At 45.3% G+C, this 70,803-nt stretch overlaps 3 protein-coding genes across 4 annotated transcripts in view; 2 read left to right on the top strand and 1 right to left on the bottom strand.

The window, feature by feature from the left end:
- The first annotated feature begins 13,870 nt into the window (after positions 1–13,870).
- On the top strand, positions 13,871–28,922 carry LOC110588046 (group 10 secretory phospholipase A2-like). Its single transcript, XM_021698329.1, has 4 exons — positions 13,871–13,967; positions 17,133–17,283; positions 18,958–19,064; positions 28,780–28,922. The coding sequence occupies exons 1-4, from the start codon at positions 13,871–13,873 to the stop codon at positions 28,920–28,922; spliced, it is 498 nt and encodes a 165-aa protein (XP_021554004.1).
- Positions 28,923–31,227: 2,305 nt separating this feature from the next.
- On the bottom strand, positions 31,228–58,934 carry BFAR (bifunctional apoptosis regulator). Its single transcript, XM_021698162.2, has 8 exons — positions 58,757–58,934; positions 46,737–47,072; positions 45,150–45,354; positions 44,173–44,342; positions 41,547–41,691; positions 36,005–36,178; positions 34,306–34,508; positions 31,228–32,557 (listed from the first exon to the last, which is right to left on the bottom strand). Exons 2-8 carry the CDS (start codon positions 46,997–46,999, stop codon positions 32,365–32,367), a joined length of 1,353 nt encoding a protein of 450 aa, XP_021553837.1. The 5' UTR covers positions 47,000–47,072; positions 58,757–58,934; the 3' UTR covers positions 31,228–32,364.
- A 3,218-nt stretch (positions 58,935–62,152) lies between these two features.
- Positions 62,153–70,803, top strand: part of PARN (poly(A)-specific ribonuclease) — a 160,577-nt gene continuing 151,926 nt past the window's right edge. Inside the window, exons 1-5 of one of the 2 annotated variants that reach the window (XM_021698157.1) lie at positions 62,153–62,284; positions 62,774–62,851; positions 64,355–64,434; positions 64,920–64,987; positions 65,072–65,153. In XM_021698157.1, coding sequence (XP_021553832.1) covers positions 62,266–62,284; positions 62,774–62,851; positions 64,355–64,434; positions 64,920–64,987; positions 65,072–65,153 — 327 coding nt within the window. In that variant the 5' untranslated portion in view covers positions 62,153–62,265. The remainder of the gene's footprint in view (positions 62,285–62,773; positions 62,852–64,354; positions 64,435–64,919; positions 64,988–65,071; positions 65,154–70,803) is intronic. The other variant, XM_044915622.1, reaches the window with a different exon arrangement.

Genomic DNA, 70,803 nt, shown 5'->3' with positions numbered 1-70,803 from the left:
TCTTGGGATCGAGCCCCGCATCGGGCTCCCTGCTCCGCGGAAAGCCTGCTTCTCCTTCTCCCTCTCCCCCTGCTTGTGTTCCCTCTCCCGCTGTGTCTCTGTCAAATAAATAAATAAAATCTTAAAAAAAAAAAAAAAACAGACATTCCCATCTTGCCCACTTTCTGTTTAAGAAACAGCTCCTGGCACAGATTTCTTCATGTTTCCTGGGGCCCACCTCATTGGTGCTCCAAGTAGCAAGGGCTTTATAAAAGCTGGGTCATCCTTGATTTTAACTGGTGGGTTGGTTCCAAGTTAAACAGGAACACGAATTTGGACCTTCATTATTCTAGAGGGCATCGATGCCGAGACTCAGGAAAGGTCTAGCAAATTGGTTCTGCAGAATTTCTCACTAAGCCCACCTCTTCTGTTAGTTATTTAATTGTATCACTAATATTTGGAGAGAACTTGGAATGAAGGTGAATTTTCCCTCTCCCCTCAATACAAGAAAAGGTTTTCTGAGAATAAAAGGGAACTAATTGGAAGCAACGTTTTTGTTGCTATCACTTAAAAACTAAAATTTCATGCTAAAGAAAAGTAAATAAAAGTAAGATACACTTGAGGCCGGGATCTGCACACAAGAATGGCTAACAGGCTCATTCCGGCTCCTGCAGCTGGATTCAGTTGGAAGTTCATTCTGTAGTTGGACACCACCAGGTTTTGCTGGCCTTTGACTAACCTTCTCCATTGTTCTGCCATAGCATTCATATGTTGAATATCAGTACCCAGAGAAGAGCTAGTAAGAGGAGAAAAATGATCCAGTCTTCAGTTGACAAAGCCATTCCAATCATGAGCAGCACACATCCTAACATAGAGACAATGATGAGTCCCTGGTGCTGAATCAAGAAATTCTCTGAATGCCGAATCTCTTGTAATACGATGTTTAAATTAGGAACATGTGGTGTCCCAGGCATGGTGGAATTTTGCTGGTGGCAGGAAGAAGAGCCCAAGAATTACAAATCCTGTTTCAACTCTAACTAAAGAACTTTTCATTCTGGAAGGACATTGTTTTCAATATAAAGTTCACTTGTACTCAGTGAGCAGGACCGGTCAGACTAGGGTTCTTTTGTTATCTAGTTTTCTGGGGATAATATAAAGAACACAATGGTCTAAGATAATCTAGAATACCTTCCATGAAAGATCCTCGAGAAAAGAGAATACCTAGCTTCAATTCTATGTGGATTTAGACAACTTGGGGAAGCAATCATGAATTTATTGAACAAATCCCAGTGAACTCCTTCTGAAACTGGGATATACCGTGTTTTCCTGAGGCATGCTAGGGAGTGCAGGAAACAAGCTTTGGAGGTCATTCCTAAACATTTTCACTATATGGCAAGTCATTTAATACTTTATAAAAACAAATATAAATAATCCATAGAGAGTAAAATCCATTTGAACTTAAGAATCAGCAGTTAGATGGGCGCCTGGGTGGCTCAGTTGGTTAAGCGACTGCCTTCGGCTCAGGTCATGATCCTGGAGTCCCTGGATCGAGTCCCGCATCGGGCTCCCTGCTCGGCGGGGAGTCTGCTTCTCCCTCTGACCCTCCTCCCTCTCATGCTCTCTGTATCTCATTCTCTCTGTCTCAAATAAATAAATAAAATCTTTAAAAAAAAAAAAAAAAAAGAATCAGCAGTTAGAAAGGCGCCTGGGTGGCTCAGTCCGTGAGGCATCTGCCTTCGGCTCAGGTCATGATCTCAGGGTCCTGGGATCAAGGCCGTGTTGGGCTTCCTGCTCAGCGAGGAGTCTGCTTCTCTCCCTTTCCCTCTGCCCTTCCCCCTGCTCGTGCTCTCTCTCTCAAGCATGCACTCTCTCTCAAATAAATAAAATCTTAAAAAAAAAAAGAATCAACAATTGGAGTCACAAGCCAATCATTGACTATCTAGTGATATGTAATCACTCCACTTGGGTGAAATGTCTATACGCTTTGCCACTCTGAACTTGCTTTAAATGTAAAGATTTCTTAAGATCTCAGTGTCCGAAGGGGACTAGCTCTTAATCTTGTAGGCAGCCAAGATAGCATAGTTATTTAGTGGCCTCAGAGAGAGGAAAAGTCTCCTTGGGGCCATACTTATACATCAGGCCATGGGGATTTGACCACACCCTCCTGGATAAGTTACCTCTCTGATCTCAGTTTCTTCATTAGTGACAATACTCACATCTCATTTGGCAACTGAGAGGATTATATTAGCATGCTTAGGAAACTCAAGGCTGTCTCTGGTAGACCTCTTTTGTGGTATACACTACCTATCTTCTCTTGCAGTTCTCAAGTTTTCTCAAGATGATCGGAACACTCATCAGAATGCTCCAAGACTTCTAGACCCCAAAGTTATCCTTGAAGACTTGTCATCGTATGACTGCTCTTATGCATTTCACCTTTTTGTCCCCAGTCTCAGTATAGAGAAATGCCTTCAACAGACTCAACAGAGATAAACTTTCAACCTACTGAGAAAGTTATTTCCTCGAATTCTACAAAATCATGATGCACCTTCAAGAAGTTTGCTGATGCCCTTTACACACTAGGATGCTTTTAACAATGTTCTTTTTTTTTTAAATTATTTTCTTTCTTTCTTTTTTTTTTTTTTTAAAGATTTTATTTATTTATTTGACAGAGAGAGACAGCGAGAGAGGGAACACAAGCAGGGGGAGTAGGAGAGGGAGAAGCAGGCTCCCCACAGGGCGGGGAGCCCGATGTGGGATTCGATCCCAGGACCCGGGATCGTGACCTGAGCCGAAGGCAGTCGTTTAACCGACTGAGCCACCCAGGCGCCCTAACAATGTTCTTAAAGGTTAGGACAACCTCCTAATGCAGTCTAGAGTTGTGGAAGGCGTATCAGATTAAGAATCTGAGGACAGGGTTTCAAAGTCTTTGAACACCTGCATGCTGAAATTCAGACCCATCAGCTTTATCAGCCCTGCCTTCCAACAGCTTGGTCTGGTAGAGGGCAACAGTTATTTAAATCTGTGCAATAAAGTTTTATTGGTGTGACTCTAGACTGACACAGGTGAATGGATGGAGTGATGACTGGGAACAAACAGGAACAGCCTCCTAGGAACTCATGAGTTTCATCCCAGAATGACATGCATTACTCTACAGATTAAGCAGAGAGATAAAGTAAAATCATGGTGGGAAGCTGCATTTTCAAGAATCCTGTGCAAACCCAGAAAAATGATAGTATAGTCATTTAAAAACAAAAACAAAAACAACTCCAAGTTTACTTACCTGGTATAAAAAGAGGTTTTCAAAGCAAAGATTCAGAAGCAGTTTCATGAATAAGTAGCCTTCAAAACAACAACAAAAAAACCCCTCAAAGTCAGAAAAACGCCACCCTTTTTCTTTTCTTCCCTTTTTTTTTTAAAGTCAGGGGATCATCTTTTTTTTCTTTTTAAGATTTTTTATTTATTTATTTGAGAGAGAAAGAATGAGGCAGAGAGAGCATGAGAGGGGGGAGGGTCAGAGGGAGAACCAGACTCCCTGCCCGGAGGGGAGTCCAAGGCGGGACTCGATCCCGGGACTCCAGGATCATGACCTGAGCTGAAGGCAGTCTCTTAACCAACTGAGCCACCCAGGCGCCCCCCCCTTTTTTTTTTCTTTTTTAAAGACTGTATCCATTTATTTGAGAAAGAGAGAGACAGAGACACAGAGAGAACGAGCACGACCCAAGCCGAAGGCAGACGCCTCACCGACTGAGCCACCCAGGCACCCCTCTTTCTTTTCTAAGTAGGCTCTTGATTAGACAATACAACAGGGATTTCCAAGAGGAAACCCGTCATTGCACCTTGGATTAGAATTTTTCCTAATCAAGTCCATGATGTTAGTGGCCCGTCTATAAACTCCCTGTACAGGGAGCCCAACCCAGGGCAGGATCCCAGGACCCTGGGATCATGACCTGAGCCAAAGGCAGACGCTTAACTACTGAGCCACCCAGGCATCCCAAGAAATCATTTTCAAAAGCTGTGAACAAATACTAATTAGTTACTGAATAAGAAATTTTAAATATATTTTTTAAATTTACTTATTTTTTTCTTCACCCAACATGGGGCTTGAACTCAACCATGAGAACAAGAGTCACAGACTCTACTAACGGAGCCAGCTAGGCGCCCCTGAAATATCCTTAAATATATACACTTAGCTGTTTTATTCTGTTTTGGTGGGGTTTTTTTGTTGTTTTTTTGGGGGGTTTTTTTGGTTTTGGTTAGTAATTGTAACCCCTTATCTTTTCATTTTGTTTTACCTGCTCTAAATTTGCTGAAGTGAGAGGCACCTGGGTGGCTCAGCCAGTTAAGCATCTGCCTCCGCCTCAGGTCATGATCCCAGGGTCCTGGGATCGAGCCCCAAGTTGGGCTCCTTGCTCAGTGGGGAGTCTGCTTCTCCCTCTCTCTCTGCCCCTCCCCCTGCTTATGCTCTCTCTCTCTCTCTCTGTAATAAATAAATAAAATCTTTTTAAAAAATTGCTTAAGTGAAATACACCGAAAGAAGGCTAATTGCAAACTACCTCATAGTTCAATTCTCCCTACAAAATGCTTGATTTTAGCCATTTATTAAAGAGTATGTACTTTTAAAAGACAGGTGTTTATTATGAAAAAGAAATTTCGGGGCGCCTCGGTGGCTCAGCCGTTAAGCGTCTGCCTTCGGCTCAGGTCATAATTCCCAGGGTCCTGGGATCAAGCCCCACATCGGGCTCCCTGCTCCGCAGGAAGCCTGCTTCTCCCTCTGCCTGCCGCTCCCCCTGCTTGTGTTCCCTCTCTCTGTCTCTGTGAAATAAATAAATAAATAATTTTTTAAAAATTTCATGAGAGAAAACTGGAAAAACAGAACAAGTACAAGAATAAAGAAAAACCTATCATGCATAACAAAGTCTAGCAGGAAATGCACCAAAATGTCAATCATAATTAGGATTGGAGGGGCACTCAAAAAACAAGAATTACCCTATCTTTTTATAAATTTTTTTTTTTGAGTTTTATATAAATTTGTTTTTAAAGATTTTTTTTTAAAAAATCTTTTTTTTTCCAGTTTTTTTTTTCCAGTTAAATCACTGGCACAGAAGTAGCATAACATCCTTGAATTACTAATTGTATACATAATTACCTTCAAATTACAGTACTGAGCTGTAGCTGAGCTTTATTTTTTATTTTATTTTTTTAAGATTTTATTTATTTATTTGACAGAGAGAGACACAGTGAGAGAGGGGACACAAGCAGGGGGAGTGGGAGAGGGAGAAGCAGGCTTCCCGCTGAGCAGGGAACCCGATGTGGGGCTCGATCCCAGGACCCCGGGATCATGACCTGAGCCGAAGGCAGAGGCTTAAAGACTGAGCCACCCAGGTGCCCCTCTTTTTATAAACTTTTAAGTAAAAGAATCCAGAATACTCAAGTTACTCTCTGGAAGAGCCCTCATTTTCACCATGGGACCGTGGGGGTGGGGTGGAGAATCAAAGCCCCAAAGGCTATCTGGTGCCGAAACATTTAAAAACAATGCCAAGAAATCACCTTTAGGAAAGATCAGGAGAGGACTGTCTTGTCTGGTGGCCCTATTGTGAAGAAAATCCTCATAGTCCTGTAAGGACCAACTTCAACCTCCTACACAATAGGGCACCTGGGATAACTTTCCCCTTTGATAAATTCAGAAGGTACATATTTTTGAAGTCTCTGGTAACCTTTATTCTGAGTCACCAGAAAAGTGAAATAAACTAAATTCAAACATTTCTGAAAAGGGCTCCAGTTAAGATACTCACCATAGGGGCGCCTGGGTGGCTCAGTCATTGAGCGTCTGCCTTCGGCTCAGGTCATGATCCCAGAGTCCTGGGATCAAGCCCTGCATCGGGCTCCCTGCTCGGCGGGGAGCCTGCTTCTCCCTCTCCCACTCCCCCTGCTTGTGTTCCCTCTCTCGCTGTGTCTCTGTCAAATAAAATCTTAAAAAAAAAACAAAACAAAAAACTGTATTTCTTCAATACTTTTATTTACTTTTTTTTTAAAAGATTTTTTATTTATTCATTTGTCAGAGAGAGAGAGAGCACAAGCAGAGGGAGAAGCAGGCTCCCCGCTGAGCAAGGAGCCCGATGCGGGCCTCGATCCCAGGACCCTTGGATCATGACCTGAGCCGAAGGCAGATGCCCAACAACTGAGCCACCCAGGCACCCCTCTCCAATACTTTTAAAGTTTAGAATATTCTGAGGACCAACAGCCATTATGATACTTTCTAAGCAAAAGGATCTATCTTCACATGAAGGAAAACTTTGTTTCAAAGTAAAAGTACAACAAAACAAAAAAACCCTTCTGAATAACACCAAAGCATTTTGTAAGAAATTTTCCTTACACTTACCTGTTATAAAAAAATTAGCTGTTAGGCAAGGAATTAGAAGATATTTCAAGAAACAGGCAAGATACCTTTGAACCATCTGAAACGACCTCTTTCTGCAGAGAAGAAATGAAACAGGTACCTCTTCTCCACCTTTAATTTTTTTAAATACATGGGATGGATTGTCATTAATTATAATAACGTGGATTTTCAGAGACACCCACGTTGACAACTCAGATATGTATTTTTCCCCCTAATTAAGCCTGTGGTTTCGTGCTTTTTTTTTTTTTTTATTTTTTAAAATTTGAGAGAGACAGAGATAGAGAGCACAAATGGGGAGGAGAGGGAGACGCAGGCTCCCCACAGAGCAGGGAGCCCGATGCGGGACTCGATCCCAGGACTCTGGGATCATGACCTGAGCCGAAGGCAGACGCTTAACCGACTGAGCCACCCAGGCGCCCTCGTGCTCTTCTTTAAGTGGTGAAGGATCTCATGAATAGGGCCTGTGAGCAATATTGGTTACTATGGGGCAGTGGTTCTCAATCCTGTTGCCCAGAAGAATGAACCACCTAAGGAGCTTTAAAAAAAAAAAAAAAAAAAATTAATAATAATAGGTACTTCTGCTCTGCTCCAAACCACCTGACTGATAAGAATTTCCAGGGGCCACGTCCTGCATCAGAAGAAATTAAAAGCTCCCAGGTTGTTCTAAAGCTCAGACAAAGGGGCACCTGGGTGGCTCAGTCGTTAAGTGTCTGCCTTGGGCTCAGGTCATGATCCTGGGGTCCTGGGATCGAGCCCCGCATTGAGCCCCGCATCGGGCTCCCTGCTCCACGGGAAGCTTGCTTCTCTCACTACCCCCTGCTCGTGTTCCCTCCCTCGCTGTGTCTCTCTCTGTCAAATAAATAAATAAAATCTTTAAAAAAAATAATAAAGCTCAGTACTGTAATTTGAAGGTAATTATGTATACAATTAGAAAATAATACATGGATGTTATGCTACTTCTGGGCCAGTTAGAAACTGTAACTGCCTCCTTATTTGATTTCACCTGATGTTTTTTTTTTTTTAAGATTATTTATTTATTTGCCAGAGAGAGAGAGAGCTAGAGAAGAGAGAGAGAGAGGGCACGAGAGAGCACAAGCTAGGGGAGCAGCAAGACTCGCTGAGCAAGGAGCCCGATGCAGGACTCGATCCTAGGACCGGGGATCATGACCTGAGCCGAGCCCATGTGTCCCACCTGATGCTCTTTTGATGCAGCTGTTACTTCTAAATGAAGGCTGCTTCTCAGCGATTGGATGGTTCTCCAAGCGTCCTGAGCAGCATCGGTATCACCTGGGAGCTTGTGAGAACTGTAAATTATCCATGTCCATTTAGACCAACTGAATCAGGAACTCTGGACGTAGGGTTCAGCAACCAGGTTTTAATAAGCACTTTATTATTATTATTATTAATTTGAATTCCAGTGTAGTTAACATAGTGTTATATTAGTTGCAGGTGTATAATACAACAACAATTCCATATGTTGCCCTACGCTCATCACGACAAGTGCGCTCCTTAATCCCCGTCACCTATGTCACCCATCCCCCCACCTACTTCCCCTCCGTCAACTACCAGTGTGTTCTCTGTAGTTAATAGTCTATTTTTTTGTTTGTTCTTTTTTTATTTGTTCATTTCTTTTTTCTTAAATTCCATATATGAGTGAAATCATACGGTATTTGTCTTTCTCTGACCGACTTATTTCACTTAATACTCTCTAGATCCATCCATGTTGTTGCAAATGGCAAGATTTCACTCTTTTGGATGGCTAATATTCCCTTGTATTTATATACCACTTCTTATTTTAATAAGCACTTTTATGCACCTTCCAGGCCAGGGATGAGGGAAATATTTGGGAGTGGCTGAGCTTTATGGAACATTTGTCCTGAAATAATGACTAAAGGTCATATCAATGACTTTTGTTAGAGGACAAACACAGACACCTGTTGGTCTGTACACATCTCTCGTGAGGTGCAGAGTGGGAAGGGCAATCCTTCCCCCTTTCCTTAAAACAGGGCCCACCCGACATACTATTTTTACACGCCGCTTTTTTTCACTTGACAATATATCCTGAAGATCACTAATAGCTATATGCAGAGTTCTACCTCAAGAAAACTTTACTGTTCTCAGGGTGCCTGGGTGGCTCAGTCGTTAAGCGTCTGCCTCTGGCTCAGGTCATGATCCCAGGGTCCTGGGATCAAGCCCCGCATCGGGCTCCCTGCTCGGCGGGAAGTCTTCTTCTCCCTCTGCCACTCCCCCTGCTTGTGTTCCCTCTCTCTGTGTCAAATACATAGATAAAATCTTTTTTTTTTAAAAGAAAACTTTACTGTTCTTGATTAAAATTTATTAAGATCGTGAGGCTATATCGTTCCCCTCTTGATAGATATTGGTGTTGTTTCCATTACTTTGCTGTTATAAAACTATTGCTATCAATAGACTTGAGCATGTGCCATTTCATATTTTTGCCAGTAGATTCTTAGAATTGGATCGCTGAGGGGCGCCTGGGTGGCTCAGTTGGTTAAGCGACTGCCTTCGTCTCAGGTCATGATCCTGGAGTCCCGGGATGGAGTCCCACATCGGGCTCCCTGCTCGGCGGAGAGTCTGCTTCTCCCTCTGACCTTCCCCCCTCTCATGCTCTCTCTCTCTCTCTCTCTCTCTTAAAAAAAAAAAAATCTAAAAAAAAAAAGAATTGGATCGCTGAGTCAAAAGGTAAGGGCATATGTCTTTATATTCATTAAACAACTTCCTTCTTCCTTCAGCCCCTGGCAACCACAGGAATACAAAGCTTTTAAAAAAAAAACACAAAATAGAAACCCAAAACCAATGAGTATCTTTATTTTTATGCCTGTGTCTTTGTGCTTTTAGAATCATACCAAGGCAGGGGCACCTGGGTGGCTCAGTCGTTAAGTGGCTGCCTTCAGCTCAGGTCATGATCCCGGGGTCCTGGGATCGAGCCCCGCATCGGGCTCCCTGCTCAGTGGGAAGCCTGCTTCTCCCTCTCCCACTCCCCCTGCTTGTGTTCCCTCTCTCACTGTGTCTCTCTGTCAAATAAGTAAATAAAATCTAAAAAAAAAAAAAAAAGAATACCAAGGCAGCTTTTCGAGAGACAAGCTTTACTGAATTAAAGTCTATGGGTTTGTTTTAATTTTTTCCCCTCTGAATCACAAAAGTTTTGGTTCTCATAGAAATTTGGAAAATAGGGCACTGGGTAGCTCAGATGGTTAAGTGTCTGCCTTCGGCTCAGGTCATGATCCCAGGGTCCTGGGATCGAGTCCCACATCAGGCTCCCTGCTCCTTGGGAGCCTGCTTCTCTCTCTCTCTCTGTGTCTCATGAATAAATAAATAAAATCTTAAAAAAAAAAAAGAAATTTGGAAAATAAAGAGATAAAAATAAGACTCAAGCATTTCCACCCTACGAAAATAATCAGAATCAAAAACACAAGAAATAACAAGTGTTGGCGAGGATGTGGAGAAAAAGGAACCGTCGTGGGATCCTTGGTGGGAATGCAAACTGGTGCAGTCACTGTGGAAGACAGATAATATGGAGTTTCCTCAAAAAATAAAAAATAGAACTACCCTATGATCTAGTAATCACACTACTGGGTATTTACCCGAAGAATATGAAAACACCAATTTGAAAAGATATTTGCACCGCTGTGTTTATTGCAGCATGATTTACCATAGCCAAGATAGGGAAGCAACCCAAGTGTCTATCCATAGATGAACGGATAAAGAAGATGTGGTACATATAGACAAGGGAATATTACTCAGCCATAGAAAAGAATGAAATCTTGCCATTTGCAACAACATGGATGAAGCTAGAGGGTATAATGCAAAGTGAAATAAGTCAGTCAGGAAAGGACAAAATACCATATGACCTCACTCCTATGGGGAATTTAAGAAACAAAACAAACACGCAGAGGAAAAAAACGGACAAACAAAAAAGCAGACTCTTATAGGGAACACACTGATGGTTACTATAGGGGAGGTGGGCGGGGGGATGGATGAAACAGGTGATGGGGATGAAGAGCACACTTGTCATGATGAGCACTGCGTAGAGAATTACTGAATCACTATATTGTATACCTGAAACTAATATGACACTGTATTTTAATTACACTGGAATTAAAATTAAAAAGATAATCAGTATTGCATTTTGATACTTTTCATTCAGCCTTCCTATCTCTTTTTCCTTCTCCCTCCAGAGAGCCCCACGTATGTATGTGTATTGGGTATGTGAGTAAAGACCTGCTTATACACGGCTCTTGCTCATTTGTGCAGTCTCATTATAAAGGTAGGATTATACTGCAGCTCTCTGCTTTTAAAAGTATTTTTATTATTTTTTTAATTTTATTTATTTATTTGACAGAGACAGAGATAGCAAGAGCAGGAACATAAGCAGCGGGAGTGGGAGAGGGAGAAGCAGGCTTCCCGCCGAGCAGGGAGCCCGATGCGGAGCTCGATCCCAGGACCCAGGGACCCATGACCTGAGCCAAAGGCAGACGCTTAACGACTGAGCCATCCAGGCGCCCTTAAAAGTATTTTTAAATGGCCATTAAATATTCTTGAAAAATATTCCCTGAGATCAAGAATAGCGTGTTCTACGGATTGAGTCAGCCAGGCACCCCAAACTACCATTTTATTGTTGGAAACTTAGGCTGTTTCTAGGTTTCTGCTCTTTGTTAGTGATCCACATTGTGTATAAACCTTGTCTGAGCATCTTATTTTCTTAGAGCTATTCCCTAGGAATAGCTAGATCAGAGAACGTGCTGGATCTGAGGATTCACTGTTCTGTTTTTTGGGGTCTCATGAGCTGGAGAAAGCACTCACATTCAGATGCTCCTCTCTATGTGTAGAGTTTACTTTACCTTCTAGTCATAGAAGATACCCGCTTCTGTCGCACAGAAGAAGAAATCATTTTACTTACCAAACATTTGTAGCAAGCCTTTGTCAATAGACCAGGATGAACCCAAGGACGTGGTTAGATTGAGACCAGCACTGGGGGCACAGTTCCTTGGTATGCATAGCTCCCCCTTTGGAAATGAACCGATTTCTGACTCCATTCCATTCTGTTATATCCCCTCATCTTTCAGCACATTCAACTGAGGCACCTTTGCAAAGGATTTATAATTTTGGTTATTTTTAATATGTTAATTGAGGAGAGTATGACATTAGTATGTCTCTTTTTTTTTTGAGAGGGAGATAGAGCATGAGTGGTGGGAGAGGAGCAGAGGGAGAGAGAGAAAGAGAATCTTTTTTTTTTTTTTAAAGATTTTATTTATTTATTTGCGAGAGAGAACGAGAGACAGAGAGCACGAGAGGGAGGAGGGTCAGAGGGAGAAGCAGACCCCCTGCTGAGCAGGGAGCCCGATGCGGGACTCGATCCCGGGACTCCAGGATCATGACCTGAGCCGAAGGCAGTCGCTTAACCGACTGAGCCACCCAGGCGCCCGAGAAAGAGAATCTTAAGCAGGCTCCAGCACAGAGCCAGACTAAGGGCTCAATCTCAGGACCCTGAGATCATGACCTGAGCTGATAACAAGAGTCAGAGGCTTACCCAACTGAGCCACCCAGGCGCCCTGACATTAGTATCTTTGATGATGGTCCCAATGCCTCAGTCATCTGTCATATTGGCAGCACATTATTCTGTGCAAAGGATCCTTGCAGGTGATGGAGGTTAACCAGTTATAGTGGTAGAGTTTGGGTACAAAAGTTCTGATATTGAGAACAGATTTTCCTGACTTGTTACTTATAATGGACCTTTCATGACAAGTTGGGTTTTCCTCTGTGCATATTGACTGGGAAAGTCCTCGAAGGCAAAAGCACTTCTCCTGGGTTTATATGGGTTATTTTATCCCCTGTCGCTCATGGGAGAGCCTTGGAAGGAAGGTCTATTTCTACCCTATGTTTGGGAGAGTCAGAAACCCATACTCCCCGAGTGGGCAAGCCTTAATTGAACACCTATTCCGTGTCAGGCAGGTCCCTGCTGGGCGTTCAAGAGGACAGACCCAGGCGTTGCCTGGAGGAGCTCGCTCCTGTGGGGGGACAGTGAACTCAGTGTGGGGCAGCTGGATGGCCCGACGCCTCAGGTTTTCACAGAAGGAGGCAGATGGAGATTGACCATCATGTCAAAAGGCATTTGAATCTGGCCTCTCCTAATTCTTGGTTCTTAGCTTCTCTGATCCTCCATTATTTCCTGTGACAGGGGGACATCAGGGGGTCTGAGGTTGGGATAAGATCACGTGTCTGGTGCCCTTAACACACAATAGCTGGTAAGCCATGACGTCACCTTTGTTACTATTATTTCTACTAGGGCTTAGCTGTGGAGATGGCAGGGGTCTGGGGTTCCACTCTCAGAAGTAGTTATGACTCAAAATCAACAGAAATTGCCGACTAGCTGGATAGGCTAGCGCCAGGGACCAAGAAGAATAAACATCTCTTTGCAGTACTGAGCTCCTGTGGATTTGTACCTCCGCGCCTCACTTGGACCCTCACAGCCTTACAGCCCTGGGGCAGATGCAGATGAGATGCCCCAGGCGGGAAGGGGATGGGGTGTGGGCTGTGCTCCCACACCTCTGCAGCCTCACCCCCTCATCCCCACCATGCCAGCTCTGTCTTGGGCCAATCTTGGACCGCCTCAGTTTCCCTAATACGGTGGTGTGGTGGTGAGGGTGGGGGTGGCTGCAGAGAGTTGATTTCGAGGGGGTATCAGGAGCGCCAAGTTTCCTGCATTTAGAATGTTTAAGGGCCCGCCTGGCTCAGTCGGTAGAGTGAGCGACTCTTGACCTTGGGGTTGTGGGTTCCAGCCCCATACTGGGTATAGAGATGACTTAATAAAGTAAAATCTTCTTTTTTTTTTTAAGATTTTATTTATTTACTTGAGAGAGAGAGTGAGTGAAAGAGAGAGAGAGAGAGAGCACAAGAGGGGGGAGCGGGAGAGGGAGAAGCAGACTCCCTGCCGAGCAGGGCGCCCGATGCGGGACTCGATCCCGGGACTCCAGGATCATGACCCGAGCCGAAGGCAGTCGCTTAACCAACTGAGCCACCCAGGCGCCCAATAAAGTAAAATCTTAAAACAAACAAACAAAACAAAAACCCAACAAACTAAACTAAAATGTTCAAGATCAGTTCAGTTCCTCCCCCTTCCCCCGCCACGGCCCCCAAGTCTTGTCTTCCTCTCGGACGTCCAGGTGAGCGCCGGGAGGGGGCTGCAGTAGTACCAGCAACCGAGCACCTTTGTTGCACGCCTACTCCTGGACCGACCCGCGCCCTCCCTCTGTCGTTCTCCCCAAGTCCCAGTCCGGCACATCTGGAGCGGGATTCTCCCTCCCGCCCGGCGCGCCCCCGCCCATTCGGGGGGAGCCCGCGGCGGAGGTCCGGGAGCGCCCGCCCCGCCTGCCCGCGGGGCCGGAGGCGGGGCCGGGCGGGGCCGGGCGGCGGGGAGGGGGTGCGGGGCTCCGAGACGACACCGCGGCCCGAGCTGCCGGCACCTGCAGCCGTCGGATGGGTCCGCTGCCTCTGAGCCCGCCCGCAATGCTGCGGCCGCCGCTGCTCCTTCTGCTCCTGTTGCTGTTGGGACCCGGACCCGGGCCCAGCGCTGGTGAGTGAGTGAGGAGGGGGGCCCCCCCGGAGGAACGGGGAGCCCTGCCTTCCCGTCCCTCTGCAACCCCTCCAACTCATCAGCCTCTCCACCGCCTCCCGGGGCCCCGGGAGCCCCCGGCCCTCCTTTCCCGCCCCTCTGATGCATTCTTTACCAGGTTTCCAGGAACCCTGTCCCCCAGCCTCACCGCCCCCCCCCAGGCACCCTCCAGTCACCTGTCCCTGAGGTCTAAGGTAGGGCTACGGGGGGGGACACCTGGGAGGGGCACGTGAAGAACAGAAGGTGGCTTTCTCCCCTGCCCCTGGCCATCACCCTTAGAGAGGTCTCCTCAGCACCCGACTATTTCTGGGGTGTACAGACACACCCACTCGCAGGGAAATATAGGGATACACCACAAGCAGGGAGACACGGAGGCACAGGACACCTTCAGCCTCACCTGGGCACTCAGGTGTAGGGTTCACGGACAGGTTCACACCGGGACACAGGCAAAGGGACCTCGTAGGGAACACACATATGCACACATAAAGCTCAGGCAGACCAGACAGCCCGACGTGGATACACACACACACACACACACACACACACACGCACACTCAGGCCCATGGGACACCGGGACAGCTTTGGCACTCCCAAGTAGAGGCTGTCGCGGGCAGACAGAGCAAACAGACCCCAGAATGACCTGCCTCACCTAAGTTGATGCAGAGGGAGTGTTTTCCTTGGTTCCAAACTCAGTGCTGGGCGGCTGCCCCGTGCCTTGGTTCTCTGGAGGGCTGTGCCCAGGACCCTGAGATTGCCAGAGTGTGGTCAGATCGGGGTGGGGACCTCTGGGGACAGCTTTGGGGCATGGAGTTAGGACTGGGGCCATTTCAGGTATGCTTACACAGGGAGTGTTCCATGGGGCTTGGTGGGGCCGGAGGTCAAGGGACCTTTTCTGGAAGCTTACTGTGTGCCAGGGGATCTGGAGTTGTCTACAGCAGAGATCTGCCCTCAAAGAGCTCCCAGTTGAGAAGGTCACTCCCAGGGGCGCCTGGGTGGCTCAGTCGGTTGGGCATCTGCCTTCAGCTTCTCCCTCTCCCTCTTCCTGCCCACTTGTGCTCTCTCTGTCTCTGTCAAATAAATAAATAAAATCTTGAAAAGAGTTAAATAGAGGGTCACTCCCCTAAGCAGACAGCTGCACAGCGTGATAAAGACCCCTATGGTCACCTGGAGGCAAGGCAGATTATAGAAGGAGGTGACAGGTGAGCATGGGGTGAGGGTGTGTGCCCTGCAGGGTGTCTGTGATGGGAAATTCAACTGGAGGAGACGTTAATGATGAGCAGGGGCTGCATGGGGGTGTTGAGAAAGGGGCCCCTTTGTGCAGGGCCTCTGGGCTGTGGCAAGGCCTCTGAGCTTTATCTGGACGGTGGGAGCCACGGGATGTTTCGGGCAGACGCATGGGCAGCTGGGAGCCGCACCTGGCCAGTTCTGGGAGAGCGAGGACTGGTCACCCAGAGAGGAAGGCGAAACCTTTAACTGGTTTCTATGTTTTCTTTCTATTTAACTCATCTCTATTCCCCCACCCCCACAAATATGGTACTTTTTCCACCGAGAAAAAACAACAATGGGTTTAATTTTGGCTCTTCAAAAAAGTCAGGGTGATGAACACTTGTTTTAAAAAAATTTTTTTAAGGATTTTATTTATTTATTTGACAGAGAGAGAGAGCACACACAAGCAGGGGGAGCAGCAGAGGGAGAGGGAGAAGCAGGTTCCCCGCTGAGCAGGGAGCCGGATGCGGGGCTCCATCTCAGGACCCTGGAATCATGACCTGAGCCGAAGGCAGACGCTTCACGGACGGAGCCACCCAGGCGCCCTGAAAACTTGTTTTAGATGAAAAGCGATGAGACCTTATGGGCAGATGCAATGCACAGACCTGGCCTGGCTCCTCTGTCCCCAAGCGGTGGAGAGTGGACACCCAGGAATCAGACAGGTCTCCGTGTGAGTGCCTGCTCCGGGCCTCGGCGGCCCTGTGCATCTTCAAGCCTCAGGCTCCCCAGCCATAAATGGGATAACAGCTGCCCACAAGACAAGGAGGCTATCCTGTTGACAATAGGAGATGCCTGTCAACTGGGGAGCACGGTGCTTGGTATGGGGTGAGGTTCAAGTGATCACACTCCTTACTGTTACTCTGTTTGGTTTTTTGGACCAATGCCAGAGAGCGGACTCCTTCGTTACCTTCACCGGAAGGATTATTGGATGTCCCGGTCACAGTGGGTTTGGAGGGCCCTGACCTCAAGCAGAGGCCCCATTGGTGCCTCTCAGCTCTGTCACCTTGGCAGGCCCCCTTCCCTTGCCCTTATTGGGTGAAGAGGAAGGTGCACTGGTTTGGAGGTCAGAAGCCTGGGTCGGAGCCCCCCGAGAAGATCAAGTTCTTGTTGGCTGTGTGACTGTGGGGGTCGTCCTTGGTGCTCCGGTCTCCTCTTCCTCACCTGTGAAATGTGGGGGGTCCAGTCACCCCTCCTGTGCATTGCTGTGTGTCAGAGATGCACTGGGATGCAGACAGGTGGCTGGGCTCAGGCCGCAGGGCCTCCCTGTGTGGGAGGAAGCCGTGCGTGGGCAGTGAAAATAAGAGAAGATGCAAAAGGCCCCGAGCCCGAGTCTGGAGGGGCACGGTGGGGGGCAGGCGAGATCCATGGACAGGAAAGCCCCTGCAGGGGAGCCTGGTGGCATGGACCCTGTTTAGCTCATCTCTGTTACCCAGTGCCCAGCACAGGCAACTGGACAGACATTTGATTCGGGACTAGCAGTCTGACGAGGAGTAGATGAGGGCAGGAGATTGGAAATCAGGACATTCCAGGAAGCGGGGCCAGCCTTCGCAAAGGCGCAGTGGTGCGACCTTTGGGATGCCGCGGCTCCGTGACTTGTTTTCTCTTTCAGGGCTGCCTTGGAGACATGAATAGTAGAGGTGGGCATGTGCCGGGGGCTTTACATGCATGATGCCGTTTCATCCTCCCTATTGTATAAACAAGGAAACCAAGGCACAGAGAGGTTGAGTAAGTTGTTCAAGGTCACACAGCGAGGAAGTAGGAAGAGCGGGATTCAAACCCAAACAGTCATCCAAGCCCTTCCCGCACTAGTGCCCTTCCCCAAGCCCTGCCCTGCAATCTCTGACCTTTGTTTCCCTCTAGCTTCCCAGAGGTCACATGTGCACCGGCGTGGGCTTCTAGAACTGGCAGGGACCATGAACTGTGTTGGCAGCCGCAGCCCCCTGTCCTACATAAGCTATGGCTGCTATTGTGGCGTGGGAGGCCATGGCCAGCCCCGCGACGCCATCGACTGGTGAGTGCATGCTTGGGCCAGGGCTTAGAAGGTCCCCCACCCCCTGGGGTAGTTAAGGCCTCTCTAAGGAAATACGCACAACCGAGGTTTCTGTTTGGACTAGCAAGATCCTAGCACGCAGTACAACCTGGCAGGCAGAGGGCCTCCTGGGTGACGGGGCCACTGAGGACACACCCCGGGTGTCACAGCTGCCCCCCCGCCCCCCCCCCCCCAGCCTGGCCATGCAATGAATTACTTGGGCTGAAAAAAGAACATAGGCTTGATCAGACATATTATGCACCAGGAACCGTTCTGAGAAGCCCTCTCAGTCCTCACAACAACCCCATTTCAGAGATGAGGACACTGAGGCAGGAGAGATTAATTTGTCTGGGGCCACAGAGACAGTGAGGGGTGGGGGCTGGGATCCGAACCCAGGCAGCCCGGCTGGATTTATGCCCCTACCCGCTGGGCTCCGCTACCATGTGAGAAATGCCCGTTCTGTGCAAGGCTGAGGGTTTATTTAGATCTTCCCGGGACTTCCTTTCATTTATCCTCCGAGGTGGGCAGGACGGCTGTCCCCTGAGGCTCAGGGAGGCACGGCCACTCAGCCATTTCCACACAGCCAGTAGGAGGTGGCAGAGGGCACCATGTGATGGTCTCTTCCCTGGCTTGGAGGATTTGACTGTCCCAGACAGGTATTTGCTCAGTCTCATGCTTCCAAGTCTCCTGGGCATGGTTGCCTGCTTCCTACACATCTTCCCAGATGCAGCTCAGGCATTGACCCCTCTGGGCTCCCAGAGTACCCCCCCGCCGACCCCTTATCCCACGTTCCAGCACTTCTCACCATGCATGTGGTGTCTGGAGGCTTGTCTGCCTCCCCCCATCAGACTGGGGGCTCCTTGAGGGCAGAGCGGCACCTGGCTGACCTCTCCCTGCCAGATCCCATTATGGGCTCTGGACACAGAGGGACTAGTAGCTGGATGGAGACCGTACCAGTGAATGAATGAATCATGGGCAGGTTTGGAGACATTTGTGGATGTTTCTCAGAATTGCTCAACAGCAAATTATCATTATTATTATTATTGAGGTCCTATTATGTAGCAGACCCTGGAGTGGACACTGGGGACACTGTGGAGAGCAGGATAGAAATGGTCCTGTCCTGACAGAGCTCTGGCCACTGGAGAGGACAGATGCTCATCAGTCTTCTCCCTAAAATGAGAGTCTCGTTATAAACCTGCCCTGAAGGGAAGGAACCCAGTTGTATGAGAGGGTGTAACCAGGAGACCGTCATTGACTGGGGAGGTCCGGAGCTGGATGACATCTTGGGATGGGAGCTGGTTCTTAGGCTGAGACCTGGAGGGAGGAAGGATGGACAGGAAGCCGTCCCAGGCAGAGGACAGGTCCCATGCAAAGTCAGGAGGCAGGTGGGGCTCGGCTCACTCCCGGCACAGAGAGGAGGCAGGTGCGCGGGAGCTCAGAGACACAGAATGAGGCAGGCAGGGGCCAGGGGACGCAGCCAGGGCACACCCCACACACTGGGGCCAGCAAAATTGTTTCCCAGGGTGGGGATTCTTGGGGACACAGCTTGGACCAGAAGATGCTGGCTCCCTGCGTGTCCTCACGTACCCAGAGTCCTGGCCGGGAGAGCATCCCTGCTTCCACCCAGCTGCTGGTCTGCCTGTCTGCCATCCCCAGGTGCTGTCACCGGCATGACTGCTGCTACACGCAGGCTGAGCAGGCTGGCTGCAGACCCAAGATGGACCGCTACCCCTGGCAGTGTGTCAATCAGAGCATCATGTGTGGTGAGTCCCCAGCAGGGCCCGCGCCTCCCCCCCCCCCCGCCCCAGTTGCCCCGGGCGTCCCCGCTGCAATAACTCACCACTGCTCCCAACACTGCAGAGACCACCCCCGGGGTTACCTACTCTAAGTGATCTTTAACACGGAGCACTTACGGAAACAGACAAAGAAACCGGGACAAAAGCTAAAAAAGAAATGACACCAGGTATAAACAATCTCAATGTCCATCAGCTGGGGGCGTGGGTAGATTAAACCTGCGATGTATTCTTACTGTGGATGACTCTGCAGCCTGCAGAAAGGGATAAGGTAGAACCTCATGCTGACGCGAGAAGGTGTTGAGTGGAAAAGCAAACTGGAGGGCGACATGTCCAGGAAAGCACAATTTTTGTTTAAAAAAAAAAAAAGAAGAAGAAGCTTGCAACAGAGTAGCATGCTTCTTTTCCGTGGCTACCTGTAGATACTTCAAAGCTCAGAAAAAAGTATGTAGAGATACAGGGCGTGCTGCGGGTGGCTGTGGTCATCCCTAGACACAGGATCAGGCTGAGGCAGGGGTGGTGGAAGGCAAGTTCACGTTCCTGTAATGTTTCCCTTCCTTTACAAAAAGAGTGTCTTCATTAATTACTTTTGAGCCAAAGCTTAGAAAGAAAAGGGATCCACAGCCTGAACTCTGGACGGGTGAAGTGCCCAATCTCTGCAAAGGCATCAAAACGAAATAAAATAAAAAGGTGGACAGATGGACGGGTGGGTGGGCAGACAGAGGGGCGACAGGTGAAGAAGCAGAATGTCATTGGTAGATGTGGCAAGGCAGGTGTACAGATGTTCTCTGCTATTCTTTCAGCTTTTCTGTGGGTTTGAAATTTTCCACAACAAAATGTTAGGAACCAAAAGAAAATGAAAGGAAAGAACTTAGTGGGAGAGGCCTGAGTCTCCAGGTCCTCACCCCCAGCTCCAGCGTGTGATCCTCTCAAGATGCAGGCCAGCTCCACCTTGGCGTGGTTTGATAACCCCCCTGCACCATGGTTCTGAGGCACCAGCCCCAAACGTCCAGCGCTAAGGACCAGACGCCATGGGCTGGGGCTGGGTTCCCCACTGGTGAATGGGGGGATATAGAACCTGGACTGAGCCTGTAATATGAGTGTTCATTTCACTGGCCCGTCTTCCCTAAGGCTGAACCAGTGGAACAAGCCCATGTTCTAGAGACATCCTACCACTTATCATTTGGGGACCCCAGGCAAACCCCTTCCTCTCTCTGGAACACTGTGCCCTCATCTCTCAAAATAGGGCTAATAGTATTGCAGGTTGGTGTCCCCTGCGCCATGTTTGTCCTGCAAATGTCTTGCTTCACCTGCACAATGTTTAGAAAAGCAATTTGAGCCAGTATTTGAAAAGTCAAAACAGGTCACATGAAAAAAATTCTGAATTTCTGAATGTCCGGTTTTCCTTAAAAAAATTGGGGGGGTCCAATATCATCAGACCTGGTAGCAACCATTGGCTGGAGCTTAGAGGGGCTGCCAATTATAGGGAGGGCCTCTCTCTCCCATCTGCCCCAGTCCCCACCATGCCCTATTGCCTCACATTGAGGCCAAGTGACAATTACCACATTTCACTTCCCTTGTGCTCTTCATTTGGTTATGGAAAGAAATATTTCTTTTTTTTAATATTTTATTTATTTATTTGAGAGGAGAGAGAGAGAGCAAAAGCAGAGGTCAGGGAGAGGGCCAGAGGGAGAGGGAGAAGCAGACTCCCCGCTGAGCAGGGAGCCAGACACAGGACTCGATCCCAGGACCCTGGGATCATGACCCGAGCTGAAGGCAGACGCTTAACCAACTGAGCCAACCAGGCGCCCCTCTCTTTTAATCTTTCTAACTTTGTGGAGGAGAAAGTCTCAGTTCAGTGTTAATTTAGCTTTAACATCCCTGGAACACTTGATGATTTTATTTTTTTTAACAGAGAGAGCAGGCTCATATCCAAGAACACTTTCTGTTCATCAATTGAATTCTGCCTTAAAAAAAATTCTTCCTATTTATCTATCTACCTACCCATTTATCTACTTATCTGTCTTTATGTGCAAGCAGTATGTATTTAATGAGGATAATTGTAACAGAATCCATCCTAACTTCATTGTACATTTTACATGACCAACCACTTCTGGAGTTTAAAGAAAAATAAAACAATAATTAAAAATGTTAAATGTTGGGGCACCTGGGTGGCTCAGTCAGTTAAGTGTCCACCTTCAGCTCAGGTCGTGATCCCAGGGTCCTGGGATTGAGCCCTGCATCGGGCTCCTTGCTCAGTGGGGAGCCTGCTTCTCCCTCTCCCTCTGCGCCTTCTCCCGCTCATGCTCTCTCTTGCTCTCTCACTCTCTCAAATAAATAAATAAAATCTTTAAAAAAATGTTAAGTGTCCCTCAGGGCAACCTTACTGGTTTTTTGCTTTTTTTTTTTTTTTTAACCTTACTGTTTTGTTTTTTTTTGTTTAAACAAAGCAGTAAGAAAAGGACTGATGCATTTATTTTTAAGATTACCTTCTGACGCGGGCGCCTGGGTGGCTCAGATGGTTAAGTGTCTGCCTTCGGCTCAGGTCATGATCCCAGGGTCCTGGGATCGAGTCCCGCATCGGGCTCCCTGCTCCTTGGGAGCCTGCTTCTCCCTCTGCCTCTCTCTCTCTCTCTGTCTCTCATGAATAAATAAATAAAATCTTTTAAAAAAATAAAAAAAATAAATAAAAAAAAGATTACCTTCTGATGGATGGTATTTTCCACATACAGTTTCCTTTCAAATAAATCAAATAGCTGAATCCATTTTAAAAATAGGAAGTAGGGTGCTTGGTTGGCTCAGTCGATTGAGCATCCAAATCTTGATTTTGGCTCAGGTTGTGATCTCGGGTTTGTGGGATCGAGCCCTGTGTTGGGCTCCGCTGTGCTGGGTGGGAGCCTGCTTGGGATTCTCTCACTCCCTCTGGCTCTGCCCCTCCCCCACTCACAGTCATATACACACTCTCTCTCTCTCTTAAAAAAAGAAAAAGAAAAGGAAGTAATGGGGCACTTGGCTGGCTCAGTTGGTGGAGCATGTGACTCTTGATCTGGGGTCGTGAGTTTGAGCCCCACGTTGGGTGGGAAGATTACTTAAAAATAAAATCTTAAAAAAAAAAACAAATATGGGAAATAATAGTACATGTACAAGGTAGGTCAGGCTGCTGACCCAGAAGCTGGTTCTGTAACTTTTTTTTTTCTTTCTTATTTTTAATTGAGATAAACATAATGCAAAATTAAATATTTACAGTATAAGCTTTAGTGATATTTAATACATTCATAATGTCATCCACCACCTCTGTCTAGCTCCAAAAGATTTTCTTCCTACCCCACCCTCTCCCTCAAAAGAGCCCCAGTGAGCAGTCAGTCCTCATTCCCCCTTCCGCCACCACCTGGCAACCACCAATTTGCTTTCCCTCTGTATGGATCTACCAATTCTAATTTTATAGATATATATATAAACTGAATTCTGTTATTATATGTTATATATCTCAATTGAGTTCTATTATTATATATAATAATATATAACAGAATATATATTATATATAACTCTATATATTATATTACATAGAATATAAAACAGAATATATATTATATATAACATTATATAATTCATACAAATGAAGTATATATAATATTTCATATAAATGAAGTCATACAATCTGTGGCCTTTGGTGTATGGCTTCTTCCACTTAGCATCATATTTTCAAGGTTCATCCATGTGGTAGCAGGTAGCTGAACTTCATTCCTTTTTATGGCTGAGTAACATTCCCTTTGTAGGGATAGACCACATTCTGTTCATCCATTCATCCGTTGGCGGACATTGGGCTTTTTGCACCTGCTGAGTACTGGGAATAGTGCTACTCTGAACATTTGGGAACAAGTATTTGTTTGAGCATCTGTTTCCATTTCCTTGGGAGATATCACTATGAGTGGAATTGCTGGGTCATCTGGTAATTCTCTTTTTACTTTTTGAGGAACCACCAAACTTTTCTACAGAAGCCGTACTCCTTCATATTCTCATTAGCCATGTATGAGGGATCTAGTTTCTCTATAGCCTTGTCAACACTTGTTATCTTCCTGTTTGTTTTGTTTGTTTGCTTTTAGTAGAGGTGTTGAGTGTATCTCATTGTGGTTTGGGTTTGCATTTCCCTCATGACTAATGATGTTGAGCATGTTTTCATGTGCTTGTTGGCCTTTTTAATATTTTCTTTGGAGAAATGTCTATTCAAGTCTTTTGCTCATTTTTATTTTTTTATTTGTTTATATATTTTTAACATTTTTATTTTTAAGTAATCTCTACACCTGATACGGGGCTTGAACTCACAACCCCAAGATTGAGAGTCACACGCTCTATCGACTGAGTCCACCAGGCACCCCTTTGCTCATTTTTAATTGGGTTGTCTTTTTATTATTGGGTTATAAGAGTTCTTTATATATTTTGGATTCTAGACCCTTATCAGATATGTGATTTGCAGACGTTTTCTCCCATTTTGTAGGCCGTCTTTGCATTTTATTGATAACATCTTGGATGCACATATCTATTTTGTCTTTCGTTGATTGTGTATTTGGTGTCCTAAGAATCCACTGCCAGATCCTATGTCATGAAGACTTACCCCTCTTTTCTTCTAACAGTTTTATAATCTGAACTCTTACATTTAGGTCACTGATCCACTTTGAGTTAATGTTTGTATATAGTATGAGGTAGGGATCCAACTTAATTCTTTCGCATGTGTATATCCAGTTGTTCTAGCATCATTTGAGACTCATTTTTTTCTCCATTGAATAGTCTTAGTACCCTTGTTGAGATTCACTTGGCCCTAGATGGATGACTTCCCTGGGCCTCAGTTTCTTTACCTGGAAGATGGGTATTGCAAAGATGAAAAAAGTGTTTATAACATGATAAACAGATTGGACTGGGTTGTTACTCTTTCCCTTCCCTTCTCCTCCAGCTGTCAGCCTGATCTGAACCTCTCTCTGACCTCCACTACCTCCATTAGAGAGAACAGAGGATCTGGCATGACTCTCCATTAAACCCACCACTCCTGCACTGCAGGGAAGGAAGACGTCATAAGGGTTACCGGAAGGATGGTCTTAGATATTCTTGGACTCTCAGCTGTATCTCCTTAGCATGAAGTAGCAGTTGGTATAAGAGCAAAGCTGAATTAATATGGAGACATAATATCAATTTTTAGGACCCAAAGTGTCCCAGACATGGTCTTGTCCAGCTCTCTTATTTAGAGTTGGGGAAACTGAATGAAGCTCAGGGAAGGAAGTGACTCGCTTAATGTGGTGGTCATGTGCCCACTCCTGGGCGCATCCCCTGCCCCCAGACTGCCCCCAGACTGTCCAGCCCCAGGGTGGGCAGAAAGGAGATGAAATGGGGCTTGACTGGGAAATCGGTTGAAGTTCTCTCCCTTGTCCCTTCAACTGCATGTTCGGCTTGCTGCTAAGCATGAGAAGGCGATGTCTGTAAACTATTTACTGGTGTGTCTGCTGGTGGAGTTCATGCCTGTTTACAGAACTGGCCTCCCTGAACCAAACGAAAAGAACCAAAATATCTATTCTGCATTTGTTTTTGGCTAAAAATATTCTCTTCTTCTGTTTGGAGATACTCTGAACATAGCCGTTTACCTAATTACAGGTGTTGCCCATTTTCCATTTATGGGCCTGACTTAAATATATTAAAAAAATTTTAAAGCCTATGATAATATTTACTGGAAGGTCTTTATTTTAAGCTTAATCCTTGGGGGCTGTTTTTTCCTTTTAAGTTTTTATTCTTGAATAACATGATGCTGTTGCGTTCCTGAGGCTATGGAGTGGTGAGACCATGTCTTGCTTTTCAAAGAAACTTTCTGGGGCGCCTGGGTGGCTTGGTCAGTTAAGCATCTGACTCTTGATTTCGGCTCAGGTCATAATCTCAGGGTTGTGAGATCAAGCCCCAAATCAGGCTCCGTGCTGAGTGTCTAGCCTGCTTAAGACTCTCTCTCCCTCTGCGCACCCCTACCCTCCCTCACTCTCTTTCGAAGGAAGGAAGGAAGGGAAGAAGGCAGGAAGGCAGGAAGGAAGGCAGGCAGGCAGGCAGGCAGGCAGGCAGGCAGGAAGGAAGGAAGGAAGGAAGGAAGGAAGGAAGGAAGAAACTTTGGGTTGGAGCACAAGGTCAGTATAGGTGTTGGGTCAGCTGATTCTGGGCTGGAATCCTGGTTCCCCTCCCTGCTTAGTGTTGTGATCTTGGGCAAGTTACTGAATCCCTCTGAGCTCTGCTTTCCTCATCTGTAAAATGAGAATAATAAAATTTAGGTGCCGGGTTTGTATGAGGATTGGAAACAGCGTATGGCTATCGTGTCGTCCTCCCAGCAGATATTATTGCGAATCTATTCTGTGTCAGGCACCATGCTAGGTTTTGGGCGAGATGGAGAAACAAGGTTCTGTAGTCTAAAAGGAGGAGGGTGGGATTATAGTGTCTGTGCTCATTGCTGTTATAAGTACTGGGTTGGAAAATAAAGTAGGTGAAGCATCATACCTGCTACAACGTGGATGAATCTTGAGAACGTGATGCTAAGAGAGAGAAGCCAGACGCAAACGGTCACATGCTGTGTGACTCCATTTTTATGAAATGTCCAGAATAGGCAAATCCATGAAGATGGAAAGCAGATTAGTGGTTGCCCGAAGAGATCAGTGGGACTCAGGTGAGGGGAAATGGGGAGTGACTTCTTTTTTTTTTAAAGATTTTATTTATTTATTGGAGAGAGAGAGAGTGAGAGAGAGCATGAGAGGGGAAAGGGTCAGAAGGAGAAGCAGACTCCCCACCGAGCGGGGAGCCTGACACGGGGCTCGATCCCGGGACTCCAGGATCATGACCTGAGCCGAAGGCAGTCGCTTAACCAACTGAGCCACCCAGGCGCCCTAATGGGGAGTGACTTCTTAATGGGTATGAAGTTTCTTTTGGAGTGATAGAAATATTTTGGATCTAGAAAGGAGTGATGGTTGGTTGCACAACACTGTGAAGGTACTAAATGCCGCTGACTTGTGCACATTAAAATGGTAAATTTTGTTTTGGGAATTTCACCGCAATAAAAAAATGCAGGGGAGCAAGGTAAGGGATACTCTTTTATATAGAATGGTCTGGGGCCAGAGAAGCAGTAATAAAATGCCACTGAAACAGAGACCTGGGGAATGTGAGAGGAGCCATGTAAAGAGATGATAGGAACAGCCAGTGCAAAGGCCCTGAGGCAGGAATGAATGTCTGGGTGGTCCAAGAAGCTCAAGGAGGATGGTGAGGCTGGAGCGGAGTCACCTAGATGAGAGTGGTGGGTGATGATGTCAGAGCGAGAGGGTCCCATTGATACTATACAGACAACCCCTTGACTAACCTTCTGGTGTTTTTCCTGTCTTTTTCAAGTGCATCATTAAAAAAATACCTGGCATCACTTCTTGGCCTTTCGGCTAAGATCAAGTGTAAAAAAAAAATACGGCAGTATGTTTTGTACCCCTTATTTTTTGCCGAAGTATAAGCTGTTTCTCATGTCATTAAAACCCTATTAAAGAATGCTGTGTTACAAACATGAATTGCAAGGGTGGGCGCGTCCTGAGTCCTTGCACCATTCCCTTCCTGCAGACGGGTCACGAGACCCAGTTGGGGTCCTAGTCTTCTCGCCCCTTCTTGGATTTCTCCTCTGGAAGGTTGGGGTGCCCTGTGGCACAGCCCTGAGGGCTGGGTGAGATGGGGACCATGGAGCCCTTTGCCCGGTGCCTGGTTCTGCATAAATGCACAATAAAGCCTGGCGTCCGTCGTCCTGACCTCTTGTTGTTATTGATTTAATGAATTATAACGAAGGCATTTTGCAAGCGTTTAAACACAGGCTTTTGGATTTGGGGGGTGTTTGTGTTTGGTCCTCCCTTCCAGTAGTTTTCTAGAGTTTGGGAAGCTTCATGATGAATTTATATGAGAAAAATGTTCTCTTTCGGTTCTCTATTAATTTTTCCAGTTAGGCAAGGATTAAGCGTCCGTTGTGGGATGGTTGGACAGCTGGAAAGGTTAAACCTCTCTTACACTTGCTAATCTCCCTGCTTTTAACCAAGACACCCCGATTTGGGGCTTACAGCCTTTAGGGAGGCGATATCATCTAACTAGCCTTTAATATTAGAAATTGACCTCCACTGGTTTTTGTTGTTTTTCGACCAGTTTCTTAATTTATGGTATAAGATTTTGGTTTTCTACTTGTGGCAATGATAGAATTAATTTTTTATTTATTTTTAAATTTGTTTAATGTAGTTTAATACCATGTAATATAATTAAATTATAACTTATTTAATAATTGACTTACTATTTAAAAATGAGGGGATTTTTAAATTTTTTTAAGATTTTATTTATTTGACACAGACAGAGAGAACACAAGCAGGGGGAGTGGGAGAGGGAGAAGCAGGCTTCCCGTGGAGCTGGGAGCCCGATGCGGGGCTCGATGTGGGGCTCGATCCCAGGACCCTGGGATCATGACCTGAGCCGAAGGCAGACGCTTAACTGACTGAGCCACCCAGGTGCCCCTCCAAGGAACATGAGAGGATCCTTAAAGAGTGGCTGGCTGCTGAAGGAGGTCGGCTCCAGCTTACTGAGTGTCTACTGTATGCCCTGCATTTTACCCATTGGGTAAACTGATCTGTTGGGTGTCTTTTCGATCTCCCAGCAGCCCTTAGAAGTAGGTACTATTAGTATCCCTGTGTTGCCCTGAGGAGACACCTAGAAGGGATGAAGTGATGTGTCTAAAGGCACAGAGCTGCTACATCCCTGACCGAGCTGGTTAACTCCAAAGCTGGTGCTTCACTCTGCCTCTGGACGCAATTTGGAAGGATTCAATGGTGGGTGGGTTTTGTATTTACATGTATGTGAATAATTAAAAGCCCACACTAAGAGGCAGTGGGTGGCATGGTTAGGTGGGATTTCCAAAGCTGTTTCAGGCATCATGCCTTCTAGATTAGTAAAATACCACTTGAAGATCAGGGAATCTTTCTAACCCCAAGCAGTGAATCTCCAATGGTGGGATTACTGCCAAGGCGGAGACTGACCTTCGGGTGGCGCCCTCTGCCTCTCTACAAGGCAGGCTCAGGCTGGAAGGGGAAGATGGAATACGCTCTTGAAGGAGCAGGGGGAAGAGACGTGGAGAAGGAAGGCAGAGAGATGCAGGAGGAGCCGACATTGACCGAGTGCCCGTCCCTTGCCAAACCGCTGCTGGGCGCCCTACATGGGCTTCTCCGTGACCCACGTTTCCAGTGAGGACTTGGCTCAGAAACCTTGGGCAAGGTCACCTAGCTAGGAAGTAGCAGAGCAGGCACTCCAAAAAAGCGCCCTGGATCGTTCCCAGGCACCTACTGCTTATCTGCACGGATCCTCCGGGGAGGTAGTGTAATGTTGATGCGGAAGAGAAGCCAGAAGGTCGCATGGACTTTGGACTTTTCCATCTGAAAACACTTCCCTGGCAACTTCAGGTTCCTTTTCCGTAAAACCGGGCCAATGTCGCCCCCCCCCCCCCACTCCCCGGAATTTGCCAGGATGGAGATCACGTGGTAAATTGCCAAGCGTCAGGTAGATGCAACTTACCACCCTCCCTGCCTCCAGCTTCTTGGCTTCCCTAGTGTTTACTGTCAAGTCTCTGAGAGGCCCTGCTCTAACTCAGTTTCCCCACTTCTTCCAGGACCAGCGGAGAACAAATGCCAGGAGCTCTTGTGCAAGTGTGACAAGGAGATTGCTTACTGCTTAGCCCAGACTAAGTACGACTTAAAGTACTTATTCTACCCCGGTCTCTTGTGTGAGAAGGACTCGCCCCAGTGTGACTGACTAGCCTAACTTGGAATGTTCTTTCGCACAAGGAAATAAAAACTCTTTTTCACTCATCAACAGCTGCATTCAGTTCTTTGCAGGCGGGAACTAAGGCCAAGTGTGAAAGCTGCAACCCTTGTTTGCTTTCTCTCCCGGAACTTGGGGCTGGAGCCTGTGTGGCTTCCAGTTTAAGGTCAAAAGTCCCGTGCTTATTTTATAAAACCACAACTAGGCCTATGGCTGTATTGGGTTTGGTACCATTTTTGAGATTCACCTTTTATTAAAAGGGCTGAGCTTTGTGTTCTAACCTGCTCCTGACGGCGGGTGGTCAAACATGAACGAACACCTACCACGTGCTTGGCCTTGTTCTGTGTTCCGGGATGAGGCGATGAACAAGATGCCCCTTCCTGGGGCGCCTGGATGGCTCAGTCAGTGAAGCGTCTGGCATCGGCTCAGCTCATGATCTCAGGGTCCTGGGGTCGAGCCCCGGGTTGGGCTCCCTGCTCAGTGGGGAGCCTGCTTCTCCCTCCCCCTCTGCCCCTCCCCCGTTCATGCTCTCTCTCAAATAAATAAAATCTTAAGATGCCCACGCCTGTGAAGTTCCAGTCTGGTAGTTATGAGCTTTCTTAAGAGTATTCTTCTCCATCCCACTCCACCTAACGGTTAAATTTCCTGGTTACAGAGGTAGAATATACTCAATGCTTAAAAAGATAAAGGAAAATAAAGACAAATATAAAGGAGAGGAAAAAATCACTCTAATTCCCACAATCCAGAATAACCAATTTTAGTATCTCTGTGTGCTATCATCAGTGTTTTCTGTGATAATTAAAAATGCAGTTGAGACCACGGCATAGGACTTCCTCAAGTTTTTCCCGACATCATTAAAAAACCTTTGGAGGGCGCCTGGGTGGCTCAGTGGTTAAGCATCTGCCTTCAGCTCAGGTGATGATCCCGGGGTCCTGGGATCAAGCCCCACATCGGGCTCCCTTCTCCGCGGGAAGCCTGCTTCTCCCTCTCCCCCACTCCCCCTGCTTGTGTTCCTGCTCTCGCTATCAATCTGTCAAATAAATAAAATCTTTAAAAAAAAAAAAACCTTTGGAAACTTCAATTTAAGTACCTGTATAACATACTGTTTTATAGATTGCCCACTTTGGGGTATTGATATTTCCAGTTTTTATTGATTATTGACGTGACGAGGATGCTAATGAATAAATCTTTGCTACACCCCACCACCTCCCTTTTTATTGTTCCTTAACCTAGTGTCACGGCCGAGGGCAGGCCACCCCAAGATGGGTATGGAGATTATTTTGAACTGAAGGCAGCAGAGACCCTGCGGGCTCAAGAGAAACTTTTGCCCCTCCTTTTAACTACCTAGAAGAATCTAAATTGGGGGTCTGTCCTAGAATGAGGGTTAGTACCAGAGATCAGTTCTATCTGAGTGGCCCATCTGCGTGGCAGGGCAAACAGCTCATTACCCAACATCTGCATTCCTTCCCTCTGACGGCCCACATCCCTACCTTAGTTCAGGATGACATTTGGCCTCGTTTTGCCCGTCTTTGGAATTGCCCTGCCTGCGTGGATTCCCCGTATGTACAAAGTTAAGTTTGATTTTCCGTTGATCTGTCTCTTGTCAATTTGATTCGTAGTCCAGCTAGAAGGACCTTGAATGGGGACAGGAATTCTTGCTCTCTTACACCAGACTTACTGAAGTGCAATTTCTGCATCAAAGGGCCTGAATATTTTCAATAAATGCCCTGTCTGGGGTACCCAAGCCCGTTATGATTGAGAGGGTCTGAGGGCTGAGACAGGCAGCCAGTGCCTGTCCCCACTCTGGCAACAAGAAGCAAGAGTCCGGCCCAGCCCGTCTGCACTTCCTCCTTCCCAGCGCGTATGTGGCTATTACTCACTCATCCTTGAAGCAGGATGCGGGGAGGAGGTGGGGAATGCTGTGAGCCCACAGGGTACACGTGGGGGCACTGGACTGGCAGTCTGGCCTGGGCCCAGCCCCACCGATGCCAACCAGCCTCCCCGTGCTCAGCTGGAAAGAACACTAACTGTGCAAGGCACCAGGCCAGGGATGTGCAAATAGTGTGTGGAGTCCCCAGACCTGCTATGCGGTCAGTGACAGGGGAAAGCCTGGCAGCCCTGGGGCCTAATGAGCAAGCGCAGGAGGAAGAAAAACACTCTCCCTCCTTTTCACGTTAGACACCGCAGGGCGGCTCTCGCGTCAGGCTGGGGCACTTCGTGTGACTAGCAGGCTGTATGGGGCAGTGCAGATTTTCTTCACGTTTTCTAAGCAATTCTCTTTTTCTCTAGATAGCACTTTTATCTATATAAAAATCTTTATTTTACTTTCAAGTGATATCTTCAAACTTTCGGATGCAAAGTTTGAGGGAAATGTTCAGAGGTCCAAAGGATTAATGAAGGGTTTGTGGAGTCACAAAACAACACTGTGGACGCAAGCCTACCTCTGCAGGGCCGATCTTCCGACGGCTCACGTTCACACCTGCTGTCTTTACACTGGAAGGAAAGAAAAGGCCCTGCTTCATCTCATTCATATTTACAGTTACAGCACTTGGTGTAATTATACTTGCTGTTTTATACATCAGAACAGGACAGTAAGATTATACAGTGCAAGGTCAATGTACAAAATGTTTCCTTGAACAAAAGGATTATCCTGGATATTAAATTCCTGCAAACAAAACCAACCAACCCCACAACAATCATTTTCAGTAGCACTGAGGCAGCTCCGCCTGATGCGAGTCACTCTCCATTAGTGCCTGACATCCTACTCAATCTCCACCCGAGTCAGGGATCCAAACTCGCAGTGATTATGCACGGAAAACCTAACGACAGTCTGACCACCAGTCTAGTCTCAAACAGAATCCTTTTAGACGCTTAACTCTTGACAAATCTTCTAGCAACTCTTTAATAATACAGAATCGTCCATCAGATTTGGGCTTCTCTTCTGCATTTTTTATGTGCAACTGTCTACGCCTATGACAAAATCTTCTGGTTTTCCTAAATTTGCCTTAGAGGACGGGCCTGGGCCCAGCAAGCCGGGTCTTGGGCTTGGCCTTGGGCTGCAACTCGCGCCGGGAGCCTTTGTCAAGCGGGCCTGCTGACGCGGCAGCCTCCTGCCGTGGCCACATGCATCCTCTGGGGCCCTGGGGCCCTGAGAGCTGTGGTGGAGCGGGCCTCCGCAGTCCCTGTGTGGAGGGTGGCGGGCTGGGAGGTGCTGCTGCTGGGTCGGCCGAGCTCTGGGCTGTCAGTCCCTGCCGCCAGGATGCCACGGGCGTGGGAGAGAGGACCTGGCTGGAGCCTCTCACAGACAAAGCAGCACCTTGTTCACGAGGCGCAGAAATAGGAAGTCTGCTCCCCCCCGCCCCCCCTTGTTCAAGCATCAATGCTCCGATGTCAAGGAGGCTGAAAGAGTCTCTCAGGGCCTGCGCAGTGCAAGTCAAAACACCTGGGTTTCCAGCCGTCGGACTTCCTTGACCACGAGATCAATGTTAATAATTGGGTTGAAGTACAGGGCCCAGTAAAATAAACAGTTGCAAACAAACTGAGGAATCAGGGGCCAGAACATGGCCACAAAAAGCCCCTGTGTTGATACTTTCCAAAAATGGCTCCACATCCTCTGAGGCACGGTCCTGGGAAAAGAAGAGAAGCATCTGAGAGGTGGAATGGTGATGCTGTTTCTAATGATGACGCCAAAGTGCTCGGGCCCTGGGCCTTCTCCCAGCGCGGAGCCTGGCCGTTGCTGCTGCAGACACCCTGCTTCCTGGCCCTGCTTGCCTGAGGCGTGCCTCTGCCTGACCCACCATCCTCCACTCCCAGCATGCAGCCTGCGGGGTGTGCCTGGTCCTGGTCCCCACACCGGGCGAGGACCCCCCCACCCCCCCAGCACAGCCCCACCGGCTTCTTCGCTGGGTCGCACTTGTATGTATTTAATATCCGTATTTTCTCTGTAAGGCTATGGGCCTTCAGAGTCCAGACTGTCTGTGTTCTTTACCAAAACATCTGCAGCGCCCAGCAGAGAGCCAGGGGCAGAGGAGGGGCTCAATTAACCATGAGCCTAAATAAATCAAAAGGAGATTCTTGTCAGGTTTTTGGAACTATTTATAGGGCTGTTCCTGACTGACGAGGCCCAGAACTCTTTGAGTCATGGGATGTTTAAGGCTGTTAAGGATGCTCGTGTGGGGCTGTGTTACTTCTGCCTGCCCACTAGCCACCCTCTTTCTTCTGGAAACACTTCCTGAGTTTTCCTTCTGGGTGCCTCCTTCCCCTTTCTTTTCCATGTGGTCTCAGTGGATCTGAAGCCAACCCCTGGTTGGGGGTGAGGGGATGCCTTGAGCCTGGACAAGGAGAGCCTGGCATACCCCGGCACCGGGTGATAGGTCTGGGTGGGCATGGGACCCAGGCAGGGCCAATCAGAGTGAAGGAGTGTGAGCCCCGAGACTGTAAGTGCTATGGGGAAAGAAGTGCTCTCTCTCCACCAGGGGTGCTAAGCTGCTCAGATCTGTGCCCCGAGTGACCATGGGCCCTGCGTGAAGAGAGCTGCTGGAGGCTGAACAGAGCAAAGAGCAGGGCTGTGAGAGGGAGAGGATCAGTCCTGATGACAGCGTTTGGGTCTCTGGATCCAGCCGTGCAGGAAGCCTTGGTGGGGCATTTCTCTTTTTGGGAAAGCCAATTCGGGCTGGTTTCTTTTCCTTTTTTTTTTTTTTTTAAAGATTTTATTTATTTGACAGTGAGAGAGAGAACACAAGCAGGAGGAGTGGGAGGGGGAGAAGCAGCCTTCCCAGTGAGCAGGGAGCCTGACGTGGGGCTCGATCCCAGGACCCTGGGATCATGACCTGAGCCGAAGGCAGATGCTTAATGACTGAGCCACCCAGGTACCCCCGGGCTCGTTTCTATCACATGCAGCCAAGAGTCCTGACTCCAACTGGCTAGCCCAATGCTCTCATTTTCCACATTAATCCAGAGAAGTGATTATTGTCCTGCTCAGTGGCTGAGCAGGATTAGAACTCATGCCTACAGAATTCCTCACCAGATCTCTTTATGCTCTACCACAGTGCCCTCTCCATAAAGAACCCTTTTCTTCTCACTTATGTATTCCTTAATACAATCCTTCATGCACACCCCCGCCCCCAGAAGTACATGATATGTTATTACATGGGGATAAGATATATGGAGAAACTCTTGAACAGTGAGCACCACGAAAACTTCCCCGCCCCCAAACATGAGGACAGCTTCCTATTCGCTGCTTAAGCAGTGCTTCTAAACCAGGGCCCAAGGACTGTTTTCCTGTTTACCTACTACTTCAGAGAGGACCCTTCCACCACTTAGTCTTTCTCGGTGCCTGCTGTGTCAGCCATCTCCAATGTAAAAACACACTTACTTCAGTTCACTTCTTGACCAGATCCTCCAGAAGGAGAATAATTCCAGAACCGAGAGTAACATGGCATTGACGATGAGAAACCGTGATGTCCAGTAATGGACCTCCAGCCAGTCCCAAGCAAATTCAGCAATCAGCTGGTACGGAAGGAGGGAGTACTTGAGAAGAAATTCTCTCCATTGTTTCCATGTGGGCTCTCGAAGATCCTTTAAAATAACATAAAAATAAGCACAAGTGGGCACAAAAAATCGTGAGGATTGACTTTTACGGAAAATACTGTGGTCCTCACAGTAAACCTTATGTTTATTAAAACACCCGCATATCCAACAGCATAACATGAGATTTCCATCCATCAGCTCACCTTTATAATAACTAATCTTACACTGGATAAATGTTACCAAAGAAGTTGAACTGAGATGCTTCTTATGTAATAGTGGAAACTCAGAAGTAAAAATCTAAGCATGAGGTATAAATAATGAGGGTGCAATGAATTGAAATTAGACCAGTTTTTAAATTTCTTCCTCACTGCATGGGTAACTCAGACAGTTTTCTAAATTTGACATCTTAGCTGCACTGCAATGGTAACAGATCATGGGAAAATTAAACACACACCTTGAAAAAGTAGTTTTGGGGAAAATAAAAAACTCTAACTACAGATATTAGCAAATAATTAACCAGAGCATTTAAACAACTCATGGAGGCATCCAGAAGGCTTATGGAAGCTCAGCAGGACTGTGTACAATGGAGCAGATACTAAGTATTTCAAGAAGAAAGTGAGCCTGCTGAGTGGGCAGGGGTTGTTGGGGCTTGTTAAAATGGAAAGGCAGGGAGGTCTCTGTGCTCCCAGTCCAGCAAGGGCAGGTAACAGCAGGAAACTGGGTAATTAGATAAACACTGCATAGGGGCTCATCAGCAGGCTTTAAACTACACCCAAGGCTCAAGTCAGTTAGGCAGACACTTGACTGAAGTATTTTAAAAAGCGTCTTTGGAAATTTAGGAATTCTGCTTTGATATTTATGGGTATGGATCATATATGACGATTCCTATAACCACGTGACTTTTGATTTAAACAGATCCGAGGGACGGCCCCAAGAGCAGCAATGCAAAGGACATTCCCTGAAATACCAACCAGACACAGAGAAACCAGACAGAGAAAAGTGGGATCCACCAACAATTCTGGAGGACTCCATGGGTCACACTGAAGACACAAAAGCCAAGGTGCGTAACTGTCTCTGCCAGGGGCCTGTAGTCAGCTGATGTGACAACTCCTATCAGTGAGGTGGATGAGGCTTACTCTTCTGAGGCCACTGGGGTAGATGCTAACCCTGCCCTGCGGTGGGACAAATAATCATCCTTTGGGGATCCTCTTAACAGACAGATGACCAAGCTGGAAGGTCCATAGATTTAACCCTCGGGCAATCTAGACCTAGGCTATCTTCTAAATTTAGAACAAAAGCGATGCTGTTCCCCTGCCCCCCCCACAAATATTTCAGGTCCAGAGGGTAGCCCCTCTTGCTGTGTAATGTAGGAAATAAAACTGGCTTCTGGGAGTGGGGAGGGTCTGCTCTGTGTCCTCTTAGAGGGTTTCTCCTTAAGGCTGGGTGCTGTTGGCTCTTCCATGACAGCTACAGTCCTGTCTCCAACTCCAGAGCATGCTGAGGAGTGGCAGAATCATTGCATTCAAGGCGCTCTGCAGACCTACCAAAAGCCTGGTGATGGTGTCCTCCCCGGAACTGTCTTCTTGCAGAGGGCAGATGGTGTGGATGAAGGGTAGGAAGGTGTCTGTGTAGTCAAATAGGTAGAGGTACAGCAGACCAAGTCTCGGGGAGCTCTTGAGGGCATACAGCAGGAACAGGGACCTGCCTGGGTTCACAGCCTGCAGAGGACAAGGCGGGGACAGGGCCGCATTACAACGGTGGTGGCCAGCTTCCCACCTGTGCTCCTCCACAGTCTCACACCCTTTGCCATCAGCCTTTCTTGTGTGGTTTGCACAGACAATGAATGAATGGATGAATGAACAAATGAATGAATGGCAAGAAGAGTCCAAGTAATTAGTATGTTGGGCTATGCTTAATAAAGCCCCAATCTTTCTCCATGGCTTTGTCAGGAGGGGTTGTGGGGAGCTGAGATACATACCCTAGGCACTGCTAATAAAACCCAACCTTTTTGGAAAACAATTCTGTAAACAGTATCAAAGAGTCTTAAAAATGTTTAATTTAGGGGCACCTGGGTGGCTCAGTCGGTTAAGCATCTGACTGTTGGTTTCAGCTCAGGTCATGAACTCAGGGTCGTGAGATTGAGCCCCATGTCGGGCTCTGCGCTGGGTGTGGGAGTCTGCTTAAGATTCTCTCTCTCCCTCTCCCTCTGTACCCCCCACCCATGCTCACATGCACTCTCTCAAAAAAAAGTTTAATTTAACCAGTGTATGAGTGCGCACCACTTAAAATAAAAGTCATCAGAAATACAGAAGGCTTTACACATAAAATGTTTAGTGCTGCATTGTGTATGACAGAGCAAGTGGAATCTGCGACCTAAATAATGAAGTTACAGTAGCTGTTTTAGCACAGAGTTCACACAGCCATTGAAAAATGAATATGGGCAATTTTGGGTAATGCTTGTGTTACACCGTTAGGTGAAACAACATTCAAAGACATATAGCAATCTGATCTCTCTGCTGTCGGCCCCATAGAAGCCAGGCCTCCTTCGCATCTGTTCCTAGAGGAGCACCTGGCTCACAATAGATATAAGTGTTTGGGGAATGAATAGACAAACAGAAGGACCATTTAAACTATGCAGAGAAAATTGTCTGGAAGAAAATAGAGCAAAATGCAAAGTAAACCGTATTTGACCCTCAGGTGGGACTGTGGACAATTTATTTTCATTTTCATCATTGCGGTAAATTTTGCTATGAAGAATGGGTATTTATATTTTTCCTGATTATAAAAGTAATTTCAAAGTGATTCAGTTTACTTGGGACACTACTAAGCATCATATAAAATGGGCAAAAGGTATGAATGGCTACTTCACCAAAGAAGATTTATAATAAGGATGGCAAATAAGCACATAAAAAGATGCTCAATATCATTAGTTCTTAGAGAAATGCCAAGTTGGATCAGTGTGTTAGCACCATGCACTTATTTGAATGGGGAGGGGTGGGTAGCAGGGTTCAACAAAGGGGCAGGAGGTAGCTTTGGGGAGTGATGGATATGTTCGCTACCTTGATGGTGATGGTTTCACAGGTGTGTGCAATATGTCAAAACTTATCAAACTGATGAATAGAGACAGGAGATGTGCTATATATATATATATATATATATATATATATATATATGCACAATGGAATATATTCAGCCATAAAAAAAAGAATGAAAGCTTGCCATCTGCAATGACACAGATGGAGCTAGAGGGTATTATGCTAAATGAACTAAATCAGAGAAGGACAAACACCGTATGATTTCACTCCTTTGTGGAAGTTAAGAAACAAAACAACCGGGCGCCTGGGTGGCTCAGTTGGTTAAGCGACTGCCTTCAGCTCAGGTCATGATCCTGGAGTCCCAGGATCGAGTCCCGCATCGGGCTCCCTGCTCAGCAGGGAGTCTGCTTCTCCCTCTGACCCTTCCCCCTCTCATGCTCTCTCTCTCATTCTCTCTCTCAAATAAATAAATAAAATCTTAAAAAAAAAGAAAAAGAAGAAACAAAACAACCAAGGGACACCTGGGTGGCCCAGTCAGTTAAGTAGCTGACTCTTGGTTTTAGCTCAGGTCATGATCTCAAGGTCGTGAGATGGAGCCCTTGCATCGGGCTCCATGCTCAGTGGGGAGTCTACTTGAAATTCTTCCTCTCTCTCCCTCTGCCCCCACCCCCACCTTGTGCTCTCTCTCAATAAAAAAAAATGAAGAAATGAGAGAATTACAGTATCACCATTTTGCAAGTAAAGAATCAATGATCATGGTGGCTGCTACCGTCAGAAAGAAACAATTAGATATCATGAGCCTCTTGATGGAAGAAAACGCCACCACCTATGAAGTAGTCTTGTCAAATACCCAAACCAATGCAAGCTTCTAGATATAACTACTGGATTATGGGATATGCAGGAGATAGTAGAACCTGTCAGATGACACCACAGAGAGACAAACAGCTGAATTCAAGATGGAGGCAAACTACAGGCAAAACTATTGAGTTTCATCAACAAATAAATGCAGGATAACAAAAACAGGGAGGGAGAATCCATACACTACAAGAGACTTGAGAGACACAATGGCCAAATGTAGACCTTGTTTGGAACAAATGAACTGGAAGAAGAAAAGATGTAGTACATTTATTTATTTTTTTTAATTTTTTTTTAAGATTTATTTATTTATTTGAGACAGAGAGAATGAGAGAGAGAGAGCACATGAGAGGGGGGAGGGTCAGAGGCAGAAGCGGGGAGCCCGATGCGGGACTCGATCCAGGGACTCCAGGATCATGACCTGAGCCAAAGGCAGTCACTTAACCAACTTAACCAACTGAGCCACCCAGGTGCCCGATGTAGTACATTTAAATACTGCCAAGTTATGGGATATCAGGGAATTTAGTTTTGTTTTTAAATTTTTAAAAAAAGATTTTATTTATTTGAGAGACAGACAGTGAGAGAGAGAGAACGGGGAGGGGGGGGAGGGAGAAGCAGACTCCCCGCTGAGCTGGGGGTCCTGGACATGGGGCTCGACCCCAGGACCCTGGGATCATGTCCTGAGCTGAAGGTAGACACTTAACCGACTGAACCACCCAGGTGCTCCTAGTTTTCTTTTTAAAAGAGGCTTTACTTTTTAGAGATTCACAATGAAATATTTACCTATGAAAAATAAGGTATCTTAGATTTTCAAAATAGTCAGGGGTGGGAGTAGGTGGGGGATCACTGAAATCAACATGGACATAAGTTGCTGTAGCTGGTAAGGGTACCTGGCAGTTCTGTAGTGTTACCCTGCTTTTGTGTATGTTTGAAATTTTCCATAGTAAATACCTTTGCATCCTAACGTAGGTGAGAAATAGACATGGAAGTAATTAATCATTCAAAAATGTTTCCCAACCTGTTTTTTTTTTATTATCCCCTTTTAAAAACATTTTTTTTTCCATAATCCTGCCTCCCCATGAAATGTGAATACCGCAGATATACTATACATCTGTTTATGTACTGTGGTATTTTGGAGGGGGCCACAGATCACAAATTATCCAAGACTTTTTTTTATTCTTCACCTCCCACCAATCAATCGCCTTGGGGGCAATACTGTTCTTGTAAAATATGCAAGATCTAAAGGAGCACTGGTCCCAGAAATAAAGTTGGAGTATGGCCAGCCACATCATGGTTAGTACAAGAGAAAGGGAGATGAGCAGGTTACCTCTTTGTGGGTCTGGTGTCAGTGTGAGTGCTTGGCTTCCTATCAGAAAAGGAGGAAAAGCAACCACCCGGTAAGGTGGTTATGATGATAGCACTTCAGTGGGGAGCTGTTTCTTTCATGTCGAATGAGAATAAGAATTGCACCCGGACGCTAGGGCTGGAAGAATCTTATCACACACCTTTGGACCTGTTGGCTCATTGGCGATTTGTCAAATGGCCACCCTCTGGGAGGGGCTGCCCGCTCAGAAGACCTGAAGGAGCCAACTGATAAGATTCTGCCTGGGTCCAGAATCGCGTTCCCATTTGCTCTGGTTAATATTAAGATTACTTTTACGTATTTTAAATAGAGAGTCAGCAATAATGCACAAAACAACAAACCTCCTCCATGCCCTGTCTTCAAAAATTCTAAAACAAGTGTTTTTTTAGTTTTAAAATAATATGTGTACCAAGTCAACACAATGTTTTCCAAAAGGCACAGAAATGTATTGACAATAAAATTCTCCCTTCTGTCCAAGTCCCAACCCCTAGATGAAAACACTAACAGTATGTGTATCCTTCCACAAATATTCTATGCAAATGCGTACATACAGATACATACAAATGAGTCTATTTTCCAATGTGCTTTTCTTTATTTGCAGTTAACAGTACAACTTGGGCATCCTTCCTTACTGGCACACCCAGAGTCCCCACCTTCTACCTCCTTCTGTACTGGTTATATGTATGGGTGTGCCCTCTTTATTTAACCTGTCCTCATGATGGGCACTTCCCTTGATTTCCGTGTGCTGCTATTACCAACGATGCTGCGGTGAGCGTCTCATTGGATGACGTTTGGGGACTCAAAGTTCGGTTCTCTCTGTGATTACCAAGGAGGAGATGGGCACATGGGGCCCGGGGCCTGCTGCTGCTCCATAGCCAGCGTGCCCTGGAGGAGCCCGGCAAGGGGCGCAGCTGCCCTGCCCTTGACCCCCAGACCATGCTACCCGTGCTCTATGTGCTAAGAAGTGAAACTGCAGGTCAGGCGGTGGGGGCGGTTTAAATTTTACTAGTTATTGATAAACTGCTCTCCACAGAGACTGCACCATATTTAGGATCCACAGAACACACGAGCATCTCTTTCCTTAGATTATGATGCTCTTGTCCTTGACAAGACCATAGAGGTGAAAACAATGCCATCTGCTTATTTCAGTTTGCACTTCTTTAATTATGAGTGAGCAATTTTTCCCTATGGACTTATGGATCATTTGTAATTACTTTTCTCCATGCTATCTTTTTTAGGATACAAGTCAGTATTTATTCCAGATATTTTATAATAAAAAATATTCGTTTTATGGTACAGTATTTGCTAAATCTTATCTGTGGTGCAGTCACGGTGAAGAGTAACTTATCTTCAACTCATAAAGTTGGAGATGTGTATTGCCTGTGAGCTAGCAATCCCGTTCCGCAGTACACACCATAAAGCATGAGAATGTCCAAAGAATTTCCACAGCAGCACTGTTTCTAATAGCAAAAAGGGAAAGGATCTCAGGGTTCACTGACAGGACAAGGCCTCAACTAGCACGTGCTCGAAAGCGAACAGGAGTGAACTGGGGCCAGAGAGGTTGCTACTTGCAGAAGGACGTGCTCAGTTCAGGCCCCTTCCGTGAAGGTTAGGGACCCGTGAAACAACACTCCTAGTGCTTGCGTACGCACACCCCCGACACAAGTAGGGACCCACAGCTCAGCGGCAGAAGCATGGTACCTCTAGAGAGGGTGGGGAGCTGGGGGCTTCAGGGGGGTCTGTGATGTTTTCCTACTCAGTGGGCATGCAGATGACGGAGAGGCTGTTCTCTACACTTTTCTCAATTAAAAAAAAATAAAATAAAGAGTTCACCTTATATTCCCAGAGATTTTGGGGTGGCTTCACACCTAGGGCTTTGACACGCTCCAGTTCCAGGAGGATGGCTCTTCTGTGGCTGCTGTTTTCTATGGTATATGGCGCCCTTGAAAATTCTTCCTCTGTCAGGGTTAAAAGCAACCTGTCGGGGAGGGGGAGTAGCAGGAGGAGATTTCTTTTGAAGGCAAACTCTTCACAGTCAGGCTTGCATCCTATCAGCACAAATGCTTTAGGCTTGAGTAAGTTAAGACACTTAGTATATGGCATAACAGTAATAACAGCAAACCACTGAATCTTCCTGACTCTCTAAAATGACTTCCGTGAGTCACCACAGATCCATTTAACAATTCTGCCCAGTAGGTGGCATGATGGCCATTTTGTGGCTGAAAAAATGGCTTGGAGACATCAAGTGGCTCAGCTAAGGCACAGCCTCTTTTGCTCCTAACCTCTGATCTCCCAGCTACGCAGGATGACCTCTCACATACTGCCCTATTTTTCAAAATGTGTATATATAGAAAAAAAAAATTGGAAAGAAATCCAATAAAATGTTATGATTTTAAGAGTAGCTGTTTGGGGGTAGTAATTTAAGAAAAACGATGGCAGCTCCCTTGTCTGATCCCTTTCATCAGAAAACATGACTCCACCTCAACAATCATTCATCGTTAAAAACACCCCGGTGCAGCAATAACCGAGAGCCCCACGGGCACACGACCGCTGGTGGATGGATGGAGGCTGATTTCCTTTTCTGGGGAATTTGGAAACATTTATCCAAGTTGTAAAGGTTTATGTCCTTTGACCCAGAAATTCCAGTTCTAGGAATCTATCTTCTGGAAGGAAGGCAATTACTCAAGCATGTATTAGGTAGGTAGAGAAAAAAAAAATTTTTTAACCACAACTGGGGAGAGGTGCTAATTCTTACAAAAAAACAGACAATTCGAGTGGGAGCATTTGGCTTTCCCAAAGGAGGGTCAAGTGCTGAAAGCCCAGTTCCAGGGGGCAGTGAGTGGACGGCCGTCTGGGACAAGCGGATCGCAGCTGCTCTTGGCACTGTGTGGTGCGCTAAGTACTATCCTTCCACAGTCCCTCCGGGGAAGGAAAGACTCCAGTAAAGATGGACAGGGCTCTGGAAGGGGGCGAGGGGAAATGCTGATGGGCATAAGCGGGCCTCCCTAGAGCCTGGCAATTCCATACGGGAGTTCCTTTTATCAGGGCATTTGCTATAACATTGTTTGGAACTGCTTAGAACAGGAAAAAGGAAACAATCCAGATTTGTTTTGGGAGAGATCAAATAGACTCCGGATATACACGTACATGCATATATACATACACATATATAAACACAGGTCTGGTTAGTATAACTGCATTTTCAGTTTAAACAAATAAATAATAGGGGCGCCTGGGTGGCTCAGTCGTTAAGCGTCTGCCTTCGGCTCAGGTCATGATCCCAGAGTCCTGGGATCGAGCTCTGCATCAGGCTCCCTGCTCAGTGGGAAGCCTGCTTCTCCCTCTCCCACTCCCCTTGCTTGTGTTCCCTCTCTCACTGTGTCTCTCTCTGTCAGATAAATAAAATCTTAAAAAAAAAATACATTTATGTGTATCTCTGTATAAACATGGAAAAAAAATCTGGAAAGATGTCCAGAAAGATGACCATGGTGGTTTTCCCTAAAGAGTAGAATTATGAGGGTATTTCACTTCCAATACCCTATAGTTCTACATTATTATTTTTAAATAAGTAGTAAATACCTGCTTCTTTTGTAATCAAGAAGCAACACACAAAATGTCAATAACATAAAATGGTTCAGCTGCTTTGGAAAAACAGTTTGGCAGCTCCTCAAAAAGTTAAACACAAGGATTTACTTTATGACCCAGCAATTCCACTCCAAGAGAGTACTGGAAATGCAGATCTACACAAAAACCTGTATGCTGAGGATCACGGCGGCACTGTTCTTAACAGTCCCCAAACGGAGCCAACCCAAGTGTCCATCAACAGAAGGATGGATAAATGAAATGTGGTTTAGCCACCAACTGGAATATTACTCAGCAATAAAAAATGCAAGAGGCATTGACACCTGTGACAACTTGGATGAACCTTGAAAATATTCTGCGAGGTGAAAAAGCCAGACCCAAAAGGTCATGAATATTGTCTGGTTCCATTTATACAAAATAGTCTAAATAGGCAAATCCATTGAGACAGCAAGGAGAACGGTGGTTACCGGGGGTTATGAGGACTGATGGCAAAAGAGTTAAGAGCTTTCTTTTTGGCGTGATGAAAATGTTCTAAAACTAGACTGGGGTGATGGCTGCACCTATCTGTGAATATACTGAACACCATGGATTGTACACTTTAAATAGGTGACTTTTAGGGCGCCTGGGTGGCTCAGTCGTTCCTTCGGCTCAGGTCATGATCCCAGGGTCCTGGGATCAAGTCCCTCATCGGGCTCCCTGCTCAGCAGGAAGCCTGCTTCTCCCTCTCCCCCTGCTTGTGTTCCCTCTCTCGCTGTGTCTCTCTCTGTCAAATAAATAAATAAAATCTTAAAAAAAAAAATAGGTGAATTTTATAGTATGTGGATCGTATCTCAATAAAGCAGCTTAAAAAAAAATGTCAGAAGATATTGCTTCTCACCTTCCATTTACTCTTTCCGCTAAAAACCTGTCTCTGTAGAGAGAGGCCCAAGGGCCCAGCTGTTCCAGCCAGAGGACGACTTCTTCCGCTGTCCACTTGGCCACGGCCTTGTGGACCAGGAGGTCGTGCTCAGATTCCCTGCTGCTCCAGTGATACACGAGCAGGACCACCTGGGGAAGAGGGAGAGCCCTTAACACAGAGGAAGGTCAGAGGCTGAGCGTGAAGGGAATGATGCCACGTTGGTACAAGGAAGCAAAGAGAGAGGGGGAGTGGAACTCTCGGGGGGGGGGTCCTCTCACTGCTGGGGGGTAAGGCCATGAGGGAACAGAGTCAGAAACAGGACTCAGTGCAGAGCATCTGGGGGCACTGCACCCTTTGACCCCAACATCTTGGCCGGTATAATGGACTTATCATGTGCCTTTTTTTGCTGGAAAATGTGTAACCTTTAAATTGTTGTAGCATGGAACTGAAAAGAAAACAGTCTGTCCATGGGATGTTAGTAAAGTGCCGTGCTCGAGACTGGACCATCAAGGTAGACATGGTCTCGAATTTCAGTTCTAATACCTCCTTGCATCGGTCTCCTCACCTCTAAAATGGGAACAGTAGGGGCGCCTGGCTGGCTCAGTCAGTAGAGCATGTGACTCTTGATCCCAGGGTCATGAGTTCAAGCCCCATGCTAGGCATGGAGCTTAGGTTAAAAATAATAATAAAAAGAAATAAACAGACAAAATGAGAGTAAGAACAGTGGCTATTGCAGAGGTTATGAAGAGCATGAAATGGAATAAAGCTAACAATAACTGGGCTCTGAATATGACGTTGACTACTTGAGTACGAAGCATCCCCGAAGAATCATACAACCCAGCAGATTTCCATGCACGCAGTGATCATCGCATACAGGTATGCCATCAATTACAAAGGAACTGACTTCAGTGGAAACTGTGGAGGGCAGGGGCAGAGAAACACAGAGAGAAACTTACTGCCACACCAGTTAAAGCGGTGAGCACTCCAGAAAAGAATCCCCCGCCTCTCTGAGGATTCACTCGGCCTGTGTTTGGAGCTAAAGGAACCTGATCATTCCCATATTTCTGAAAGGCTGCGAGACTCTGGACTATGTCATTATTGTGCCGAATGTCTTCAAATCGCATTCTAATGGCATCAGGAAATAATTTTTCAATGGCATCCCTATGGAGAATAGGAAAAAAAAAATCACAAGACAGTTATCTGCCTAAATCTTATAATGTTTAGAGGTTAAAATCAAACTAACAGTCAAGATTTAATAATATACAAGCACTTTAGAAGAATGGACAGAAGGTTGGTTATGGCCCTGTTGGTAACAGCAAAAAATGAGAAACAACTTACACGTCAATGGTTAGAGAAATAGTCAAATAAAACATGGTCTATTCACACAGTGGAATGCTACATGGTTTTAAAAATGAATTTACTGGGTATCACTTGTATCTAGATGGGTACATTTAAGACATACATATCGTTGAATAAAAACAGTAAACTGTAGAACCATACAGATAGTACACCACAGACGTGAGGAAATATTTGGATTTCCTATTGGCACACATACGTATAAAAGTATTTTTTAAAATCTGAAGGAAATCATAACTAAGTCATAACTGAAATGACTCTGGGGAAAAAAGGAAGGAAAGATGGCAAGATAGGGAAAGAGAGGTCCAAGGGGTCTTTAACTTTATCAGTAATAATTCTAATTTTTTAAGAAGAATATAAGCAATTGAAGGTATCTATGTATTGCTTATGTTATTAAAAATTAATTCATAAAAAAGAAAACAAGTGGAGTTGAGTAGTAAGAGGAAGACCATTAGGTCCTACTATAGGGCTCTCCATTTTCAATTACCCATAATCAGAGAATCTTACTTCAATTTAAGAGCAACCGTCAGGTAAACCAGGCTGACAGATGAGAGCAAAGTACTTGTAAATATATCTCATATGCAGAAGAGGTTAGGTTAATGTTTTCATGGAGCTTTCTGGTACTCTGTTGGTATCAAGAAGGCAACAGAAGAAAAGCAAGGATTTTAGCCTAAAGACCTCACAGGTACATTATAAATATTATGGACAGAAGCAGAAAAGAACCTACTATCTGGAAGGTCTTGCCATTTGTTGTATGAGACTATGCATGAGAAGCTACCTCTATTGATATGAAAACTGGAACAGAATTTAGTCAAAGATGATGAAAATCAGCATCAAATTGATTTGTACAGAATTGTGCAGTTATACCACTTTCTCTATTAGACCTAGGTGTCCGCAGTAGATACAAATCAATAAAAAGTGTTATATGACAAAGGATTATAAGCAATGGTCTGATACCCAGAATTTCTTTTTCTCCTTTATGATAAACAATCACAGACAGATCACGATCAGCTGGGAGGAAGGGCGTCTGGGTCTGCAGTCCCTGGGCTCCCTGATGCACACACCAGCAGATCTAGAGTGACCATGGAGGAGGGCGGCTCTGCGCCTCTGGCCCTCTCAAGCTTAGTTGCTCCCGTGAAGAGAAACACTGCTCGCTGCACGGGCGACCGATACGGACTGAGCATTACCTGAGGAGAATATTGACTTTAGGGAAACCTTCCCATTTTTCTCTGCATTCTGGACATTCTGTTTTCTTGGAAGAAGCCCACCACAAAGCTAGGCAGTGCCGGCAGAAGCTATGCCCACAGTTCAAGGTGGTGGGGTTAACCAGGATGTCGTAACAGCAGTGGCAAGAAAATTCACTAACAGAAATCTGAGGGCTGGTGCACTGGAGAGGGTCATCCTTCTCGTGGGTCATCGTGTTCAGATCGTTCTGAGGAGGCTCCTCCATATCTTAGCAAATCCTGGGATGCACAGGCACAGAAAGCTTCAGACTTAGAGACTGTTGCAAAGCATCATTAAATCTAGAAAAAAAAAAGACAACAACAGAACGGGGCCAAACAGTTTAGCAGGTGTTTGAGATTACTGCCGTTCTAGTAAAGGCAATTTTTATATGTGACCAACTTAATGTCTAAAAATTCACATTCCATAAACCAAATAAACCTCGCTGAATTTTTCTGCTCTGTCATACTTCTGAAAATTAGGTGAAGCAAAACAATGTAGCGGAAAGCTCAATGGACTTGGGGGCAGTGGAGAATCCTGGATCCTCTTCTTTCACTAACTTACTTGGAAAATGTAATTCCTCTGGCCTCAGTTCTCCCAATTAAATTTCTCAAGTCCTTTCATGTGTATGATTTATTTATTTATTTATTTATTTTTTAAAGATTTATTTATTCATTTGAGAGAGCGAGAATGAGAGAGAGTACATGAGAGGGGGGAGGGTCAGAGGGAGAAGCAGGCTCCTCGCCGAGCAGGGAGCCCGATGCGGGACTCAATCCCGGGACTCCAGGATCATGACCTGAGCCGAAGGCAGTTGCTTAACCAACTGAGCCACCCAGGCGCCCCTCATGTGTATGATTTAAACAAAACAAAACAAAACAAAACAAAACAGCTTTTTGGGCCAGTAAAATGTCTGGAGTTGGCAATAACAGATGTACTTCATGTAAATAATGCCTTTTTTATCCAGACAAATCTGCCTTCTCGTTAGGTAATTATTTATTTCATAAACATGTGATTGCAGAGGCTCCCACAAGAATAGTACAAAAAAGTGAGTGAAACCTTGTTTTCTGAAGTGCCCTGTGCCAGAGCAACTCCCCTGGGGCTCAATATACCCTTTCAATCCAAACACACATCACGCCCTCTGGATTTGGCCAATCTGGTGCCACAGAAACATGCTAATGTTGGTAGTAAGCAAACGGCAAAGGACCATACTCTTCTCGTTCTTATCTGGGTCTTAGGAGATTGTTTTATGGAGTGCAAGTATGGAACACCATGGAATTAGAATCCTAGCTCCTCAATCATGTGCTCCGTGACTACGCATAAGTTACTTGAGCTCTCTGAGTCCTGTGTTCTCAACTGTGAAATGGTGGTTAACAGAAACCTTCAAGGCTTCTGGTAAAGATTAGAGACACTGAAAGTTAAGTGGCAAGGATGGTATATGGCATAAACAGGGGCTAATGAAATGATTATTCACAGTATTCCCGGTATTACTACAGTAGAGGCGCTGATGGGTAAGGGTTTCTCCACCTCGCTATTGTGAAGACAAGGGAAGTCAATCACTCTTCATCACTCATGGTGGTCATGCAAGAGAGGGCTCAAGTTTTTACACATTCCAGGTACAGTGGTTAAGAAAGAGGTTCCAGGTCTGGGTTGCCTGGGGTCTTATTCCATGTCTGCCATTCAGTAGCTGTGGGGACTGGACTTCCTAGAGACTCAGCTTCCTCATGTATAAGTGGGAGTGGTAATAGCATTTACCCCCACTGGGAGGGTTTAAGAATTAAACGTGAGAATGCAAGTGAAGTGCCTCGTACAGAGTCTGGCACGTGGTAAGTAAAGCACAGATGGTAGCAATTTACCTGCTTTTAAATAGAGTCATGAGAATTGTATCACCTTTTATTATTTTGAAAGATTTACTTATTTATTTGAGAGAGAGAGCGAGCGACCGCGTGTGCACACTAGTGCGTGTAGGAGGGAGAGTGGGGAGGGGCAGAGGGGGAGTGGGAGAGAGCAACCCCAGCAGATTCCGCACTAAGCATGGGGCCTGACATGGGGCTGGATCTAAAGACCCTGAGATCATGACCTGAGCCGAAACCCAGAGCTGGATGCTCAACTGACTGAGCCACCGGCATTGTATCACCTTTTACAAAGTGATGTATTATACTTACATAGAGCACTATATTTTAAGCAAATCTAGGGGCACCTGGGTAGCTCAGTCAGTTGAGCGACTGACTCTTGGTTTCTGCTCAGGTCCTGATCTCAGGTCCGGAGACTGACCCTAGCGACAGCTGGTGCTCAGGGCAGAGTCTGCCTAAGATTCTTTCCCTCTCCCTCCACTCCTTCCCCCACTTTCTCTCTAAAATAAATAAAACAAAATCTTAAAAAAAAAAAAAGCAAATCTATAAACAAAGACTAGAAGAAAATACAATGAAGTATTTGTAGCAGGTCTGGATATGTTGGGTGGGGGAGGGTTGTGATTCTTTTGGTTTTGGTTTTCTGTATTTATCAGGTTGTTCTTAATGAAAATGTGTAACGTTACAATAATTGTAAAAATATATATGAAATTGTAAAAAAAAAAAAAAGTTATATTCCTTTTGGCCCAACACCAGTGGGGGATTTTCAACGCAAAGAATAAACAACTGAATTTTCAACTCAGTGTTAAAGTGGAATAGAGATTCCTCATCAGTACTAAAAAGATAATTAGGCAAAGATAAAGTTAAAAGATTAAATATAAGATATACAATTTTAAAATATAATTAAATTAATGTTATTCATAATAATAAATGATAGTAAAGAGGGGAACAACCTTCTGTGAGGCCTAAACTGTTCTTTTTGGGGCGCCTGGCTGGCTCAGTGGTGAAGCATGAGACTCTCGATCTCAGAGTTATGAGTTTGAGCCCCATGCTGGGTGTAGAGGTTATTTAAAAATAAAATCTTAAAAAAAAAAACCCAAAACTGTTCTTTTTGGAAGACTTCAAATAAATGTTCTTAATGACAAACTTTAAATCATTTCTGATAATCAATCATATTTGTTTATTATTTGTATGTTTAGGAACATTAAAAAAATTCCTAAGTTGCTTTCCTTTGGGCAGTCTCTTCAAATTGCTAAGGAAGTGGGAGATCTTACATAGGTTTTTAGAAAAAGGAATCATTTTGATAAAGTAGTTCCTTTATCTGGCTAATGCTGATTCAACAGCTGCCATGAGAACATTATCCCAGGAAATAATAATTGACCCACTGCTATTTATTTGCTTATCAGTATTATTTTTTTAAGATTTTATTTATTTGAGAGAGAGAGAGTTCATGTGCATGAATGGGGGCAGGGAGGGGCAGAGGGAGAGGGACAAAGAGACTCCCCGCTGAGCAAGGAGCTGGACATGGGGCCCGATCCCAGGACCCTGAGAACATGACATGAGCCAAAGGTAGATGCTTAACCGAATGAGCCACCCAGGCACCCCGAACCACTGCTATTTATTAGGCATCTCCTGTGAGCTGGGCATTGGGCAGGCCCCCTTAGGTACATTTAGGATCTCATTTGGATTCAGGGTCAGAGGAAAGATCCTGAGGCTCCCAGTGAGGGCTGGGCACGGGGTCAGAAAAGAGGGGCCTGACTTGGGCACTGCTGTCAGCATTTTCATGGGGACCAGTGAGTGACCCAGAGCTACAGGTCTGATATAGGGGTCTTGTGTGCCTAGTTAATGACAGGTGGGCCGATGGGAACACATAAAGGCTTCAGGGGCAATCAGATCAGCAAAGCTGTGGTTGAGTACGATAAATCCCCTCAGGTAGGAGGACCACACTAGGATAACTTAGAAGTAAAATGTTTATCACTTCTAGGACTAAGGTGACAAAAAATGAAAAGAGCAAAGGAATGAAAAGTGATAAAGAAAGGGATCAATGTATCTGAGAGACATTAAGAAAATAATTTATGGGCTCCGGTGACTAGAGGGAAAGAATGATCAAAGATGCTGCCTAGGTGTCAGAGCTAGGGAAGAAGAAAGGTACTTGTGATAGAAATGGGTCACTGTGAGCACATGGGGCTGATCTTAGAAAGAAGTGGAATTTTAGAAAACTTAAGTTTGAGGTGATGATAAGACTTCCAAGTAGAATTGTTGAGTGAGCAGCTGGAGATACAAAACTGTAGATGGGAGTTAAGAATGAGGCGAAGTGTATGCATTTCAGAGTAATTTGCAGAGAAATGACAATATGTATTGAAATTCATTTCTTAGCAATTAGCCTTTTATTTTTTTAGAAGATTTTATTTATCTGAGAGAGAGAGAGAGAGAGCGCATGAGTGGGGGGCAGAGGCACAGACAGAGGGAGAAGCAGACTCTTCCGCTGAGCAAGGAGCCCGATGCAGGGCTCGATCCCAGGACTCCGAGATCATGACCCGAGCCAAAGGCAGATGTTTAACAGACTGAACCCCTCACCAATTAGCCTTTTAGAACTAGAAGGTAAGAGCGCCTGGGTGGCTCAGTTGGTTAAGTGTCTGCCTTCGGCTCAGGTCAGGATCCCAGGGTCCAGGGATCGAGTCCCACATCAGGCTCCCTGCTCAGTGGGGAGTCTGTGTCTCCCTCTCTCTTTACCCCTTCCACCTGCTTGTGCTCTGTCAAATAAATAAATAAAATATTAAAAAACACCACTAGAAGGTATAAAGCCATTCCCTACCTTACCAGCTCTGAAAGTTTATTTCTCACAAGAGAAAACAAACCACACAATGGCATCTAAAAGGTATTTTTAAGTCATATTTTGAAAAGCTGAAGTGGCCACTAGTTTTGTCTCAAAACTGTCTTTAACAAACTAGAAACTGCATAGACTTTGATTACCTCTTAGGAACGTGGCTAGTTTCAGGTTACCCTACATTCAAAATGTGAAAGCTAACAGAGAAAGAGTACAATCTTAACCAAAGTCAGTTGATCTTTTGCTATTTCTGTCTGTCTGCTTTTGGGTTATTTCCATGAGGGAAAACAGCACTTTTGGAGGAAGAAAGTACCTCTTAAGTGATAAAATGTAGCTCAGACACCAAAGTTCCAAGCTGTGGGTCAACAACCCTCCTGCACTGGCAATGATTAAAGGCCTCTTTGAGAAAACCAGTGTTCTTGAGGATGTTTAGAGATGTTCTCTATAAACTCAGCCCACAGCAGGAGCTGGGAGAGGGTTTTGCTGGCTCTTTCCGAGTTCCTTCACAAGGAAGCAGTAGAATGTCCCTGTGGCCTACTGTCTTCTTTCTCTGTCTCCAAGGCTCCAGAGAGGACTGGGGGAGGAGATCCAGTCCATTCTCTACCCCCTGTGCCCTGTTCACAGGGATACACTTTGGGTTGTGTGCAAGCCTCACATGAAATGACAAGTGTTAATTACCTAGTTCAAAATGAAGGGGGAAGAATGCCTGAGTTTGGAAAAGTCTGCAAAACTGCAAATAGAGACAAGTTTAAAATGACAGGTTGAACAGCACAGAATTGAAGAGTACAGCTAACCTCTGCGGCCTGAGTCACTCTGAAGAGCTGTGGTTTCTGAATAAAAATTTGGGTCTTCAACTGATGTCTGCAGAGGCAAGTCAAGAGGTCCATGCATGCTCCAAAATTACATGCCAGGCTTGTGTTTGTACACAGGAGTGAGTAACATGAGCACTTGCTTGAACGAAATCTATAGTTTTTATTAGGTTCTCAAAGAGGATCAAGATCCAAATAAAGTTAAAAGCTCCTGTTTATCCACCAAGATAAAGACTTTTTAAAAAATTTTTAAAGATTTTATTTATTTGTGTGTGTGTGAGAGAGGGAGAGTGCACCCATGCTGTGGGAAGGAACAGAGGGGTAGGGAGAGGGAAAGGGAGAGAATCCCAAGCAGATTCCCTGCTGAGTGCAAAGCCCCATGCAGGGCTCCATCTCATAACCCTGAGATTATGACCTGAGTTGAAACCAAGAGTCAGAGGTTTAACTGACTGAGCCACCCAGGAGCCCCAGGATAAAAGATTTTATTTATTTATTTATTTGAGACAGAGGGAGCATGAGCAGAGGGCAGAGGCAGAGGGAGACGGAAAGGGAAAGGGAGAAGCAGACTCCCCACTGAGCAGGGAGCCCCATGTGGAGCTCGATCCCAGGACCCTGAGATCATGACCTGAACTGAAGGCAGACACTTGACCAACTGAGCCACCCAGGCACCCCATTAAAGATTTATTTATTTTGAAGAGAGAGAGAGAGAGGGAGGAAGAGAGGGAGAGAGTGGAAGCAGGAGGAGAGGGAGAAGGAGAAGGAGAGACTCTCAAGCAGATTCCCTGCTGAGCGCAGAGCCTGAATCGGGGCTTGATCTCACAACCCTGAGATTATGACCTGAGCTGAAATCAAGAGTTGGATACTTAACCGAATGAACCACCCAGGTGCCCCCAGGATAAAGACTTTTTAAATGTTCTACAGCCCTCTGCTTCCTAGAGTGGTTATAATGAACCCAGGTGAGCCTTTCCAAGGTGAGGTAAATACTATTGCCATGAGCTTCCACCCTTTGTATCCTGGAACAGTCTCCACACGGGCAGCCACCACTCCACTGTGGTGACATCTGGCCTTTGGACAGGCTTTCATATGGTGTTGCTCTTTCTCCCTCTTTCAGAAGACAGGTTCTGAGTCCCAGTCTCACTATTTATGAGCCATGAGATTGTGGGCAAATCAGTCATTCTAAGTCTCCCATTAGCATACATAAGGAATGGGGTCACCGCCGCCGACCTCACAAAGCTGTCATGAGCATTAAGGAGACACATATAAGTAAGCACCAGCACATAGGAAGTGTTCAGTAAATGTGGTCTCTTCTTCCACGTCCAGGTGTGTGACACTTCTCAAATCGTGTAAGTGAGGAATCTCAAAAGTTGTTCTCATGCTCATGCCATATAATCAACAACTTGTTCTGACATCTCACCAATGTAACTTTTAAAACACCTGGAAAGATATTACTTCCTGAGGAAAATACCATCTCTAAAATTTCAGTGTCAAGAAACGGCATAAAGTTTTAGAAAACATGAATATGTGAAATATGACATGAACAAACTGTACAGTTGACCTTTTCTAAAATGTTCATGGGCATGATCTGTTGGCACAACTGATAGGAAACAATGATCACAGTTTGATTACTTGGGCAATTCCAAGATCTCTATCACTGTAACCTTTTCTGTGTTTCGCCAAAAAAACACCTAACAGACAGGCTATAGTTATCTGAAAACTCTATGAAGGAAGAAAAAGGGCTGGGATACAAATAGTCTCCCAATTATTCTGGCCGATTAAAGAACCTGAAGGAACTTTGCTACTGCTCCCGTGGAAGGACAACTGTTTGACTTGGTCAAGTACTTATCTGTGGATTCATCTAGAGGGCTACTCCCTGGAAGGAGGAGGGAACACTGTTGTCACCTGTTCGATCCCTTAGTCACCCCAACAGCAATTAATACAATAATTTGCATTGAATTTATAAAAAAAAGAATCCATTAATTCTGAGTTTAAGTGGAGAATTTTTATACCTTAGCTTATAAAGATTTCACGTAACGATTGTTAACTCTTGAGAAGTTATAATCCTCAAACTGCTTTGTTCAGTGGTATATAATTACAGTTCTACCTGTTTATTCAACAAAACATTAATTGTGACGACAGTACATACCTAACGTTTTAGGAATAATCCTTTGGAGGGCTAATTTATTGGATTGCAGCCTGAAAATATGATCTCAATCATTACTTAGCAAAGATGTTTCACTGCAAGAATACAAACATTCTGGCTTTATATGGGCCTTTAATTAGACTATTTATTTCTTTTCATTACATATTACTTGACAACAAAGATTAATGACAATTGCTAGTATTTACTGAGTCCCTATAATGTGAAAGGTAATCCTATGAGATAATTATTATTATTTTTTAAAAGATTTTATTTATTTATTTGAGAGAGAGAATGAGAGAGAGCACAAGAGGGAAGAGGGTCAGAGGGAGAAGCAGACCCCCAGCTGAGCAGGGAGCGCGATGTGGGACTCGATCCCGGGACTCCAGGATCACGACCTGAGCCGAAGGCAGTCGCTTAACCAACTGAGCCACCTAGGCGCCCTATGAGATAATTATTATGCTCATCTCCATTTTACAGAAGAGAAAATGGAGGCCTCATTAATATAGGGCAGAGCCAGGTGTTGAATCATGGTCTGAGTTAAAGCCTGACCTCATAACACTATATTATTCCAACACGGTAATCAGTAATAGCTAATGGATCAAAGGACTAATTTGCTCCTTTATGCTGCTACTATGAAGTTAAGAAGTCCAAACTGAAGGAAATAAACTAGGATATGACAACACTGCATTTTGGAACATAAACTCCAGCTTATGATTGTTAGGGTGAGCATGGGTTTCCATGAGATAAATAAGCAGGAACAGTTACAACAGAAACAGGGGTGAGGGGGTGCCTGGCTTGCTCAGTCGGAAGAGCATGTGACTCCTGATCTCAGGATCATGAGTTCCAGCCCCATGATGGGTGTAGAGATCACTTAAATAAATAAACAACCTTAAAAAAAAAAAAAAAAAGAAAAATAGCGATGCCTATTTTTGGCACCACAGGTCTCCTTCTGGGGACAACACTATAAACACGGATAGAATACTGCAGACATTTTAAATGTCCAAAGAGTGACTGCACACGTCTAGTGACTATGAAATAAAAAGAAATGTGCCCAAATGTAAGCAAGGCAAGGGTCAGAAATGGCAATAAAGAGAAAATATTATGTGCATTTCTTGTAGGTGGCAGAAATTGGCTTTCATTAATTCAAGAGAAGCATTTCTGGGCTCTTACCAACTCTTGTCCAAATAGACATTCTTTTTTTTTTTTTTTTTTTAAAGATTTTATTTATTTATTTGACAGAGAGAGAGAGAGACAGCGAGAGAAGGAACACAAGCAGGGGGAGTGGGAGAGGGAGAAGCAGGCTTCCTGCTGAGCAGGGAGCCCGATGTTGGGGCTCGATCCCAGGACCCTGGGATCATGACCTGAGTCAAAGGCAGACGCTTAACGACTGAGCCACCCAGGCGCTCCTAGACAAACTTTCTCTTTGGAAGGAGTCAGAAATTACTAGGGCAAAGGTAGCTAGCTAGCTCACAGGAGGTTGACTTGCTGCCTGAACTTTGAGGCCACAAGATTTATTGCTCCTGAGTGGTGCTGGGCAAGAGAACACACTAGACAGGTGTCCTGGCTCTCCGTGAGATTGTCCGCTTTCGTTTCTGTTATGTCACATATACTCAACAACCTGTCCTGTGTTAAATGCTGTAGATGTCCAGTAACTTGTGATAAAAATACTGGTTAGCAAGCATACTTCAATTATCTCAGTTTGAGCAGTCTTTGCCTCTCCAAATCAAATCCTGAACTCCTTGAGATCAGGTATGAAGCCACAGAATTCTATCATTGTTCCTAAAGAAGCTGGCACAAAGATGGGTTCTGGATATTTGTAGATGAAAATCAAATCAACATGTATCTGACTCCCTATGACAGTAACTTCTTTAGAACATCTGACAGAAACACCTGGAAGTTTGGTGAACCTGAATAAGGGTGTCTGAGAGAGAGGCCCAGGAACCTACATTTTCCACAAGCCCCTTAGGAGATTCTTATGCAAAGAGAGGTTTGGGGACTAGAGAGCTGTTACATACTAATAAATTAATGTATATACCTAAATATATGTTTCAGACAAGGTATGGGTAAGGTGTGAGCAAAAAATAAAACACTTCTAATCTCATTTCCTCTTCTCTCCAGTACCTCCTCTGTCCAATGCCTGAATCATCCTCCTGGAGTAAAGTTCTAATCCCACAGTTCCTTTGCTCAAAACCTTCTTGACCATAAGAAATTAAAGCTCATATTATAAGCCTGTCATTTAAGAATCTTTATGGCCCGATAACAAATCAATGCAACTTTTTAATGAGTTTTTTTTTTTTTTCCCTAAAGTAGGCTACATGCCGATGGTGGGGCTTGAACTCATGACCCTGAGATCAAGCATCTCATGCTCTATGGAGTGAGCCACCTAGAAGCCCCAACACAACTTTTTAATAAGAGCACAAAGTCTGGAGCCAGAATGACTGGTTTCAAATCCCAGCTCCACCAATTCATAGTGGGACCTCAGGCAAGTCACTTAATCCCTGTGCTTCAGTTTCCTCATCTGTCAAATGGGGATATTAATGCCACATTACTGATAGGGGTGTTGATAGGATTAAATGGATATATGCACCACACTCAGAATCGTGCCCAGCACATAAGGGCAACATAAATGTTAGCTATTACTATTAATGATGATTATCTCCTACTACTCATCTAGTCACAGACGACACTTTGGTCCCATCTCTTAATTCCTGCTCCTTGGGCATCTTTCCATATCACACTGTTCCCGTCATCTGTAATGCAGCTCCACACCATCACTGGGTCAAAAGTGTTCAAAGGACAAGATCCAAATCCCCTATCACTTGAAAGTCTTTAATGAGTAATTCTCCTCATGTCCAAATTAACCCTTCCTGCCTCTGTGCATTAATATAACATTTATTTGTGTATGTTTCTTCACCTCCCAGACTGTAATTTCCCTGGAGAGGCTTGTATACTTAAAACGTTATGTTCTTGGGGCGCCTAGGTGGCTCAGTCGGTTAAGCGACTGCCTTCGGCTCAGGTCATGATCCTGGAGTCCCGGGATCGAGTCCCGCATCGGGCTCCCTGCTCGGCAGGGAGTCTGCTTCTCCCTCTGACCCTCCTCCCTCTCATTCTCTCTGTCTCAAATAAATAAATAAAATCTTTAAACAAACAAACAAACAAACAAAAAACGTTATGTTCTTAGGAACAGAAAGACGTGGGTTCCAAACAGGTGACATTTATTCTCCCTGAGCCTCCTATTTCCCATTCATAAGTTCAAGACAATAGTATCTACTTTGAAGGAGGTTTAAATGACAAACTCTATCCATAGGTACTCAAAAGAGTCTATTGAATAATAAGACTTAGTAGCATTAGCGCGAAGCACTAGAGCAGTTTTTCCAACACGTTTATGGAGACAGGCAGGGAAACGCAGAACACATCAGACACCCAGACTGGCTGTTTACAAAACAGCCCTGACAAGAACAAACCAAACCATCTATCTCGGCACGTGCACTCTGTGCCGGCTCTGGGGTGTGCCCGGAGGAGAGAGTAAACCTTCTTCCTATTGGCCTTTCCGAGGGTGACATCAAGACCACCCCCCCAAAGGACCGACCAATGGGCTTTAGCGGGGAGGACCCAACGGCGACAGCTCAGGGCATGACAGCGTTTGGGCTCTTTCTCCACTTCACCAAAGTTGGGGGGCAGCCGCCCTGGGCACTGACAGGGCCGCCTCCTGCCCCGCCAAATATCCTCCGTTAGACACAACCTGATTCTCATTTACCCCTTTTTATTTTTTCTTTTAAAGAAAACTCCCCTTTTGCACAAGTTCCCATTAGGAGCCATGAGCACGGAATCCCAAGAGCTGGGGTCTAGCCTAACCCCAGGGCGGCTTTTGGGATTTCACTGTCCCTTTTGTGCGCGTCGTTACCCTGTTTTATAACGGGAGCAATCGTTCCGCTTTGGGGCAGGAACTGCCTCGCCAATCAGACCCGAAGCTCAGTCTATCAGGAGCCTGATCAATTCTGGACGCGCAGCCAGCCACAGGCTGCGTCAGGGGCTCCTGCGGAGCGAGCGTCTCTTCGTCCCCCCTCCAAGGTGTATGGAAGCGATACCCCCTCCCACCCGCGCCGGGGAGGTCCTGGAGCGGCCGGCTCTGACCCGGACCCCCGAGGGGGCGCAGGCGAGGCCCAGCGACCGGCCGTGCCGACGTGGTGCTCTCGGGAAGGGACGGGGGAAGTTGGCGGGGACCGTGGCTTCTCAGACCCGGGCCTGGGTGGGGAGCCCTGCGCACCTTCTCTGACCCGTCCCCCACAGCCGTCTTCCTCAAGCCGCCCCGAAATCGAGCCCGGGCCTCCCCCATGCCCTCCCCCGCCACGCGGGGGCTTACCACTCGGCTCCCTTCGGGCCCACCCGGCCGCCGGCCGCCGGCCGCCGGCCGCCTCCCGGACCCCCGCGGAAGCAGAGGAGAAGGCGGCCACTTCACTTCCGGAAATAGCAGAGGACCGACTGAGGAGAAGCGAGGCCCGGGCCCGCGACCATAGAGGAGAAACCTCACTCTTCTCCCAACCCTCTCAACCCCGCGACCTCCCCGCTGCCTAGAGCGGCCACTCCCCGGCCGAGGACTTTGGCGCATGCGTGCCACCTCTGGTCCCGCCCTTTACTTTCCAGGGACAGACCTAGGTCCGTAGCGTTATACCCCGAGGGTGAGGCTGGTGTCTGGGTCGGGTCGTCCCGGTGGGCTATTTCTGTGTCTGGAGGAAACAGCTTTACCCAAAAATTAGTATTATAAGATAGCACTGTAGTCCCCATAATTTTTTTTTTTTGCCTTCGTATCTCATGCAGAAAAATCCCAGGACCTTGGCTGAAGTTCCATTTGCAGTATTAAGAACCAGAATTAAAATGACTTTATCACTAATGTTTTTCTCCCAATGTCTTGGTCCGTTGAGAACTCATGCTGATTATCTGTTTTAAACCACTGGCCTGGAGGTTGATAAACTGATCATTTGGGATGACATTTTTCCCCCCTACAGATCAAATTGGCAAAGAATTAAAAGACTGGTCCTGTGCTAGTGCAGAGAGAGTGTGAACTCATTTTCTGGAGAATAATTTGGCACTAGGTGTCAGCGTGTGTGTGTGTGGTAAAAGATACATAACATAAAGTTTACCATTTTAGACATTTTTTAAGTGTACAATTCAGTGGCATTAAGTACATTCACATGGTTGTGCATCCATCTCCAGGACTTTTTCACCTTCCCATACTGAAACCCCGTACTTGTTAAACGTTTAATACCAACCCATCCTCCCCACCCAGCCCCCTTTCTCTCTAGCCTCTGGGAACCACCCTTCTATTTTTGTGAATCTGACTACTCTAGGTACCTCCTATGAATGGAATCACACCTTATTTGTCTTTTTGTGATGGGCTTATTTCATTTAGCATGATATCCTCAAAGTTTATCTACCTTGTAGCATGTGTTGGAATTTCCTTCCTAAGGTTGAATAATATTCCATTCTAAGTATATAGACTTTCTGTTTACCTATTCATCTGTTGATGGACACTGGGTTGCTTCCACCCTTTGGCTATTATGAATAGTGCTCCTTAGAACATGGGTGTGCAAATACCTATTCAAGCCTCTGCTTTCAATGTTTTTTTTTGGTGTATGCCCAGAAATGGAATTGCTGCATTATATGATAATTCTATTTTTAATTTTTTAGGAATCCCCATACTGTTGTCCACAGTGGCCACACCATTTTACACTCCCACCAACAGCACGCAAGGATTTCGACTTTTTAACTAAGGGATGTGAAAGTTCATCTCATATGGTTTTGATTTCGCATTAGTGATGTTGAGCATCTTTTCGTGTGTTTATTGGCCATTCGTATACCTTCTTTGGGGAAATGTTTATACAAGTCCTTTGTCTATTTTTTAATCAGATTTTTTTGTCATTGAATTGTGGGAGTTCTTTATATATTAATGATATTAACCCCTCATCAGATATATGATTTCTCCCATTCCATGGGTTGACTTTTTACTTTGTTGATAGAATCCTTTCATTCACAAATATTTTAAGTTTTAATGTAGTCCCATTCATCTATTTTTTCTTTTGTTATGTGTCCTTTGGGTATCATATTTGAAAAAAAATCATTGCGAAATCCAATATTAGGAAGTTTTTGCCTTATGTTTTATGCTAACAATCTTATAGTTTCATGAACTCTTACATTTAGATGTTTGGCCTATTTTGAGTTAATTTTTATATGGTATATAGTAAGGATCCAATTTCATTATTTGCATGTGGATATCTAGTGTTTCCAGTACTATTGTCGAAAAGACTGTTCTTTTCCCATTGAATGATCTCTGCATACTTGCTATAAATCATATGTCCATTTATGCAAAGGCTTATTTTGGGGGTCTCTATTTCATTGGTTTCTAGATCTTTCTTTATGCCAATACCACTCTGTTTTGATTACTATAGCTTTGTAGTAAGTTTTATTATTTTTTAAATTTCTTAAATTTATTTAAGTTACTTAAAATTTAAATTTAAGTGGCCATATGTGTCTAGTACTTTCTGTATTAGACTTTTTAAGCTGAAACAAGAAGGCAGAGATATTTCAAGCCTGAAATTTGACTACCTATCATATTTTTCTCCTTCCCATTCCAACTGAACTCTAGAATTCACATTCACTCCTTGCTGTTCATACTAGGGATAGTGAACATGATTACCTATATGGAAATTTCCATTGCATGAGGCAAGGGAAATGAACTTTGTGGAGGGAAGTGGTAGGGAAAATATGTCCAGACTCTTTTGTGTTCTTTAGAGTACTTAATACTTCTTTTTGGGGGAAAATGGTTATCTTTTTTTCCAAAAACATATGAATTTTGTACTCAATAAATCTCAAACTAAGAGGTGTGAATGCAGGGGAATTGTGACAAGTCAGAACTCTAATCATATCTTACATTTATTTATACAGTACTCTATAATTCACAAACACTATCACCAATTATCTTCAACCTTATCTGGTGAATGAGAAAATTGAGGTTTAGGAAGGTTGAATACATTCCAGACCTAAATAATGGCAGACCTAGCCTTTGAAAGCAGGCCTTCTAATCAACTTCAGAGTCGGCTTTTGGGAAAGATTAAAGTGAATTCATTCACTCAGCCTATGTTTATTGAGCATCTACTGTGCATCAACACCGTTGTAGGCTCTGAGGATCTATGGTATACTCCCAATCAACCAAAACAGCAAGATCTCATCTATTTCGTTCCCCAATCCCATTGACTAGTGCGGTAGATAAAGGTCTCAACTTTGCATGCTCTTCACCTCTCTTAAGTAACCCTCCTTCCTATTCTTCTTCTTCTCCACCCTCCGTCCCCCCATTATTCTTATTGCAGCACCGGGCTCTTTCTCTTCATAGCGCTGATTGTGTTTCGAAGCGGCAAGTTTGATTCCTGCCTGACTTTCCCCTTTTACCCCAAGTTAAGCTCCAACGGGGTCAGGGACTTTGTCTCCTTTGTAAATCACTGCATCCCCATCCGTTTCAGAGTGCCTGGCACAGAATATTGCCAGGGAATATTTACTCACCAACTGGGTGTCAAGACATAGACATTTCTTCGGAAGTTAGGGTCTCACGTCTGACCCCGCCAGCTAGACCAAGTCTTGGGGATTCCCATAGCCACGCCCTCCTCTGTCCCTGGAAGGAGGGAAAGGAGCCCAGCCTGGCTCCGCCCCCGTCGCTGACGCAGGCTCACGTGACGCGCGCCGGCGCGCGCTGTTTCCGGAAGTCGCCGCCGCGGTCTCTGCCGCTGCTACCTCCGCTGCTACTGCCGTCTCCGTGGAACTTTGCGAGTAGAACGGCTGAGGCGGGCCGGGGTGGGGCCGGGGTTCCGGCCACTCTGCAGAATGGAGATAATCAGGAGCAGTGCGTGTCCTCTGTGCACCTCCCCGAGCCCCACGGCCCCCCTCACCTGGCCTGCTAGGCCCAGACCAGGGCCGGTTTGCTTGGCGGGGCCTGGGACTGAGGCAGCCCCCCAGGGGTTTGCTTCCCCTTAAGTCTGTGAGCTTTGGGGGGCCCTGTCCCTCTCTGTCCCGTGCACCCCTAGGGGCCTTGTCCTCCTGCCCGGGCATCCCCCAGGGCCGTGTGCTTATGTGGCCCATGTGCTTCTGTGGCCCGAGCACCCCCCCGGGCTTGCCCTCCTAAGGCCCAGCACCCACTCGGGACTTGACCCCCTCCAACCGTGCACCCGTCGGGGACTTGATGCCTTCCGTCTTGTTTATCTCTCTAGGACTTGTTCTCCTCCTCCTGCCCGAGGTCTCAGGATCTCCCCAGCCCTTCTTTCCTCTCCTGTTAGGAGCTCTTGGGCAGGAAGCCAGGCCACCGTCTCTGAGCCTCTTCTCGGTTTCTCCGCAGATTTTAAGAGTAATCTTCACAAAGTGTACCAGGCCATAGAGGAGGCCGACTTCTTCGCCATCGATGGGGAGTTTTCAGGTATCCCTCCCTTGCAAACTGGGGGCTAGCAATGCATAGCTAAGGCTCCTCCTGACCCTCTGACCCCCTGCCTGCTGGCCGCTCCTCCCTGTTTGTGGCCTTGGGCGTGGTAGGAGTCTCTCGTTTCCTCTTACACGTTTCAAAGGCCTGGAAGAGGTGCGGTGGGTTTGTGATTGTTCGAGCTCTGAGGGTTACAGATCGAGATTATGGTTTTGGTGCGGCTTAAATTGTGACATGCACGTGGTAGGGTAAAGGTCACGTTTTTTTGTGTGTTTATGGTGAAATATGCATAACATAAACCTTTTTTTTTTTTTTAGATTTTATTTATTTATTTGACAGACACAGAGAGAGAGGGAACACAAGCAGCGGGAGTGGGAGAGGGAGAAGCAGGCTTCCCGTGGAGTAGGGAGTCCCATGCGGGGCTCTATCCCAGTACTCTGGGATCATGACCTGAGTGGAAAGCAGACGCTTGATGACTGAACCACCCAGGCACCCCTATTTTAACTCTCTTGAAGTGTTTTTTATAGTTCAGTGGCATTAAGCACATTCACATCATCTTGCATCCCTCTCCAGAACTTTTTCATTTTCCCGAACTGAAGCTCTGTATCAGTTGGAGAGTAACTCCATTTTTCCCTCCCCACTGCCTCTGGCAGCTATTATTTCTGTCTCTATGAATTTGACTATTTTAGGCACTTCCTATAAGTGGATTCGTAAAATATTTTTCCTTTGTGATTGACTTTAAGGTCAGGTTCTTGCAGGTAAATGAAGGCATTTCTTTATGCATTAGTGGAAGTGTTCATTGCATAGCTCAGCATGGGTGTGTATGTGTGTGTCACACTTGGTCAACACTTACAATTGCAAAGTTTATTTTCCCTTGGATAAAAAACTAATTTCTGAGTTGTTGAAGTCAGTATGAACAATTGGTGTAGATACCCACTTTTGCTACCTGATTTTAAGTGTTTAAAAAACTTAAGCCTTTTTGAAGGAATCCATGGTCGGGTAAATATGATACTTACCTTTAAGCATGAGGTTTCTAGTTGGAGTTAGTTCCCTGGGAAGCTCGGTTTTCACCAGAAATAATTTTTCTCTTTGACCTTCAAAATTCCTTTGTTGTGTAAATATTACTCCAAACTGTTGATCAAGACTGGTACTCTAACAATAATATACTTCAGGATTCTTGGATGTCTAATTATGCATTAATCCTTTTGAAAGCAACAAAACTTATGTAATCACAGAGATTGCTTTCTTAAATCATTATTGTGTTTCGAAACCTATTTTAGACACTAGCACTGCCTATTATCAAATTAAAGCATTCTCATCTCTAAATTCATTATTACAGTGTTTAGCTTGGTGGCCAGTGAAATTAATTCTCATTTTGAAAAAGTGAAGTAAGGAGCATTTCTGATTAATTTGGATTCATAAGAATATGAAATTGCACGCCATTGAATAGTTGACTGATGTTTTTACATGACTGTTAAAAAAAAGTTTATTTCTTAAAATTAGGAATCAGTGATGGACCTTCAGTCACTGCATTGACAAATGGTTTTGACACTCCAGAAGAAAGGTATCAGAAGCTTAAAAAGGTAAGTGGATGTGCTCAAACATCTTCCCCCCCCCACATTGGTCTTCCTTATGTTCAATTATAAAGAAATGTTTTCATTAAACTTGCACGTTAACTTCTCTACCCCCGCTGTGAAATGATATTTTAGTAATGTTAAAAATAACAGCAAAAATAATTGTTTGCTGGAAAACATTTTGGGGAAGGTTTAGTATTTTCAGTGTTAATGTGATTTGTAGGGAATACGATGTGGTTATTTTAATCATTTGGAAATAGGCCCAATATGATGCTCTGGTTGGTGGATAGGGGCTTAATTGGGAAAAGTATTAAGAAACATTAATTAATGTAAATTAATAATGCTTCTGATACATAATGTGTAATCTGTTGTAATCAGAAGTATTCTACTAAAAGTCAAATTGAGTAGTTAGAAAGCCCATCTGATTGAGAGTACTCTTGCTCACGTTGAATATACAACACTGATTTGACAGGTGTTTTGTTTCCCTTTTCCAGCATTCCATGGACTTTTTGCTGTTTCAGTTTGGCCTTTGCACTTTTAAGTATGACCACACAGATTCAAAGTAGGTTGTTTTAATAAGCGGCGAATTTCTTTTTTCCTGGTGTAATGTAACCCACTAAGTCTCCTTTTGTCATCTTTTCTGCAGGTATATAACAAAGTCATTTAACTTCTATGTGTTCCCGAAACCCTTCAATAGATCCTCACCAGATGTCAAGTTTGTTTGTCAGGTTGGTAGCATAATTGATTGTCTTCTGTTACGAAGTGCTGATGAGGCAGTGTGGAAATGTGGAATCAGAATTCTTTTTAAAATTTGGTGCTACCACTGACTGGGTTTTTTGTTTTTTTTTTTTTAAGATTTTTATTTATTTACTTGACAGAGAGAGACACAGCGAGAGAGGGAACACAAGCAGGGGGAGTGGGAGAGGGAGAAGCAGGCTCCCCGCTGAGCTGGGAGCCCGATGCGGGGCTCGATCCCAGGACCCTGGGGTCATGACCTGAGCCGAAGGCAGACGCTTAACGACTGAGCCACCCAGGCGCCCCATACTGACTGGGTTTTTAGTAAACCATTTCACCTCTCCGACTTTCAGTTTTAGGGTGGCAAATTAATGACACTGCTCTTTTCCTCTTTCCTTTAGAATCAGGGTAAGAGCAAGAGACAGGCAGATGGAAACCAGAACATGAGGTTTATTATTAGCAAAGCTGACTTTGGGAACATGGCTTTGTAATGTGTTTCTGTTGGGGACTTTTTTTTTTTTTTTAGTTTAAACTAATTTTTTAATCTGTTTTTTTTTATTATTCTTATGTTAATCCCCATACATTACATCATTAGTTTTAGATTCTTCTGGGGACTTTTAATATCTTACCCCTGACTTGAACCTACAGATCAGGTCCTTCAGGCTTCTTCCCACCCCATTCTCTTGGTACTGATCTCCAAGGGTAGAGCTTTATTTTCTAGAGGAGCAGAGTATGTGTGTATCCTGTTTAAAAAAAGAGAACCCAGAAGGGGCTAAAGTCATATGCTCATTTCTGTTTCCCTCGTTCCCTAGTGAAGAAAGAGAGTCCACAGTTTCCTCCTGAGGAGGACAGGGCATACTTTATGAGCCAAGGTAAGGATTCAGGGAGGTTGCCCTTTAGAACATCGCCTTTAGAGTTGTAGCTCATCTGGTAGACCTCAGTAAATATCAGTTTCCTCTTTCTGTTTTCTTAATAATCTATTATAAAGGATAAGGAGGATGTGAATAAGTGGTGTAGTGTATGGATATGTGATTAGAGACAAGGGATGATCTTTTTTCCCTTAGAATCTTGTGTCCTCGCTTCTCTCTCAGCAAAGTTAGTTCATTTGAGTCTTGCCATTCTTCCCTTCTGCATGTAAGGAGTAATGAGGTTAAGAAAGCCTGGAGGGGGGGCGCCTGGGTGGCTCAGTTGGTTAAGCGACTGCCTTCGGCTCAGGTCATGATCCTGGAGTCCCTGGATCGAGTCCCGCATCGGGCTCCCTGCTCGGCAGGGAGCCTGCTTCTCCCTCTGACCCTCCCCACCTCATGTGCTCTCTCTCTCTCTCTCTCATTCTGTCTCAAATAAATAAATAAAATCTTAAAAAAAAAAAAAAAAAAAAAAAAAAAAAAAAGAAAGCCTGGAGGGTAGGCTTCTGAGTGACTGAGCCATGCCAGATTCTTTCTGTAATAAGGCAAGTGAAATTACAAGTTAATCATATGCCTGGGGCTGAAGAGGAAAGGTGAGGGTAATTTTGGTTTTGTAACCTGGTTTCTTAAATTAGCCAGTAGGTCTTTATTCTGCATTCAGTTAATAGCTATTTACGAATTACCTTAGTAGGGGATACTAATTAAACAGTATTTGTAGATTCCCACTGAGGAAAAAAAATAGGCTCCGTTTGGCAATTTGTGTGGATAAAGTTTTCCAGCAATACCAGGAGAAGACAAATGTAAGTGGGTTCCGTGACGTTGGCTGGGCGTCAGTTGGGCAAAAGCAGACATTGGCAATGAGACATCTTAGGGATGATGCTTTGTTCTAAATACCAACACAAGTACAGATACTCTAGCTATGCAGTGGAAGTGGATCAGAAGAACTCTGGCTGTCGTACAAAGCTATTCTGTGGCCACACCTGGAATACTCAGTGCAATTCTAGTTGCCAGCCACTCCTTAAGAAACAAACAAAAAAAGATATGATAGATTTGAACAGGCCAGAGACTCATGTCTAAAGTGGACAATGGGGGGCACCTGGGTGGCTCCGTTGGTTAAGCGTCTGACTCTTGGTTTCGGCTCAGGTCATGATCTCAGGGTCATGAGATTGAGCCCCAAGTCAGGCTCCACACTCAGCATGGAGTCTGCTTGTCCCTCTGCTCCCCACTCCCTCTCCCCTGCTCGCATACATGTGTGCTCACGTGCTCTCTAGCTCTCTCTCAAATAAATAAAAAAATAAAATCTTAAAAAATCAACGGTAAAATGGACAATGGGATAAACATTACAATTTTTTTTAGTCTGGAAAAGCAAAGTCAGAGAAAAGGCTTAGACTTAGTATGTAAACTTGTGAATTGTATGGATAAGGTGAACGATAATATCTTTGAATTTTGTTTTGTTTTTTTCCTCCATCCAAGGTGGTTTCTGTTTTGTTTAACATTCTAGGACTGGGGTCCTGGGTGGCTCAGTCATTAAGCGTCTGCCTTCGGCTCAGGTCATGATCCCGGGGTCCTAGGATCGAGCCCCTCGTCGGGCTCCCTGCTCAGCGGGAAGCCTGCTTCTCCCTCTCCCACTCCCCCTGCTTGTGTTCCCTCTCTCACTGTCAAATAAATAAAAATAAAATCTTTAAAAAGATAAACAAAATTCTAGGACTGTTGGGACGCCTGGGTGGCTCATTCGGTTAAGTGTCTGCCTTTGGCTCAGGTCATGATCCAAGGGTCCTGGGATCAAGTCCCACATCAGGCTTCAGTCCCACATTGGGCTCATTGCTCAGCAGGGAGCCTGCTTCTCCCTCTGCCTGCTGCTCACCCTGTTTGTGTACACGTGCTCTCTCTCTCTCTCTCTCTGACAAATAAATACAATCTTAAAAAAATAATAAAATTCTAGGACTGCAGCAGAGTTGCATCTTATAAGGAAGTTAGCTTCTAAAGTCAGAGAGTGGGGTAAAAATTGTGTCTAGGCAAAAATCACTCTTGGACAGCTCTTCTAACCCTTAAAATAGGTAGGGCTGGGGAGTAGAGCAACATGTAATAGGCTCTTTGTAAAATAAGTGTCTGTACACATAGTGAGATGCTCACACACTAGGCAGGATATGGAAGAATGGGCGGACTCAGAACCTCACACACTTCCAGGGAGTGTACCCATCCAGCGGGATGGGAGGCATTTACATTACTTAAAAAAATTTTTTTGGAGTACAGTTGATAAATAATATTACATTAGTTTCACGTGTACGACATAGTGATTCAACATTTTTATATGTCATGCTGTGTTCACAAGTGTAGCTATCACCTGTCACCACCTGTACGAGACTATGAAAATATTATGTTCCCGATGCTGTATCTTTTGTTCCCATGACTTACTCATTCCATGACTAGCACCCTGTACCTTCCACTCCCCTTTACCCATTTTGCCCATCCCCTTCCCTCTTTCCCCTCTGGCAACCATCAGTTTGTTCTCTGTATTTTAGGCACTTACATTGTTTTCATCTCTTTTTGTTCTCTTTTTTTCTAGCTGAGCATCAAATGTTTAATTCGTTGAAGATAATACATAAATGATTGTGAAATATCAAAACATTGCTGCTATTTGTAGAGTAATTGAGTTTTTAAAAAATATCCTCTTCCATCTCCTTCCCTGTTTCACTCCTCTTTCCTAACTTTTTTTTTAAGGATTTTGTTTCTTTATTTATGAGCGAGAGAGAGAGAGCACAAGCGGGGAGGAGGGGCAGAGGTAGAGGGAGAAGCAAGCTCCTCACTGAGCAGGGAGCCCAACTCGGGGTTCGATCCCAGGACCCTGGGATCATGACCTGACCCAAAGGCAGACACTTAACCAACTGAGCCACCCAGGTGCCCCTCCTTTTTCCTAACTTTTATATACTTGTATACATACACAGTTTTCCTCCACTTACGATGGTGGCATGTCCCAATAAACCCACTGTAAGTTGAAAACATTGTAAAACTGCTTTTAATACCCCTGACCCGCTGAACATCATAGAGTAGCCTACCCTACCGTGAATGTGCTCAGGACACTTACATTAGCCTGTTCTTGGGCAAAATTATCTAACACAAAGCCTGTTTTGTAATATAATGTTAAAAGTCTCATGTCATTTATTGAATACCATATTGAAAGTAAAACGTAGGATGGTTGTATGCGTGGGGCGCCTGGCTGGCTCAGTCTGGAGCATGCAACTTTTGATCTCGGAGTTGTGAGTTTGAGCCCCATGATGGGTTAAAAATGACATCTTTAAAAAGAAAAAAAGGAATGGTTGTAGGGGTACAGAATGGTTGTAAGCACTTGTGTTTGCGTGGTTGAGTGGGAGCTGCCTCTGCCCAGCATCATGAGAGAATACTGTGCTGTGTAGATCACTAGCACAGAAAAGATCCAAATTAAAAATTTGAGGTATCGTTTCTACTGAATGCGTATTGCTTTTGCATCACCGTGAAGTGGAAAAATCCTAAATTGAACCATTGTTAAGTCGGGGGCCATCTGTATCCATAGGTCTACACAGGTATATCTAACTTTACCTTTTTTAAAAAATACATACGGAATCCTGATATTCATATTTTATGTAACTTATATTTTCCACTCAATACAGTTTCTTCATATTTCACATTGTAGATGTATGTAATTTATTTAATTAGAATTTAGAAGTTTTCCAAAGGTTCCTTTTTTTTTTTTTTTTTGAGAGGGAGAGAGAGAGCGAGAGCAGGGGGAAAGGGCAGAGGGAGAGGGAGAGAGAATTCTAAGCAGGCTCTGCACCTAGGACGGAGCCTGACACGGGGCTCAATCTCACGACCCTGAGATCGTGACCTGAGCTAAAACCAAGAGTCAGATGCTTAACTGACTGAGCCACCCAGGTGCCCCAAAGTTTCACTATTTTAAACAATGTTATAGTTAACATTTGTGTGTAGTATATCTTGGTGTATATGTGGGAATTTTTTTTTTTTTTTTTAAGTAAGCTCTATGTCCATTGAGGGACTCAAACTCAAGATCCTGAGATCGGGGCTCCTGGGTGGCTCAGTTGTTAAGCGTCTGCCTTCAGCTCAGGTCATGGTCCCAGGGTCCTGGGATCGAGGCCCGCATCAGGCTCCCTGCTCGGCGGGAAGCCTGCTTCTTCCTCTCCCACCCCTGCTGCTTGTGTTCCTTCTCTTCCTGTGTCTCCCTTTGTCAAATAAATAAATAAAATCTTTAAAAAAAAAAAAAAAAGACCCTGAGATCAAGAGTTGTATGCTCTACTCACTGAGCCAGCCAGGTGCCACATATATGTAGGAATATTTTTATAGAATTTTTTAAAAAGATTTTATTATTTATTTGAGAGAGTAAGAGAGGGAGAGGGCATGGGGTAAGGTGGGGAGGGGCAGAGGGAGAAGGAGAAGCAGGGCAGGGAGCTGATGCAGGGCTCGATCCCAGGACCCCGGGATCATGACCTGAGCCGAAGGCAGACACTTAACCCACTGAGCCACCCATGTGCCCTATAGGATTTTTTTTATAGATTTCCTCAAAGGGGAATTGCTGACTCATTGGGCATATGCATTTGAAATTTTGATAGCTGCCTGAAATTGTTCTTCCAAATAGCTGTGTTCATTTTTTGAATCCTGAAAATGGTACATTTAGGACCAATCAAAGACTAATGGACACTAAACCCAAATAGATTTTGTAGGTTCAAGGATTTTTTTTAATTATGGT

The sequence above is a fragment of the Neomonachus schauinslandi genome, chromosome 5, assembly GCF_002201575.2.
Source record: "Neomonachus schauinslandi chromosome 5, ASM220157v2, whole genome shotgun sequence".
NCBI lineage: Eukaryota > Metazoa > Chordata > Mammalia > Carnivora > Phocidae > Neomonachus > Neomonachus schauinslandi.
The sequence above is the reverse complement of the archived record's forward strand: the minus strand, read 5'-3'. Positions and strand labels throughout refer to the sequence as shown.

What these genes read in the sequence shown, in the direction of transcription:
- LOC110588046 (XM_021698329.1), top strand. Translation starts at nt 13,871, where the DNA reads ATGGGTCCGCTGCCTCTGAGCCCGCCCGCAATGCTGCGGCCGCCGCTG. An exon ending in CCCCGCGACGCCATCGACTG is followed by an intron (nt 17,284 to 18,957) that starts GTGAGTGCATGC and finishes TGCCATCCCCAG; the next exon opens with GTGCTGTCACCGGCATGACT. An exon ending in CAATCAGAGCATCATGTGTG is followed by an intron (nt 19,065 to 28,779) that starts GTGAGTCCCCAG and finishes CACTTCTTCCAG; the next exon opens with GACCAGCGGAGAACAAATGC.
- BFAR (XM_021698162.2), bottom strand. Translation starts at nt 46,999, where the DNA reads ATGGAGGAGCCTCCTCAGAACGATCTGAACACGATGACCCACGAGAAG. An exon ending in AAAGTCAATATTCTCCTCAG is followed by an intron (nt 45,355 to 46,736) that starts GTAATGCTCAGT and finishes TATTCTCCATAG; the next exon opens with GGATGCCATTGAAAAATTAT. An exon ending in TGGTCAAGAAGTGAACTGAA is followed by an intron (nt 32,558 to 34,305) that starts GTAAGTGTGTTT and finishes TTCTTTTCCCAG; the next exon opens with GACCGTGCCTCAGAGGATGT.